The 69000-nt window shown below is 34.8% G+C and overlaps 12 protein-coding genes across 17 annotated transcripts; 6 read left to right on the top strand and 6 right to left on the bottom strand.

Moving 5' to 3' along the window:
• The first annotated feature begins 11146 nt into the window (after nucleotides 1-11146).
• On the top strand, nucleotides 11147-11959 carry LOC131009189 (glutaredoxin-C9-like). Its single transcript, XM_057936439.1, has one exon. It carries the CDS (start codon nucleotides 11349-11351, stop codon nucleotides 11670-11672), a length of 324 nt encoding a protein of 107 aa, XP_057792422.1. The 5' UTR covers nucleotides 11147-11348; the 3' UTR covers nucleotides 11673-11959.
• Nucleotides 11960-18623: 6664 nt separating this feature from the next.
• On the bottom strand, nucleotides 18624-22566 carry LOC131009187 (prohibitin-1, mitochondrial-like). Of its 2 annotated transcripts, none has more exons than XM_057936437.1 (6): nucleotides 22411-22566; nucleotides 21279-21466; nucleotides 20695-20811; nucleotides 20061-20231; nucleotides 19253-19465; nucleotides 18624-19061 (listed from the first exon to the last, which is right to left on the bottom strand). In XM_057936437.1, the coding sequence occupies exons 2-6, from the start codon at nucleotides 21453-21455 to the stop codon at nucleotides 18867-18869; spliced, it is 873 nt and encodes a 290-aa protein (XP_057792420.1). In that variant the 5' UTR covers nucleotides 21456-21466; nucleotides 22411-22566; the 3' UTR covers nucleotides 18624-18866. The 2 variants fall into 2 exon arrangements, with proteins under 2 accessions (XP_057792420.1, XP_057792421.1); XM_057936438.1 differs by having other exon boundaries at nucleotides 21279-21467; nucleotides 22407-22546.
• Nucleotides 22567-25260: 2694 nt separating this feature from the next.
• Nucleotides 25261-26314, top strand: LOC131009186 (fasciclin-like arabinogalactan protein 9). The gene has a single exon (XM_057936436.1). The coding sequence runs from the start codon at nucleotides 25431-25433 to the stop codon at nucleotides 26142-26144; it is 714 nt and encodes a 237-aa protein (XP_057792419.1). The 5' UTR covers nucleotides 25261-25430; the 3' UTR covers nucleotides 26145-26314.
• Nucleotides 26315-27709: 1395 nt separating this feature from the next.
• LOC131009185 (proteasome subunit alpha type-6) lies at nucleotides 27710-31007 on the top strand. Its single transcript, XM_057936435.1, has 9 exons — nucleotides 27710-28062; nucleotides 28214-28308; nucleotides 28399-28480; nucleotides 28771-28867; nucleotides 29118-29176; nucleotides 29273-29355; nucleotides 29571-29666; nucleotides 30559-30618; nucleotides 30711-31007. The coding sequence occupies exons 1-9, from the start codon at nucleotides 27987-27989 to the stop codon at nucleotides 30801-30803; spliced, it is 741 nt and encodes a 246-aa protein (XP_057792418.1). The 5' UTR covers nucleotides 27710-27986; the 3' UTR covers nucleotides 30804-31007.
• Nucleotides 31008-31081: 74 nt separating this feature from the next.
• LOC131009968 (probable O-methyltransferase 3) lies at nucleotides 31082-31860 on the bottom strand. The gene is made up of 2 exons (XM_057937364.1): nucleotides 31855-31860; nucleotides 31082-31393 (listed from the first exon to the last, which is right to left on the bottom strand). Exons 1-2 carry the CDS (start codon nucleotides 31858-31860, stop codon nucleotides 31082-31084), a joined length of 318 nt encoding a protein of 105 aa, XP_057793347.1.
• A 1155-nt stretch (nucleotides 31861-33015) lies between these two features.
• LOC131009184 (cytochrome P450 76A1-like) lies at nucleotides 33016-35012 on the bottom strand. The gene is made up of 2 exons (XM_057936434.1): nucleotides 33845-35012; nucleotides 33016-33771 (listed from the first exon to the last, which is right to left on the bottom strand). Exons 1-2 carry the CDS (start codon nucleotides 34772-34774, stop codon nucleotides 33160-33162), a joined length of 1542 nt encoding a protein of 513 aa, XP_057792417.1. The 5' UTR covers nucleotides 34775-35012; the 3' UTR covers nucleotides 33016-33159.
• Nucleotides 35013-38188: 3176 nt separating this feature from the next.
• LOC131009183 (OPA3-like protein) lies at nucleotides 38189-44936 on the top strand. Of its 3 annotated transcripts, none has more exons than XM_057936433.1 (5): nucleotides 38189-38518; nucleotides 39973-40107; nucleotides 40271-40357; nucleotides 40564-40745; nucleotides 44791-44936. In XM_057936433.1, exons 1-4 carry the CDS (start codon nucleotides 38390-38392, stop codon nucleotides 40726-40728), a joined length of 516 nt encoding a protein of 171 aa, XP_057792416.1. In that variant the 5' UTR covers nucleotides 38189-38389; the 3' UTR covers nucleotides 40729-40745; nucleotides 44791-44936. The 3 variants fall into 3 exon arrangements, with proteins under 3 accessions (XP_057792416.1, XP_057792415.1, XP_057792414.1); XM_057936432.1 differs by lacking the exon at nucleotides 44791-44936 and adding an exon at nucleotides 40815-40998; XM_057936431.1 differs by lacking the exon at nucleotides 44791-44936 and having other exon boundaries at nucleotides 40564-40998.
• Nucleotides 40967-44797, bottom strand: LOC131009182 (acyl-coenzyme A oxidase 3, peroxisomal-like). The gene is made up of 12 exons (XM_057936430.1): nucleotides 44222-44797; nucleotides 43599-43716; nucleotides 43418-43525; nucleotides 43147-43319; nucleotides 42967-43066; nucleotides 42626-42700; nucleotides 42379-42509; nucleotides 42029-42284; nucleotides 41796-41942; nucleotides 41610-41714; nucleotides 41425-41526; nucleotides 40967-41341 (listed from the first exon to the last, which is right to left on the bottom strand). Exons 1-12 carry the CDS (start codon nucleotides 44686-44688, stop codon nucleotides 41093-41095), a joined length of 2031 nt encoding a protein of 676 aa, XP_057792413.1. The 5' UTR covers nucleotides 44689-44797; the 3' UTR covers nucleotides 40967-41092.
• A 2289-nt stretch (nucleotides 44937-47225) lies between the features above and the next one.
• Nucleotides 47226-49933, top strand: LOC131009181 (glucosidase 2 subunit beta). Of its 3 annotated transcripts, XM_057936428.1 has the most exons (6): nucleotides 47287-47433; nucleotides 47550-47663; nucleotides 48420-48515; nucleotides 49071-49253; nucleotides 49335-49468; nucleotides 49576-49588. In XM_057936428.1, exons 1-5 carry the CDS (start codon nucleotides 47307-47309, stop codon nucleotides 49433-49435), a joined length of 621 nt encoding a protein of 206 aa, XP_057792411.1. In that variant the 5' UTR covers nucleotides 47287-47306; the 3' UTR covers nucleotides 49436-49468; nucleotides 49576-49588. The 3 variants fall into 3 exon arrangements, with proteins under 3 accessions (XP_057792412.1, XP_057792410.1, XP_057792411.1); XM_057936429.1 differs by lacking the exon at nucleotides 49335-49468 and having other exon boundaries at nucleotides 47226-47433; nucleotides 49576-49933; XM_057936427.1 differs by having other exon boundaries at nucleotides 47272-47433; nucleotides 49335-49933.
• Nucleotides 49934-50075: 142 nt separating this feature from the next.
• Nucleotides 50076-51766, bottom strand: LOC131009180 (ervatamin-B-like). Its single transcript, XM_057936426.1, has 2 exons — nucleotides 51056-51766; nucleotides 50076-50905 (listed from the first exon to the last, which is right to left on the bottom strand). Exons 1-2 carry the CDS (start codon nucleotides 51498-51500, stop codon nucleotides 50310-50312), a joined length of 1041 nt encoding a protein of 346 aa, XP_057792409.1. The 5' UTR covers nucleotides 51501-51766; the 3' UTR covers nucleotides 50076-50309.
• A 6802-nt stretch (nucleotides 51767-58568) lies between these two features.
• On the top strand, nucleotides 58569-61568 carry LOC131009179 (basic leucine zipper 61-like). Its single transcript, XM_057936425.1, has 5 exons — nucleotides 58569-59283; nucleotides 59444-59534; nucleotides 59659-59785; nucleotides 60960-61137; nucleotides 61260-61568. Exons 1-4 carry the CDS (start codon nucleotides 58679-58681, stop codon nucleotides 61106-61108), a joined length of 972 nt encoding a protein of 323 aa, XP_057792408.1. The 5' UTR covers nucleotides 58569-58678; the 3' UTR covers nucleotides 61109-61137; nucleotides 61260-61568.
• Nucleotides 61569-63548: 1980 nt separating this feature from the next.
• Nucleotides 63549-66537, bottom strand: LOC131009178 (uncharacterized). Its single transcript, XM_057936424.1, has one exon. The coding sequence runs from the start codon at nucleotides 66321-66323 to the stop codon at nucleotides 63711-63713; it is 2613 nt and encodes an 870-aa protein (XP_057792407.1). The 5' UTR covers nucleotides 66324-66537; the 3' UTR covers nucleotides 63549-63710.
• Between the last annotated feature and the right edge of the window lie 2463 nt (nucleotides 66538-69000).

Genomic DNA, 69000 nt, shown 5'->3' with positions numbered 1-69000 from the left:
CATTGGAGAGCTCCCATATATATATATATATATATATATAGGGGAGGGCTGCCATGAAAACACTTTTAAGTGCATAAAATAGGAACAAATTCTGTCCATTAGATCTTGGTTGATCCTTGTGGCTTGAAATTTGCCTAATCCGAACATAATTCGTAACAAAAGAACTTTAGATTTGTGCATAGAATATAATTCGTAACAAAAGTACTTTCAATTCGTAATAAGAAAAACGTATGAATTGATGAATTTTACGAGTCTGTGCGACGATTGTTTTTTGTTCATGTAGATAGTTATTCAACCTCGTCATTTTTTGTTCATGAATTTTACGAGTATGTGCGACGAATGTTAGCCATTCGACCATGTAAATCTATAGTGAATGCGTCATTTTGATGAATAAATGTAGCGCCTAAATTTAATTCTAAGTAAATGATTTTTCTCTTTTGATTTTTTTGAAGTGCGGTTAATTTTACGACAGATGCAATAACTTTATACGTTAATGTAGTGTTCTCATTCTCACGCACTATAATCAACCCCTATATATATTGTAAATCATTTATGACATGATTATATTTATGTGTTGTTTTGCATAAAAAGAAAAATTGTATGCAATAAGAGAACATATGATGATTGATGAGTGTGGTCCTCCTGGTCCTAGTTTTGGGTAATTAATTAATGTTTGTGTTACACTCTATCACATTAATTGTTTGTAATTACCGCAACTAAAAAAGAATTTGTTTTGCATTAGTAACGTCTTAAGGAACTCCTTCGGCTATAAATCTCAAAATATATTACTCACGTTGTGCATGGTTTAATTAGTACCCATGAAAATCATGTTTTCGAATCCCATTAATGTCAATTCAAATCCACACTATACGTGTACTTGTAATTCTCAAATATTTTCTTCAAATATTTTTTAAAAAAATTAAGAAAATTTTAGTCGCTTCTTAAAATATAAATTATGAACCATTTTCAGCTCTTAGATCATCAAGATCTACGGTTGATTCATCACCATGTTGGATGAATTCATGGTCCTGAATTCGAATCCCAAAAATAGCAAAAATTTATTTTTCGCAATTCATACCTTTATACACTGAATTCATATGTGTTATACATAAAATTCATACATTTTTGCTGGTTCGTAATTATTAAAATAAGGGTGGTTTATATATATATATATAAAGTAAAATAATGAAAAATATATTTACTTAAATAAAAAGCAATATGAGAAAAAGAATATTAATAATCCCGCTTGCTAGATTGGCGGAAGATTGAATGTTTGCCATTTGCAAATAATTTTAGATTGTATTATGATCGAGAGTTGTAACATTGTAAATTTGTAATCATATTTTTATCATCTATTATTGAAAATGAGTGTTTACTTAGTAAATGTGTTATATATAATTACATATTATTTAAAATATTATTTTAGAAATTTTCTTCTTCAAAATTATCTATTGAATATATTTGAATTGAATCGAATAATAGAATATTACAAATCAAATATTGAAATTGTATTGTTTAGAATACATTTAAAAATTTTAAACGAATATTTGATTCGATTTGAATATTCACGAATCAGTGCACAAGTCGAATTCGAATCGTAAATACGATTCATCGAATACCGATTCGAATATGTAAATAAAGTGATATTGGCTTCAATTCAATTCGAAATGAATAAGTAAATTGAGGCCTAATTAATTTAGTTATTATGTATATATTGTAATCAAATCTTGATTATGATTAATACAATTTAATTAAAAATTGTTAAATCTTAATTCGAAATTGATAAACTTAATTAAATTTTATTCATCGATAAACGTCACAGTTGATGTGGGTTTAGTTATTTCATTGAATTTCCAGAGTGTAGCTACCACTGTGGAAGGCAATAAACTCATTACTATATTTAATTTCCCATGAATCATTATGTTTGTCAGTCAATTATCAATGGATGGATCGACCTACGCTTCACATCCACAAGTTATTAAAAATTTAGTAACGAGTTTATTGCAAAGATTGCAATTTAATGGTATTAATTCATCAAGATTGCAAAGATTTGAAATTACTATCCAAACATTAATTATATATAGGGATAATTGTCTGTAAATCCATAATATATGTTTGCACTTAATTGATTTTTCCTCTTATTTTAAAAAGTCTGCCTCTAAATACATAATCTTTCATTTCTGTCTCGTTTTTGTCCGGTCACCGATTTTTTCTTACGTCGGTGCCGAAAATAACACGGAAGCAGTCGAAATTGACACCTATATATATATATATCTATAAAAGGTTTTAGAATGAAAGGTTTTATACTATTTTTAAACCAAATTTAGAGGCAGATTTTTTAAAATGAAAGGTTTTATACTATTTTTAAATTTTATATAAAGTATTGAAAGTCAAAATTAAAATACGATGTATGTTGGCTCTGTGAATAAATTAATACTAGTAATTATCTAACCTTATGAAATAGGGTGAATTTTACATGATATGACCGTAACTTTCGCAAACTCTACAATTTTCGTAAATATTTAAATTGTTGACCTTCTCAAAATTGCATTTCGATCTAATAATAATAATAATATACTCGTAAACTTTATAACAATTAAAGATTTGAATTTGATTCCCAACTACGGAAATCCTACATAACACATCGGAAGCTGTGAATTAAGGGGGTGTATTCGTTGTGGAGTTTAATAGATTTCTATGAATTTTAAAAGTCTGGATGTATTCGTTCCAGATTTTTAAAAGTCTGCAGAAATCTGGGTGTATTCGTTCAAAACTTTTAAAAGTCCATATAAATCTGGGTGTATTCGTTTCAGACTTTTTAAAATCCATACAAATCTAGGTGTATTCGTTATTCCATTGACTTCAAATCCGTAATGACTTTCATGGATTTCATCCAAAAAATACACACGACGAAATCCGGCCAAGAACCACGAGAATTGAAATCCATGGAGTTTTGAGCGAGCGCTGAATTCCAGCGGCCGCGGCCAAGAAGCCAGCGACCGCTGGAACTCAGCCACCGTTGAGAGAGTCCAGCAGATGCTGGATTTGAGCATGCGCTGGGTTTCCAGCGGCCGCTCGGTTGCAGCGGTCGCTGGGCCCAGGCAGCCCAGCCCAGGTTGATTTTATTGAGCATGAATTATATAATTAGGGGTGTAATAAAATCAAATATGGTGATACGTCGCATCAAACAAGAAGAAAAATAATAAAAAAATTAAAAGAGGAAAAAACAGATACTACATAAATGACATAAATTGAGATAAACGCTGTAGCTGGCACATTAATACTATACCACATTAAGCGACTCTGAGAGTTTGATATATATATTTACGTCGAATTGGTGAGACTTGATTATATATCATTAAAGCATCTTTTTGATGATGTATTGATTTACTGGCAAGTGATCTATTAAAATATAAATTTATGAAATTATTAATTTATTTTTTGATTTATGATTTTTTTTTCATTAATGGATATGAAAATTGATTAAAAAAATAAAAAAAAAATTAGAATAGAGTGATTGTACGACGCCACGTAGGATATAATTAATTTTGTTGGAATATTTATATAATTATTTTTTAGATATTTAGTTTTTAAATATATCATGATTTTTAGATTTTTAATGATTTTATATATAGAAATTAATTAAAATTTAGACAAAAATAAGAATGAATGAGAATTGAGTGATTATAGGATGCCACGTACGGTAGGATTTATTTTGATTTAATGTATATATATATATATATATATATATATATATATAGAGAGAGAGAGAGAGAGAGAGAGATTGAGGAAATAGAATTTATTATGTTGGAATATTTATATAATGATTTTTTAGATATAGAAATTGATTAAAATAAAAAAAAAATGAATGAAAATTGAGGAAAATTAGAATTGAGTGATTAGAGAATGCCACGTAGGATATGATTTATTTTGCTTTAATATATATATAGACTCCCACAAAAACTTTCCAAGTTATAATCTTAGTTCAATTAGATATAAAATTTCTATGTATATTAATATTATACTATCACTTGCTTTTAAAAAATTCAATATGTAAAAGACATTATCCAAATTAATTATTTTATTGAATTTTTGGCTAATAAAATAAAAAATTAATCTTTGGAAATTTTATTAATGTTGGAAAAGTCAAAAAGTACATGACCATGTTTATAAAAACTAGCTGTTAAAATATGTAAATTAAACAATATGGGAAAAATATAAATTTGTAAAGTAATTCCTTTTGTGAAATATTAAGTAGCTAGGTTTAGGCTACAAATTGATTTTAAAATATAATATACAATCTATGAACATATATATAATAAATTCTTTATGAAGAATGATTAATTAAAAAGGAAATTTCTTCCTTAAATGAATTTGAATCTAAGACCTTAAATTCATTAAGCAAAAGTACATGCTAACTTGGTGGATTGAAATCATGCATCTTTGATGTGGGGGATTTCGATAAAATAAAACTCACAATTAACGTAAAAATTATGAAACGTTTGCACTAAATATATAAAGTATTTATACTTTTGTGATCTAATTCTGAATTCCACAAGGAATGCAATTGCAGGGCAATTTACAAGCCCACTTATAAATTAGGATTGTTTGCGTGTAAATACACGAACTTTCAGCATTTTTTATTTTTTTTTCATAATTTTTTTTCTTTCTGAATTTAAATTCAAGACCTTGTGCTCATTTGATTTTTTCATAAAACTTATTTTTTTTCCAAATTTATGTCGACGTGGAATGATCGGCTAGCGATACCTTAATTATTCTTTTAGATCATTTGCACATAAATACACGAACTTTCAGTATTTTATAATTTTTCCCAGAAACTTAATATTCTTCTGATTTTTTCCACGAAATTCATTTTTTCACACAAAAATTATTTTTTCCCATCTTTTTTCCATTAATTTGTGTTGCAATTGATTATGCAAAGGGAAAATGCAACTCTTACTATTTTGGAGACGAGGCATTGTTTAATATACAACTCTCTCTCTCTCTCTCTCTATATATATATATAAAAGAAATGGACAAATATAATAAGAAATGAGAATGAATATGTAACGTAAGATTTTCAAATCCTAAGACTAACATTTATTTAGAGAAGACGGATTTTTACCTGAGTTCGGATCTTGGAGGGAGCGAATAATTTATCAGTTAATTAAATTTTGTTATGCAGTCATCATAAACAGCTTATGCAACACTATATATATACTGACTTATGCATTATTTTTATTTCTTATGAAAAATAGCATTCTTAGTATAATTAAGCCACTTTTATTGGCATTAATTTATATAGTAATATCAAGGAAAGAAACATCTTACCCAAATGTAGTAGTACAATAGTAGGTCGATTGAAGAAGTTGAAAATTTATTTTTTCCAACGAGAACCATATATATTTAATTAAGTGATAGCAAAGGTGACGAAATCTATGCACTACCCCCACCCCACCCCCCACCCCACCATGTGAGATCATTTACGACCACAAAAACATTACCTAGCTAGTACATTATTTTTGTACCCAAATCTAAATATTGTCACCAACTGGCATATCACATCACAGTATCACACCTCACACGTGTCATCGTACTATACAAACTTTGCTACTAACAAATAAGAATACTACTACTAATTATTAATTAAGGACTCAAACAAATCCTACTCCCTCCGTCCCTGAAATAAGTTCCTCTTTTTCCTTTTTGGGACGTCCCCCAAATAAGTTCCTCTTTCTTTCTTTCCATTTTTGGCAACTACCCCACCACTAATAATACTTTATTTATTCTTACTTTTCACTATTTCACCACTTCCAATACTAATTATAACATTTTTTCACCACTCCCAATACTAATTATAACATATTTTTCTCCACTATCAATACACTTTACCATTTTTTCTTAAAACCCGTGCCGTCCCCAAAGAGGAACTTATTTTGGGGACGGAGGGAGTATTAGTTATACATATGTTTCACTGTGAAAAGTTAAAATGCCCAACTCTTTAAATTACTTCTTTCACTCTTTAAGATTATGTTCTCATTGTATTATGTTATATTATATTATTGGTGAAAATTGTAATTTTTTTTTATTTAAAAATAACTTCACAAACTTTTTTAATTTAATTTATAATAAAAAGGTGTGAGACTCAATTCCCACTCAAAATATAGTTATATAAGTTTTTCTTAAATTTTATATAATCTTTTTTGGATCATGGGACTGAGAAATAGTATATAAAAAATGTCATCTTTTATGAACACCGGCATCATATGCCCAATAATTAAATATCCTTTGATGTTGATAGCTGAAAAAACCATAATCTTTAAATTGTATATGAAAAATATCATCGTTTATAAACACAAGTATTTTATGCCGAAATTAAATTAAAAAACTTAAATATCCTTTTACGTTGATGGCCTTGCTTGATTTTACACATTTGACCAATTTAACATAAATCAATCAAAAATATGTAAGAAAAATCTAAAAAAGAAAATGATTTGACCGCTATCAGTCAAGAGTTCATCTAGTCAGTGGCTGGATGATCTAGTCGCCCAGGTTGTCAGATTATTTAACCGAAAGGCTAAATGATCTGGTCACCCAGACGGCTAGATGATCTAACTAGAACTCTTGACTGATAACGATTAAATCATTTTTTTTTCTTTCAGATTTTTCCTATATTTATGACTCAAATCGATGAAATCCATGAGACTTTAACAAAAAAAAAAAAAAAAAGAAGCAAAATTATCAACATCAAAGAGTATTTGAATATGTTCTTTTAATTTGGGCATAAAATATTTTTATTTACAAAAAATGATATTTTTCATATAGAAGATTAAGGTATTTTTAGCTACTAGTGTGACCTCCCGTGAGATGCACGGACCACGATATATTTATTTATTTGTAAAATTATAATTATGTAAAAATATCAAAATATCAATATTTATGAATTAGATTAATTGATAACAAAAAAATACTCATTCCGTCCCATTAGCAGTGTCCCACTTTCTTTTTTTGGTTGTCTCATTAGTAGTGTCTCATTCCTTTTATGATAATATTCTCTCTCTTTATACCTAATATTTAAATAATTTTCACCAACCAACTTTATCTATTTTCTACACATTTCTTAATCTCTGTGCCCAAAATAAATGGGACACTACTAATGGGATGTAGGAAGTACATGGTAATTTAAATATGAGTAATTGACTTAAAATAATTTATAATAACAATATTATCAACTTAATGAGTATTGTAAAATAATAATTAAATATGTAGTACAATAATAATAATAATAATAATAATAACTAATTTTTTTATTTACAAATTCATATTAAAATTAATACAAATTTCCTGATCCTTAATTGTATTTAATTTAAAATAATTATAACTAAGCAATCATGTAAATTTTTTTGTCCCAAACAAAATAACATCTACTTATTTTTTTTACCAACAAATAAAAATAAAATTAAAAAAGAGAGTGTTAGTGTTAGATAAATGAAAGAGAATAAAAATTAATTTTGACACTTTAAATGATCATAACTTATTCAATTCTAATTTAATTTATATAATTTTTAAATCGAATTAAATATCTTTTCGTGACCTTTATTTTAATATTCATATTGAATATTATTTTATTAATTGAAGTTAATATTTTTTTAAAAAAATAAAATAGAAAAAAGAAGAGATAAATTTTGGTGAAAAAATTGAGAGGAGAGCAAATTTGGAGGTAGTATTATATTATATGAGAAATATTATTTCTTGGCCAAGAAATTAACAGATTTCTTGAATGTAACAATTGAACGATTGTTACTTATTAATGAATGTTTCTTTATATAATTAATTTAATATGTAGATAAATGTATATCTAGTGGATTTTAAACTGGTAGATATATTAAATGGGTGAAGGTGGGTCAGTGGGTGAATAGACATTCTCTTTAAACTAAATTGAATAAATCAATTTACTACATGTTTACGTGGGTGAAGGTAAGCTGAATGAATTATCTTTAAATTGTCGTTAAATATCAACATATAACCTCAATAAACTGTCGTTAAATATTAGAGGATTCTATTAGAAAAATGGTGGTAAATAGAATGCCGATAAACTGCTTTTTTATATAATATAGTATAGATTAACACTATATTTCATAGAGTCAATTTTCCAACAACTCACTTTTCAATTTCCATTCCCGTGGTCCACCCAATTAAAGAATTATTAGGTCAGGGTTAGTTAATATTTATTAAATTTTGTACCATCTTAATGTCCTCAGTGTCTGGAAAGTGGAAACATAATCAAATAATCATGTCAAATTTATTTGTAACTCCCAAATATAAGGCCAATATATATTAATATAGGTAGCGGTAACATGATCATAATCTTTAAAATATAAACGGATGAATTCATTCTTACAAATGATCATATTAATTGAATTTTTGTTCTAAATATAAATGAGTTATAGTATTACCAAATTTTGATAAATTTGGCCGATCCAGGTGCAATTTATGTGAATTCCACTTTTTTTCCCTCTTTTTAAAAATCTGGTGGAAGTATTATCGTAAAAATGCATACCCCTGTGAATTTACATTATACTATATTTTATTGTTCAACAATATGCATTTTTATTTTTACCCCTGTGAACTTATGGATATGCTCTAACTGCATGATGAAATTTCGTTAATATATATATATATATATATATATATATATATATATATATATATATATAAAGATATTAATTCCGAAAAAATTGTAAAATAAAGTCACTCAGTTTATGCATTTTTTGTTCAATAACTCTGACTGCATGATGGAATCTCATTAAAATAGAAAAGTATAATTTTCAAAAATTTGTCAAAATTTTTAATTTACTTTATGCATTTTTTTATTCAACAACATGCATCCTTATTATCTAGCCATATATATGCATCTTATGTGTATAATGTTAAACATTAAAATACGTTTACACCTTTCTCACCATTAAAAATCCATTTAAAACTTAAAAAATAAGAAAATATTTCAACCACTGAATAAACACAATCAACAAATAAAATTAGCAATTTGATAGAAATTTAAGGAAAGCACCATGTATTTCTAAAATATATTTAGATGATTAATTTATGAATGACATTTAAAATAAGAACTAAAATCATGAAAAAATTGAAAGAAAATATATATCCCATTAGGGTCAATCATCCTGTTTAATTTTCTATGAAATCAAACAAATATCGTTATTTTTGTTGAAGTGGAATTTGATTTTTATGAATAAGACGAGTCCTCTTAAGTCTTAACCGATATACTCCATATCTGTTCTAACTAATTTGATCAATAATTTTTTTTGGTCGTTCTAATTAAGTTGATCAATTTTCTTATATGAAATAAATATAAATAAAGAAACATCTAATTACTTATTCACTTTATTAGTAAATACACTTAAAATACTAGTAGTATTTTTTAAAATTCCATATTGAAAAGAAGTTAATTGATTAACTTAACTGAAACGAATGGAGTTGAGTAGTAATTAGACAATTTCACGTCTCACGCGACACATAGTTTAATTTGATGTTGGAAAATATACTTGGGATATTAATGTTATGTCATTGCATGCAAAACTTAATTAAGACTTTTTTTTTCTTTGACATAAACATGCAAAACTTAGACTTAATTCATCTTTGAAATGTTGTAGAATTTATTTCCATTTATAGATATTACCCATAACATATTATGTTTAATGTATCAATTTATTTACCTATTTTATTACACAATTGCAATGAGATCATTTTTCACTTATATACAATTAATTAATCATTATTAACACTAGCAACTCACAGTACAATCAATTAATTTTTTTAAAATTGATGTTATTCCTTTTAGAATTATTTTTTGAGAATGGAAGAAATATCATCTTATTGTATTACACTTTGATTATTCAATTATAAATTAATGTATCAGACGGTAAATCAATGAAATACTATGATAAAACCTGATAAGGTCTAATTTATTTTAATAAGTAAATATAGACCTATAAAGACAACTTCAATAGAGTGAAAATTTGAAGGATCAAAAGTTGCAAGTCATAAATGCAAAATATATAAGGCTATTAGTACGTAAATATACAAATTTTTATTTAATTTATGAATTCCACGTTAACTTCAATTTTAGCATGATACTACATAAACTTTTCACTTGTTATAAGTTTCCCACTAAATTAGTTTAACCAAGTCTTGATCGTCCTTGTTATTATATTGGATTATTTGGATTTTTCTTATTTCTTACACAAACGAGAGTTTTTATATTAACTCATCCATACATATATATATAGAGATCGAGAAAGAAAGAATTCAATGAGAATATTATCTTTCGTGAGGAAAAAATGAGATTGAAGATATTCAAATCACATGACTAATATTTATTCAAATCAATCGTTTGAAATGAGATTAACAAACAAGTTAATAAAATCTACGAACAAATCAATGTAACACACATATAACATTCTCACCTAGGTTTAAATTCTGGAGGAGGCGAAATTTCACCACATTAATTGCATATAGATGTTCGTGTGTTACATTGATTTATTCGTAGATTTTATTGACTTGTTCGTTATATACATACATACATACATACATACATACATATATATATATATATATATTAATCATTTTTTTATAATAAACACGCTTTATCCATTTAACTTGACTTTTTTTTTTTTTTTGGTAAATGAGGCCTTGCTCTAGTGGCAAAAAAGAGGCACCCAAAGACTCTCCTTTAATTTGTGAGAGGTATTGGATTCAATCTCACCTGCGTGCGGTGATGTTTTCTCACTTTGGGGGTGGTGTTGTACTCCCGCCTGCGTGCAGTGTAGTTTTCTCACCGTTGTGTGGTGTTGTATTCCCACCTACGTACAGTATAATTTTCCCATCATTATGTGGTGTTGAGGTTCCGCCTATTTGCGCGCGTCGTATACTTAATTATATTCAGATACTTCTTGAGGTCTCATCACAGTTTTTTTTTTCCGGACATCTTTATTTAAGAGAGAAAGATAATGGTATAAAAGTGTGTAGGCCCATATTTAGTGTAACCTAATAAAAATGATTATCGAAAGAAAAACATACCAAGTTAAGGCACTCTGCCATACCAAATGCATGCGACAGAAATTTTTCAAAAACGGATATTGCGATGGAAAAGTCAGACCCTAAATCTAATAAACGAGTTAGATGAAAAGATGTCACAGCATGTAGTGAAATTTATTACTAGTTAGGACCATTTTTACCCAATTATTTATATCAAGCGCAAATGACGCAACGAACTCATCCCTCACTCCAACCTTTGCTAGTAGGTTTAGAAGAAATCAATTATCAAGAGCATGCAGCAACGGCTCTCCTCGGAGTGGCGGAGCGTGGTGGCGGAGAGCGCCGTGGTGGTGGTGGCGCGGCGGGGCTGCTGCATGAGCTTCGTGGTGAGGCGCCTGCTGCAGTCCGTGGGCGCCAACCCGGCCGTGTGCGAGGTGGAGGAGAGGCACGTGGACGAGCTGGCCCGCCTGCTGGCCGAGGCGGGTGGCGGGCTGCTGCAGTTCCCGGCGGTGTTCGTGGCGGGGCGGTGGTTCGGCGGGACCGAGCGGGTCATCGCCACGCTGATCAGGGAAGAGCTCCGGCCGTTGCTCAAACAGGCCGGAGCCCTGTGGTTGTGAGCTATTATATCAAGATTCTCAAGTTCGAATCTCGTCAAATATTTTTATAGGTCAGAGTCTATCGTATATTTTATATGTGATTTGCAAGTTAATTATTGTACAAGATCGTGAGTTTATTTGTTTGTTTGTTTTTTTTTTTTTATATAGTTTGTAGCCTAGTGTGATTTACCTCTTTGGTATCGTTTGCAAGCTATTGCATAAGAACATAATTTTTCAATGTGCATCGAAGCAGCGGCTTTACCAAAAAAAAAAAATTAATTAATTAACAGTTGATTGAGTTTCAGTTTTCTTTCTTGGGTTGGAAGAAAGTACTAGTTAATATTAAAAATAAAACAACGTGGTCCCCTTAAAAGGAAACCGCGTTGTTTTGTGTGATGCATAATGCTAATGCCCCACTTAAAAATCGCGATGCATAATGTTAATTTTACACAAAATACCGTCGTTTTCTTTCAAGTGGAACGACGTCGTTTTATTTGGTTGTCCGATGTGTCTAGTGTGCCATTCTCAATGGCCATGCCAGATTTAAATTGGGGAAAATGGATGATAGGATTAAAATTAGAAAGTAAAAAAAATGATCAATTTTTAAATTCTGAGGGAAAATAAACTCAGGTGCAATTTCAAAATTCCTAAAAATGTTTTGGATTCACAAAAATTGACCCTATTAAAATAAGTAATTAAATCAGTGTAATTTGAAGAATTTTATATATTAAAGGATTCTTATCTTATACTCCATATAAGTAAAAAATGTATGTATACATATATATTAATTAAACTACTAAATTAGTAAGGATCGATATGTTTACAATTATATCAAAAGTTACAAAGATAACTTTCATAGGAATGAACTAAGTTTTTAAAGATTATGATCTGATAGGTGTGCACGATTTAACGAATGCGATTTTTTTAGATTCATTAATTTTTTTAAGATAGCTTCTTTTTTAAAACAATATTTTTTTAGGGTATAAATAAATCGGGTATCGGGTATATTCGAAATACCTGAATTTTTAATTAAATATATTTTAAATTATTTAATCAAATTTAATTTTTGAAAACCTGAAATAGTAAAATTAAGTTTGAATTGAATCAAGACTAACCCGAATTTTTAATTAATTATATTTTTAAAAATATGAGATTTGTGCTTAATTGTTTATTTTTAATTTGATGTTATATATTATTTGTTAATACAGGGAATTGAAAACGTACACAATTATATAGGGCAATGGCTGAAAATAGGGGCTACATTTTGGATTTTTTTTTATAAGAAAATCGGGTATTAGGGTACCCGAATTCACAGTTTGACTTTGAAAATTGCCATTTTGACCGGGTAATTTAGGGTACTCGAATACCCGACTCGGTATTAGGGTACCCGATTAAGAAATCGGGTTTGGGTCTGGTATTAGGTTTCGGCCTTATTCGGGGCCGGGTACCCGATTTTTTCGGGTAGGGTACCCGATCTCGACCCGATTCACAACCCTAATCAAATAAGGGGGGCGCACGCAAACATAATCTCTATATCATATAAAAGTGAAAAAATAACCGCACACAGACATGATCACCACACCACACAGAGATAGGAAAATAATTGCATGCAGACGGGATTGAACCCAAACTTCTCACAAAGGAAAATCTTTGGGTGCTCAAATTTGCCATTTGAGCTAGCCTTTATTTATGTATATCAGTTTTAATTAATCGATTATTGGAGCAATTGAAATCCAAAAATAAAAAATAAAATAAATTGCAACCTTGAAACTGAATACCAAAATATCGATATTCGATTAACGGAATATCAAATGCTGTTCAGATAGCCTATATCATCTGTTCTCGAATAAGTTTTTTTTTTTTGGAAAACATGTCCTATTTTAAAATATTATATGAAGAATAATGTCAAACTATCTAATTTATCCTTGTTTAATTTCAAGTGCTACTTGACTTTATAGACTCTTCATATTCTCATTAGTTATTAGGGAAAGAAACCAAAAGTGAATTTCTTACTCCCTTCCTTATCATATTGTATCATTTAATTTGTCCAATTACTCCAAGTTATATCTTAGGAATTTTAAATGTTGAAGTGAAACTTTATTGGAGCATATGCACATTTATATATAGTCATTTTGGATGAATAAAAATTATTTTCAGTCACAGCTTTAAAAGATTATATTTTTAAATTAAATAGTCTTAAATACTCGTAATTTTTTATAAAAGAGAATTAAATAGAGAGATGAAGAAGCCACGTCGCAGAAGTGACGGCGTAGACAGTTAGGGTTTCTGCTGTGTTCTTTTCTTTATTTTTTTATGTTGGAGTAATATTTTGTTTAATTATTCTTTCATAAATCTATTACACATTAATTAGAGTGAAATCCATAATCTCTGCAGGTGAAACATGGAATGGAAGGCATGTGAAGATAGCAACCGTTTCAATGTCTTTATATTTTTGCAGGTAGAAAAATTAATATCATTTCTAAAGAGTATAAATATCATTTACTGTCATTTCTTAAAATGGTACGAACAGCTCTCACAAAACATAGTAATTCCAATAATAATAATATAACTTAATTGGTTAGCTTTAAAGTTGGTGGGAATTTGAATTTGGCAACGAAAATCCGTAGAAGTGCTACCGATCGAGGTCTGCAATAACACTTTGAAATATACATCTTTGATTATTCTTTCATATATATAGATATATTCTATACGATCCGTACGTATAGATATGTAAATCCTTTGAAATATATTTAAATCTTGATTGATATAAATACACAGTTTATAATTCTTCTCATGCTTTCTTTTTAAATGAACAATTTTATTTGAGATGACAAGAGGTATATATCTGAATATAATCAATTAACAACCCGCACGCAGGCGATCACCTCATCGCCATCCAAATGGTGGGAAAACATCATCGCATGCAGGCGAGAAACGCCCTGTGTTTGGGACCTCAACACCAAACAATACAACACTGCACGCAGGCGGGAATACAACACCACCTAAAGTGGGAAAACATCACTGCACGCAAATGAGATTGAACCCGAAACCTCTCGGATGCCTCTTTTTAAATGAACAATTAATGATATAATTTTAATTTTTTTTTTAGATAGAATATTATATCATATATAAAATTGAAAATAAAATACAATGAATTATCCAAGCAAGTAAAAACTAGATCATGATAAAATCAATAATCAAGCTAGTATATAAATCCTTTCCAGACCGCACTATGAAGTTTTCTTATAGTACTGTATTTTTTCTTCTAAAAAATAAATGACATAAAGGGTTAATTAATCCAATTTAATACAACAAATGGATGCACATTATTGCAAATTTTGCATGACTTTTCCAATGTTGCATTAATTACTTTTCAACCGTGGCATTAATTAAAAAATAACTTTTACGTACATATGCAATTTTAACACCCCTAATTCTTAAAAAAAAACAACTCATCTGACGTCAAGTACTAATGTTTGTTTCAAACATTAATTTTAACGAGTGGGAGTTCTAAATAGTCATGTTATGGCTAGCCACCAACTAGTTAAATAAAAAAAATAATTTATTTAATTTTTTTTAAAATAAAAAATAAGTTATTTTACTGTATTATTCACATTGTACCTATTTTTTAATTAAAATAAAATAAAAATAAAAAATTACCAAGAAAAATTACAATGTAGACAATATAGTAAAGGGCTAATTGCCTGTAAATCCCTAACGTTTACACGGAATTGGTTTTTGCACCTTTTTTTATTTTTCTTCTTTTAAATACCTAACCTTTCATTTTTGTCTGGAATTTGTCCGGTGACCGGTTTTTTCTTATGCCGGCGCCGAAAATGCCACTGTGGCTGCCGGAACTGATGAGGTGGCAGCCGGAAATTAACATGGTGTCACTTTTGTGACATGTGGAAAAAATATATGAAAAAATTAAAATAAAAAAACATGTGGAAAAGAAAAGAAAAATTCTCCCCTCCCTCCATCGTCTTTTCCCCCTTCCCCCGCTCCCCCACCCGGCGCGCCCCCTGCCACCTCCACCACCGCCAGCGCCGCCACCCACCGCCACCACCACCAGTGCCCGTCAACCTTCAACGCTCCAATTGTGGTGTCGCCTTCCCCCTCCCCCTTTTCAGACCCGCTGACCCCTCCCCCCTTCCCCACCTCGCCGCAGCCACTTCCCCCTCCGCCTCCCCCTTTCCAAACCCGCGTCAGCCCTCCCCGTCGACCTTCAACGCTCCAATTTGATGTTTGCTGTGAATTTGATAGGAATTTGGTAGGAATTTGATGTTTGCTGTGAATTTGGTGCTGGTGGTGGGAAGGACTGAACGAATTTGGTGGTGGTGGTGGCGCCCAGATCCCTTTTCACCCATCGTCTTCCCCCTCCATCAATTGAGGCGCCTGGATCCACCCATCGTCTTCCCCTTTCTCTTCCCCACCCCCAAACCCTAGTTTTCTGAAATTTCACGGAATTGTGTGGGGGGAAGTGGCGACGTCGCGCGACTCCACGAGGCCGAGGCGCAGCGCCTCCGCGACGGCTTCCAGCACAGCTGCCTTGGTCGTCACGGCTGGGATGGATAGGGTGGTGGTGGCGGCAGGGGGCGACGCTGGTGGTGGTCGCCGGCGTGTGGTGGTGGCAGGGGGAGAGGAAGAAGACGGGAGGGGGGGTGGGGGTGGGATTTTACTTTTTTTTTTTAATTTTTTGCCACGTGTCAATTAATAGGCTATGTGTTAATTTCCGGCTGCCACCTCATTAGTTCCGGCAGCCACAGTGGCATTTCCGGCGCCGACATAAGAAAAAATCGGTCACCGGATAAATTCCAGACAAAAATGAAAGGTTAGGTATTTAAAAGAAGAAAAATAAAAAAAGGTACAAAAATCAATTCCGTGTAAACGTTAGGGATTTACAGGCAATTAGCCCTATAGTAAAATATCTACTCCATATCATTTTTTATTAAAAGAAAAATACTCTCTTCATCCCGTTATTGTTGGCTTATTTTTCTTTTTGGGGTGTCCCATTAATATTGACTTGTTTTTATTTTAGTAATGATTTTACACTACAAATAAACAATGTGATCTCACATGCCTTTACACACTTTTAAGCTATAATCTTATTCTCCTAAATACCCGTGCCCAAAAAAAATAGATCAATAATCTGTGTTAAAAAGAAATAGGCCAACAATAATGAGATGGAGGGGCGTAGATTTTTACATATATATTGCATAGATTTATTGTAATCGCACATAGTTAATTTGTCTTGAGCAAGTTTGTGTGATGTGTCGAAAATTACATAAAGTTCACATTTTTTTGAATCCAAATAAAATTTCGTTCACCTATTTCTGTCTCTTCTATCTATTCTAGCTTTCTTGTCATAAATTCCCATCTCAATCAATTCTACGTTTCTCGATCAGATAATGTTAATAGGTAAAAATGTCCACTTCCTTAAGTTTTATAATAAAATTGTCCTAAGTTATAAACTTAGGCATTTTATGCCTTAATTATGTGAAGTACCTATTTTACTCTTTGATGTTGATGAATTTGCTTGGTTTTTTGTGTCCGATCGGTAAAATCATGTGTCCGCTCGGTGAAATTATGTATTCTAACCATCCACCGATCATATGTATTCTTGACTGATAGTTGTCAAATCGTTGATTTTTATGACTGATAATTGTTAAATCGGTCAAATGTGTAAGACTTTCACAGAAAACCAAGCAAACCCATCAAATCAAAGGGTATTTAAAGAACAGGGCATAGAATGCTTATGTTTATAAAAGATAATCCATCTGTCCCAATAATGTTGCCCCCTTTCTTTTGGGCACAGAGATTAAGGAGTGTTAAATTAGTATGGTAAACTAGAAGGTCCCACATGTTTAACAAGAAATTAAGTATAGCTTAAAATTATCATTGTTTCTTCCTCACTTTCCCGGCGACATCAACAGTAGGCGGAGCCACACCTGCGCCGCCCCCTTCCCCGGCGTCGGCATGGCCACCAGCCGCATCGCCGCCTCTCTCCATCCGAAACAGTGAACAAAATCAAGCAAAAGAACAAGAATAAAAATCAAATCTTTAGCCCAATAACAATTTCTTCAACAAATTTTTCATCATCTTCATAGCCCAAGAACATAAATATAATCATTAAATTTTCCATCGTCTTTGCTAACCAAGAACAGAAAAACCAAGAACAATTTCTGGAGAAGCCAAGAACAGGAAAACCAAATTTCTTCAACAAATTTTCCATCGTCTTCGCTAATCAGGAGAGGCCATTTTTCATCGTCTTCGTTAACCAGGAGAAGCCGCTGACGAAAGGGGCTCAAATCTTCGTCCTCAGATGTATTAGGCGAGCCCTAATTTTTGGGGGGAAAAAAAAAGCAAAAATAGAGAAGAGAGAAGGTGGATTTACAGAGGGGGAGGCTTAGATCTGTGCAAATGGGTGCGACGCCGGAGGAACGATGGGGGAAGGAAGGGAAGGTGGCGCCGAAGGAACGACGAGTGCAGCGCCAGAGAAACGATGGGGGAAGGGGGAGGCGGGAGGAACGATGGGGGAAGGGGGGAATTGTTTGCTGGGTTTAATTGTTTGGGGGGGAGGGGGGACCGATAGGTTTAATTAGAATTAATTAGTATTTGACCTCCAAAAAAAGAATTAATTAGTATCTAAAATTTGCATAAAAAGGAAATGGGACAAGATTATTGGAATACATTAAAAAGAAAAGTAGGACAAAATTATTAGGACGGAGGAAGTAGCATTTTTCACATATAACTTAAGGAATAGGGCATAGAATGTTTATGCTTATGTACATGCTTCATAAACTATAGGATAAATATATACAAAAGAATCTACGCCCAACTGTAATGAACAAATGCTCAGAACAAAAAAAAATCTTATGATCAATTGCCCAGAAAGAAAAAAATATATGAAAAAGATAGAATTACTCGAATTTGGGCATCAAACAACAAATATAACACCACAAGCAAAAACAAGATGCAGAAATGCCGATGATTTTACTTGGTCCTGAATGCTCAATCAATCCTTGCAGCAATTATTTTGTATCCAAAACATTACAGGACTCTCACGAAACATGCAATCTTAAGATAATGTTTTTCCAAGGGGCAGTCTCGAAAATCCGATAAAGAAGATCCAATTGTAACTAGCATCCACAATAAGGCTCCTACAACTTGACCGGGTGGGGACGAAACATGAAGCTTGGTCATCTTGAGGGTTATTTACTTCCGAACGGTTTGGTCATGGTTGAGCTCTTGAAGGTTCAGCAACAACTCATCGGAGTTCAAGTACACCTTGTTGGTTGACATAGCAACAGTGTGTGAGATATCCTTGGTTGCTTCAATTCTCCTCAGCGTGATAAATGCCGGATTGTTGGCAATAGCTTGACCAATCAATTGAGCACTCTTGGCTTCTCCCTGGAGACAAGAATGAGGTCAAATTTAAATGAATCCGAGGATCTCACAAAAAGCTCAATCCTACGAAGAGTATGTAGCATACTGAACCAACAAGATTCAAACAATAATAGCATGTGTTTTTATCTTTCTGAGAGCACGTATCTAAAAAAAATACAATTATTTGGAAATATCAGAAAGTAGTAAGCATTTACCTGTGCTCTAATTATAGCACTTTGTTTGTCTTGCTCAGCCTTTTCAACTACAAATTTGGCCCTCTCAGCTTCTTGTGCAGCAACCTGTTTAGCTTCTATGGCAGCAGTGAATTCCCTTCCAAAGGTCAGGGTGGTAATAGACACATCATCCAGTGCCATGTTGAAGTAGGCAGCTCTCTCTGTTAATATTTTCCGTATTTCCCTACTGACATTCTACATCAAGCAAATTACTATATCAGTACAGCACTACAGTTATCTGGGAATTCACAAATTTTATGAAATCGATCTAATGCTAGCCCACTTATTATGAGACTAAATTATTTACTGGTGCATCAAAAAGACATCCATTGTTCAAAACATTTCATTCGAAACTCCATTTCATAATGTACAATCAACTTGGGATTTTCGAGCTCATATACTATCTATTTTGCAAGTACACCCATTCTCTAGTTGCTCAATTAAGTATTGAATCATTCTCACACTCTATTCTGAATTCAGCTACAGCAGATGATTTCTTAAGGGGGTGTTTACTTTTGAGGATTAGCCTTGATAGATAAAAAATAAAAAGGCTAATCCATTGTTTTTCTAAGATAATTTGAGTTAATTTTGTATGATTCACATCCCACTGAAAAAATGGGATTGGAGATGTCCCAGGAATAAGGATAAAAATACTCAATCATGAAAAAGTAAACACCCCCCCCCCCCCCTAAGTGAACTAGCACAGCAATCAAAGGGTTGATATAAGATACAGAGTACATAGTACGTAAACAAAGGACTATTCCTCCAATTTAACATCAGATTAGCCTACCTCTCTCTGGGTGATAAGCTGGCTAGCATTGTATTGCGCAACCACAGATTTCAGAGTCTCATGAATAATTGAAGGCAGCACCCTCTCATTGTAATTTTCACCAAGGGTTCGATAAATAGTTGGCAATTGATCAGGCACTGGACGGGTGAGAACTCGAAGACCAATTTTGACCTGTAGCAATCATACAGTGAACCAAGTGGATGATTAGATTCTTGTTAGTCAGTAGTCGACCTAATAGCAAGATATGAAACTACTCTCTAAGGCTATAGTATGACGTTGAATATTTTCAGAGGGTACAAGAGAAATAGAAAGAAAGTACAGAGAGCGACTAAAATTTTGGAAGCCATCATGCTGTAAGGGCATAACATGCTACAAATTCAACAAGAACTTGCACCCCATTGGGCCGTCCTTTCAACAAAAGAAGTTGGCTGTAGAGTGACAGGGTTATATGCAATGGTGGCTTATAAACTTAATATTTTCTATAGTTTGTTCTCTGAAAGGTACCAAGACAGATAGAGAAAATCAAACTTTCTCTAGCTTAAAAAAAAAGTGATGACCAGCAGAGCCACAAAGGATTATGTGAATAAATGCAGGCAGAGAGGCAGAATTAGGGTGGGTGTCAATGAAAGATTACCATCTGAAGGTCACGACTGCCTGATGTGCTCTCCACAAGATGAGGTCGTGCCCTAACATCATAGATTACTGGCCTTTCGAACCACGGGGCCAGTATGTGTGTCCCTTCAGGATAGACCTGTAAGTCATTTATTAAAGAATAATATAATCAGAAATATACTTTGGTTGAAGTTGATGTTAACATTATTATTAATATAGCTGACCACACAATTACAAAGCAATATATATTGAAGAGCAAAAGGGGTTTTTAATCTTTCCACAATGTCAATACTTGGTACAGATTGACTTCAGTTAAGAGTCTCAATCTCTAAGTTGACTAGGAGTCACCTATTAGCCATAATGTATAATGGCAAAGGAACAATGAGGGAAAAGTAACCAAATCATGTCCAGTTATGACTACAGCAGAATCAATTTTTAACCAAATCCAGACACTCTAAAATAATGTATTTTCTTGTGAGATAAAAACAATGAGTCAGCAAGTACAACAAGGCAAATTTTCCTAGCATTAGAAAATATACATTGGAAGCATAATCTTATAAAAAGAGCATTCAGAGTCAAGTCTGACAGGGATTAAAGGAACAATACCTTATCCTTGACCCCCCAGATGCGGTTGAAAACAATGGCACGGTGCCCTCCCTCAACATTGTAGAGACTGTTGCTAAGTCCGTACAAAGTAAGCCCAGCAATAGCCCCAAAAGAAATTAGCTTGGAGGCCCCATTACCACTAGGCATCTTGGGAACATTGACATTTTTGAAATTCATCTTTTAAAGTGCTGCATATTAGAGAGAGAGATGTCATCAATTTATTTTTCATGTAATATGATGATCAAATCCATGGAAAAAGTCATATCTGATCAAAATAATCAGTTTTAGCGAATATGTTACACAAAAGCTACATAACTCTATCAGTAATTAATTGTCATAAATTGTATGGCATTACTTTCAGGAGCATTATTCCAAGATTAAGGGTAGATCATTAGAATAGCTTGAGCAAATTGAACACAACAGAACTTGAATCCCAATTATTCTGAGTATCTATCACTAGTTATTCAAACAAATGAAATTCTGCAGCTCAAGCATTAAACACAATAGCCAATAAACCAGAGTTAGAGGAATGTACGGTAAACCCAGAGACTGTTGTTGAGAAGTCTTAACCTGAGTTACAAAGGCTGAAATGATAACATAAAGGGAGCAAGAACAGCTAAACAGAAAAGGAAAAATCTCACATTCACACCTTGTTATTAAGTTCAAATGAAAAAATCCTACTTAAAACAAGAAAAAACACTGAAACGGGGTTCTTGGCCAGTGGAAGACAGATCGCAAAAATAAGTAATCAGTTGAAACAGCTTATCCATACCCAATTTCAGCAGCCAAATGGACAAGTCAATCGTACATTCCCACCAAAAAATAAAAGAATTTAAGCATAGAAATTCCAGAAAACAAAGTCCTTAATTTTGAACAAAGGAGACGAGCACACAAACACAAACACAAACACAAACACATCCAACAACTCAGAAATGAAATTGAGCCAAAAATTCCTCACCTAACAACAGATGCTCAAATTCAAAAGATGATGTACTCATTCAATGTCAAAGCCATACAAACAAGTAAAACCATAGCAAACCATGTAGAAACAATCAACCATTTATGCACAAACATCACAAACCGCAGGAAACAGAGCATGAATAGCTAGAAGAACGGTAGATCTAATACATACCTTGATCAAAAAAAAGGAAAGGAAAAATAACAATGTGCAGAGAGGAGAGAGAAATCACGAAAAGATGAGAAGGGTTTTAGAGAGAGATAGACTTGGAGAAGGGGTTAGGGGTTAGGGTTTTTCTTCTCTGATTTCTTTTTCCGTTCATTTTCTTTTTCCTTTTTGTTTTTAGCTCTTCTAGTGTATTCTATGTGGCCCATTGCACGAGATTTGGGCTTAAAAGCCCAATTAATTTAACTATAAATTGGGCTTCAAATTCTATTTTATTTTTAACATTTTTTTTAGATAATTCATAATTGTAACATTTTTTTTGGGACAAAAATTGTAACAAAAATATAAGAGTTAGGTCTGGCATGACAAAAATTCAGGGTTCGTGGATTAGGGGTTGAGTCATACATTGCAACAACTATGCAAATGTATTTTATGCATGAAGTATTTAACCAAATTGCAACAACTATGCAAATCCCAAAGTATTTGAATTGATACTGTGAAAATCAAATCAAGTCGTTGAAGATAAGATATATTGCATATTCTATTATTACTTTCGTCCACTAAGGGGGCATTAGGTTACCGAAATTAAATTTGATTTGAGATTATTTGAGATTGAATTGATCTGAAATTAATTTTGTCATAAAATAGATCGAGACTCATAATTCAATATTATTCATATGTGGCATTGTCCTGAGATTGAATATCGGGTCATATACACACAACTGAACAAAATATCATAAGATTAATCTAATCATTCAAACCGAACAGTCCCTATAAGAGTATACAATAATTATCTGATTTGCCGTCCACAATGAATATATTATTTTCAGTTTTTTGATATGACCTTACTTTCTCTTTTTAACCACAACAACTTATTTTTACATGAGCATGCACTCAATTCAAATAAAACTACTCATTTTTGCATGGTGGGACCCTTTATCCACTAAAAACACATATGCCAACTATTTTATTAAAGCTCATATGGAACTCAAGATAATATACTTTTGATGAACGAAGATAATATAAAATGTGGTGGATTCTGCATAAAATAGAGATAGGGATTGGCCATGCCCTAAAAATCTAGATGCTTAAACTTTTGTAACCGAACATAAAGTGTTTTAAAATAGAGGATCACATATGTATTATTGAGATTACCGTTAGAAAATTCGTCATTTTTTTCTTTATAAATTCACTGTATTAAATAAAGAAATTTAAAAGTCACGCTACAATGAATTCGAACTCAAAATTATTGACTTTAGGCATTAATCCCTTACTGCCAGTCATAGGAAATCCATCATTAATGTTGCAATTAGAACTAACTGATTCGTGCATTTCACCGACGAATGAATGCGATATCATAAGGTCAAATAGGTAGGTGGAATGTTACTATTGTTAAGGGTGTACAAACAAATCACAAAAATCATCTCATCTTAGTTGAGGATAACAACTTTCATGAAATAAAAATGACACACATTATCAACGGCTATCACACTACTTGTATATATCAAGATATGTAACATGTGGTGGGGTATCACAAATGCCATGTTATGCCAGGTTGTGAATGTGCTAATAGTTCACATCATTTGTAATTTGATGCACAAAAATGAATTATAAAAATGCATGCGTAGATACATATAATGTGTATGTATCGTAGTAGGTAGGCAACTTGGAGTTGTTAATTTGGGTCCATTTCAACTTTTGCCAGCAAAGTTTGCAATAATATTTTGAATAAATAATATCGCGGTGCATCGTATATAGAGACAGTGGGAGAGAATTAAACAGTTATAATAATTAATCATATGAAATTATAAAACTTAATATAAGTATTAATTATATAAATATATACGGCCGCCTAAGTTAGTATAACTACAACAATTATGATATTTCTCATAATTAATTAAAAGGCTAGCTAATGATAGTTTTATCATAAAATATTATTGCGATTTTACTATTGGTCGCGAGTCCTTCGCAAACTAATCTTGATTTACAACCATAAACTACTTTTAAACTTATAAATTTAATTGGGTACGTTTATTTTGATGGAAAATAAGATAAAATATATACTTTCACCATTTTTCACAACTTTCATATGTTTATTATGATAGAACTTTTTTTGGAAATGATCGAATATTTTCTCAAGCAGTTTTTTTACATTCATTATTTTTTTCCAATGTTGGATAATATTATCGTGGGAGTAAGGGTGTGAAAATATTTTTCAACATTTATATTTTTCATATCTAATAAACATATGATAAAAAAAAAGAAGAAAAAATAAGTACTATTTTTTCTCAACTTTTCTTATCGATCATTTTCAATCAAATTTATACAGCCAATGCAAACGCACCCTTAGTGTTAAATTCACTAATTAAAGACAAAGTAGCACTTTTTTCATTTTACGGTAATTTTGTCATTTTAATTTGTCCCCTAATTCAATGCCTCTTTCTATTTTTAGTAAAATTATCCTATACAATGCATAAAAGTTGTGATTGTCATTTTAGTTTGTCCCCTAATCCAATGCCTCTTTCTATTTTTAGTAAAATTATCCTATACAATGCATAAAATTTGTGATCGTTTGCACCAGACAAACGATCACGGAGTAAAATTAATTTGTGATTATTATTTTTTTAATAATTATTATTACCTAAAAAAAGAGAAAACACACACTCTCTAGCTGTCTAAATGACTCAAACCCCCAACCTACTGGTTGAAGGAGAAGCAAGCGTCTTATCAACGAGTGCGCTTCATCGTCATTAATTTGTGATTATTATAAATACTAATAACCCGAAATGATTACTTTCTACTTATTATTACTATTTAGGAATGTTTAATTTCATTGGATCTTGTATTTACATGCAGGCTAAATTTCAATAATATATGTCTTTAAGACTTTATCATTCATATCTTGGATGAGCCAAGCAAGCCAGCTCATTCCAACAAAGTCCAACTTCCCCATCTCTTATCCCCCCCATACATAAAACCCATAAAAACCCCCACCACCACCCTCACTCACCCCCACCACCACCACCACAATGGCGCCGCGCTCCTTCCTCCTCCTCCTCCCCCTCCTCCTCGCCGCCTCCGCCTCCGCCCAGTCCGCCCCGGGCCCCGCCCCCGCGGGCCCCATCAACGTGACCGCGATCCTCGAGAAGGCCGGGCAGTACACTCGGTTCATCCACTTCCTCAACATCACCCAGGCCGGCGACCAGCTCAACAACCAGGTCAACAACTCCCACGACGGCATGACGCTCTTCGCCCCGACCGACAACGCCTTCCAGAACCTCCCGCCGGGGGCCCTCAACGACCTCACGCCGCAGCAGCAGGTGCAGCTGGTGCAGAACCACATCTGCCCGAAATTCTACTCCCTCACCGACCTCCTCTCCGTCAGCAACCCCGTCCGCACCCTCACCTTCGGCCAGCCCGGCGGCGACTTCGGCCTCAACTTCACCGGCCAGAACAACCAGGTCAACGTCTCCACCGGCGCCGTCGTCGCCCCCGTCTACAACGCGCTGCGGAAGGACTTCCCCCTGGCGGTCTACCAGGTGGACAAGGTCCTCCTGCCGCGCTTCTTCGACGCCGCCGAGGCGCCGTCGAAGGCTCCCGCCGCCGACGGATCCAAGAGCGGCGGTGGGGCCGCGGACGGCGCGACGGCGCCGTCTACGTCCAACCCCGCGGGCAGCGGCGCCGCGAGGGTGGGCGTGGGGATGGCGATTTGGTTGGTGTGCATGGGATTGGTATCGTCATAAGTTGGGGGAGAAATCAAACTACAATGTTTTTTTGTTTTTTTTTGAATTTGATCGTGTTTTTTTTTTTTTTATTCGATTCTTATTTGATTTGGGGTTTTCACCGATTCGTGTAAAGGAGCTTCTGTGTTGGGGGATTTTTTTAAATTTATATTGGATCTAGTTGAAGGAAATTCACATGCAGGGCAGCTCATGCATATATAATGCATTATATAATAATATGACTTTTGACTTGCTATTAGTTTTGAATAATCTAATTAATCTTGGTTAATCTAATGCGTAAATAGAATGAAGTCGTCTATTTCATTATTAGAGCGATGTTATATCTTGATTAATAATGCATGCTATATATGTCAACGAGAAATTAACATATGATAACAACGCAATGAAACTAATGAATTAATTATTGGCAATAAAATGTACGATGTTGTATAAGTATTTTTTTTTTGAAACTCAAGACGAACTCATATATTAAGGATAGTCCACCGATAGCAAATCACGGAGCCATCGGGGAAAATCAGCAATCCAACAGACAGGTTGCTGACAAGAGCGCGCAAATTGCGCGAGATTATGAGCTACAGTGTGTTGCATTTGTCGCATAAGATAATGGTTTTTATTCTAAAATAATTACACCCGAAAATAAATAGATCGATCATAAAATTTCACCATTCAGTCCACACATAAGGATTAACACGACAAAGCTTCCCTCATCCCATCACCTCGCCTCTCTCCACTCTAAGCCTACCATCAATAATAGGCCCAACTCACTTTATACATCGACTTACTTAAAATAAGAGGTAACATCCTAATATAGCCAAAACCTTTTAGTCATAGGATACTCTAGCAATACAAATAAAAATACAGAAATAATAATATTTCTGATCAAAATACAATTTTAGTGTGTAACAACGTAAAATTCACTTTTACACACTGTCTAGAAGCGAAAAGTGTGTAATAGTGTATTTTATATTGTTACACACTTTTTTCACAAAAGTATATAATAATAGTAAAAATGTGTAAGTGGAAAAGCATGTAACAACTCAAAATATACTATTACACGCTTATACTAATTCAATAAGTTTGTGGTTCTTGTAATAATTTGTTATTATTTCACATTTAAATAGAGTTGTCAAAAATGGTTTGCCTTGATCTAGTTAGTGAGCAAGTCCATACAAGTTTGGCCCAAGTTATTTTCGAGTTAAATACCTATTTGACCCAAAAACAAATTGGACTAGCCCTATACTATTGATCCAATTTTTTTGTACAATATTCTTTTTTCAGATCAAATTGGGCCAATAAATCTACATTGCTTGATTTTACCCCTCAACATGGTCGAGCCCAACCCATAAAACTACAAAATTGCCCAAACATGCCCAAAACTTTGAACTTCAAAAATCCATTTCATAAGGGTTGTGTTTTTTTATTTTTTATTTATTTTTTACTTTTTTCTTTTGTGGATTGCAAAATTACTTCAAAATAATTTTCAAAGTATTAATTGAGAATGAAATTTCTTGTTCTAACAAAAAAGGGGAAAAAAAAAAGAGTAAAAAATACAATCCAGACATTGAAAATTAAATTTTCCTTTTCTTTAAGAAAATTAAAATTAAAATTTCCCCGCACGGACGGGGTTATTTCGGTCTTTCTAGTCATATTTCTTTCTTCCTGTCTTGTGCACAAAGCTTTCTTCTTCATGTGGTATAAAGTATAAACCCAGAAACACACTCTCCCCCATCTCTCCAAAATTACAAATCAAATCTAATTCATTTGAGGAAACGAAAATTTTGAAACAAAATCTTCCGATTTCGTGAAAAAACCGCCAAATCTTAGCAGAAAAAAATTTGAAGAATGAGCCGCGGAAGTGGAGGCGGATACGATCGTCACATTACGATCTTCTCTCCGGAAGGCCGGCTTTATCAAGTCGGTAAGCATTCTACTTCTAAGAAATATGTTTTCGCTAATTTCCCCTCAATCGAATGCCCTAATTTTGGCTCAACTGTGGTTGTCCATTTGCATTTCTCGGCGGATTATTATAATTTAGGGTTTATGAGTTTCTGTTGCCCTAATTTGTGCAGAATATGCCTTCAAGGCCGTTAAGGCCGCCGGAGTCACCTCGATTGGCGTCCGCGGGAAGGACTCAGTATGTGTCGTTACTCAGAAGAAAGTGCCGGTGGGGGTTTTTTTGTCTGTGTGATGATTTGTCTTTTTATTTAGTTTATATTGTGGGTTGAGTTTTGAATATTGAATGTTGTGTGACCAGGACAAGCTCTTAGATCAGACAAGCGTCACGCTTTTGTTTCCCATTACCAAGTACCTTGGTTTGTTGGCTACTGGAATGACAGGTGATTTGTTTGCTTTTGTCTATGTTTTCGTGGCTAATTGTTTCATTAGCTGGGATGGTGTATGTATTCATTATATTCAGTAAGAACTGAGATTTGTCTGTGTAAGTTGTGCTGTTATTAGTAATCTTCTGGTTAATAAGCTTTGATTTTGTAAAGCAGTTCAAAAAGTATTTGGTTAAGTATAAATTTACAAGCTTGTGCTGCAAACTACATTTAATGTGTGGAAGACTTTGCATTCCTTGACTTGTATTTAATGAAAATTGATTTCAATTTGTTCCCCTTCTGTACAGCTGATGCAAGGACTTTGGTGCAACAAGCAAGGAATGAGGCTGCTGAGTTTCGCTTTAGATATGGTTATGAAATGCCTGTTGATGTATTGGCACGATGGTATGGTAGTTTATGATTGTTGTATTTTATTTTCATTGCAGTCTCTGACTCAAGTGATTCATAGTTTCCACACAATTTTTCTTTTGATATAGTTTTGTGGATGTAAATTATGTAGTTGTTTGAAAACTGTACAAGAGATAGTGTCCAGCTGTGTTTGTAATATTCCTATTTGCTTTTAAGATAGTGTCAAGTGTTGAATGCTGAAATACATGTGTTTTCAGTAGTAATGTTAGTCACCTTTATAATGCAGGATTGCGGACAAGTCTCAGGTATACACCCAGCATGCCTACATGAGACCACTTGGTGTAGGTCTGTTGCTTGTCTCATCCTTAATGAGTCTTTCCAGTGTTTGTGCTTCATGTTATATGTTTATCTTCATTAACTCGCTTCATTTTTTGTATAAAGTTGCCATGATATTGGGTATCGATGAAGAGAAAGGTCCTCAGCTTTTCAAGTGTGATCCTGCTGGTCACTTTTTTGGTCATAAGGTAGTTAGGAAGTTCCCGTCTCTGTATCTGTTGTCAATTTTTTAAAATCTTAACAATCTAATTTTAATGTCATTTTCTGAATGCTGATATTGTTGTCTCAAATCATATGTTTTTATTGAATTTCCTTCACTTCTGTATGTTGCACACATTCTCTAGACTTTTTAATGAGAAATATTGTATCTCATTTTTTTGATAGTATAAATAAATTCTGATAGGCAACAAGTGCTGGAGGGAAAGAGCAAGAGGCTATTAACTTCTTGGAGAAGAAGATGAAAAATGACCCTGAGTTCACCTATGAGGAAACTGTGCAGGTAAAACGTAATGCATTATGTAGATGTACCTCTTGTAATTGATGGCAACAGCATCTTGATTTCGTTGTTTAAGTATGCATAGTAACATATATTGTTTTTTGGTGAAACACATTAAAAATCTGCACTATTATTTGATTTTGTATTGGGAGAATTAAGATTCGTTGGCAGGAAGACAAAAACGTTCATGAACTTGTTTCTTCTTTTCTTTGGTGTGTAATGACTAATGAGTGTCTAATTGAGAGGATTGCCTATTTTGAGATGGTAATTGCTAGGGATACACCCTTCAAAAATATTAGGTCTTATAGTATAAGATATATCTCCGTCTGTAAATTCCTTTCTTGTTTGGTACACCATTACATGGATAATGTGGTTGGTACTAATTTTCAACTGTACACATCTTACAGCAAAACTTTAGAGGTAGTTTTTGAATAACATATTCAGCTCCAGCTATATCTCCTCCCAGTTCAACCAAACTTTTTAAACCTTACACAGAAAACTGCTACTTCTTCAATTTACATTGCTTTGATTTCCTTTTGGTTTTAGAGTACAAAATTAAAAGGTTAATGTATATCAAGCAATCTTGTGTTATTATAGATATTTTTGGTTTGACAACTCGATGAAATGAAACATAGTCGATCAAGATTATGTTGTTTCGACAAGTGCACAAGAAGTCTTCTCGAGTCTTTTAACTTAATTTTCATTGAAAAATGAAATAACAGAAATTTGAGAAGTGTCTTAACTCCAGATGCTAAATGTTGGTTTGAAACTAGAGAATCGTTGTGCTTGGTAGAAAAATGTTATTTTACATCCGAGCTGCGTAAGAGGGGAATGATAATTGCATGAGTATGTAATTATATATGACTAAATGATTTTTCAAATTTTCTCTTTGCAGACTGCCATTTCAGCCCTGCAATCTGTTCTACAGGAGGATTTCAAGGCCAGTGAGATCGAGGTAATCTTCTAGTTGCGTGGTTTGAATATAGCATGTTTTAATTCTTGAAAATGTGTTAAAACGCTCTGCTTCACAACTTTTACCTCCGGCAGGTTGGTGTTGTGAGGAAAGAGGATCAACTTTTCAAAGTTCTGTCGACTGACGAAATCGACGAGCACCTGACTGCAATCAGCGAACGTGACTAGTCTCCGAGTTGAGATTTCAGAAACTACGTCTGATGATGGATAGAGAGTTGAAGGCCTTCTGTTTTAATTGAACTATCATACTGCATCCTTGTCATTTTATGGCCTATGTTTGAACTTCATAATTTGTCTCAGTCTCAGTATTCCTGTTGGTTGTCATCTAAATTAACAGTCTATTTCGATCGCAATGACATCAAAGTTCCATCTCGTGCTTTTATTATGAAATGATACAATAATCATAGATACTTTCTTTATTACATGACATGAGTCATGAACTTTTCTTATACTAGTAAGGGATAAACCTCAGAGAGAGTGATGTTGTAGCTGCTGAATCCAGCGTCAGCGAACATCGATGCCCATTCTTTCTCGTCGCCTACTTTTCCGTTGAGATACGTAAACATCGCGGCGTCGTAGAGGAGTTGTTCTTTCGTCGCCATATTGGCACCTCCATGGTTGTTCAAAACGATGTCGATGATCATCACCTTCCCGGCACTCTCATTGCTGCTGCTGCCTATTGCTTCTCTGCATTTCTTCAGTATTTTCACACTGTCTTCGTCGTGCCAGTCGAGCAGAACGGAGTCGCGCAGAAGGGGCTGTGCTCGAGGTTACAAATGTTTAGAAGAAGAAAATTATAGTGTAAATGTATGTGAGTACATATTTGTTCTAGTGAAAATTGATTGTCCCAAAAGGAAATAGGTCAAGTTGAGACAATAAAAAAAAATGTACTATGCTAAGTCAAGTGAAACGAAGTGAGTAATAAATTAAAATTGAAGAAAGAAAATGGTAAAAAACTAAAAAGTATATATATGACACCATAGTGAGGCATCAATTTTAGATATAAAACATGTTAATTACCAATTAATGAATGAATTTTCACCCACTTTACAATTTCGAAACAACTAATGTTGCAATGGGTTAACTCGTACATGGGCTATATACGAGACGCCCCTAATTCCCATTAAAACGGGCCGGGCTTTTAGGCCCAGTCCATTTGCTGTTAGACTCTGTCTCTCATGATTCAATACTTTATGCAACAGTTGGGCTTTTAAATTACCTGCATATGTCTCCGATTTAGACTTTGTTTGGCTAAGCTTATTTTTAAAAATTTATAATTAAGCTCTTAAAATTTATAAGATGTTTTAAAAGTTATAAAATAATTTTTTTAAAAAATTAGTGTTTAAATAATAATTGAATTTATAAGCTATAGAAATAATTTTTAGTTAGAGAGAGAAAATCGAATAGAGATGAATTTGAGAGGTATATGATGAAAATAAAAATTATAATTGAACAATATTTATAAAATAATAGTTACATATAAGATTATGATAAAATAAGTTAGGGTGGATGAATTTATTTTTGGAGATATTATATATTCTCTAAGCTTATTTTTAGAGCTTACAAACTGTTTTAATTGACATTATTTGATTGGTTAGATCGTGAACAAATTTGAACATATAAAAGTATAAAACTATTATTTCAGTATAATTTATTATTTATGTTTGAGATATATTTAAATTATAGCTCGAACTTTGATTCATTGTAATATTTCAGTTGAATTTTAAAATATTATAGATATAGCTTATAATTATCTCCAATTTTAAATATGCCAAGTTAAAATTCCTGGCCAAATTAAGCCGATGTGCTTATAGAATTTAAAACTCTCTTGTACCATTCTCATTGGTGACATTCATGTGATTATTACCCATATAAGATAAAATTTGTAAATTAAAAAAATAAATGTAAAAGTCCCATAAATGTGTGACATTGGTTGGCCAGCAGCTTCAATGTCAAGAAAAAGGCATGGCTATGTGGCACAATCTCATTATTGAGTGCCACTTAATTATATATATAATTTTTAAATATTAATGAGAGTAGAAATAAGATGAAAGTTACATCACGTGAATGTCACAAATGATAGTAAAAACAAGATGAAGATTGAATTGTATATGTAAACGAGAGAAAAATAAATATTTTAATTGAGGAGTGGATTGAAGGAAAGTCACTGATGGTAATAGTCTTACGTTACATGAAAATTAATCGAGATAAATAGAATGTACATGTTTCTAAAGTTTAAAGTTCGAGCTGTAATTTAATAATAATCCTTTGTATTTTATAATAGTAATAAGATCTTGAATATCTATTTGTTAGCATAAAAAATGACGAATTTATGTAAAATTGATATCACTACTATAATTTATGGAGATAACACAAAGTATTATAGGGAAATATTATGAAAAGGTGCCAATTATAATCAATCTACAAATACTGAGACTAAAAATTTCTCCAAACACAAAATCCCAAAATTCAAAACATCACATAAAAAGCAGCTGCCGCCTTCAACAGCAAGGGCAGTGAGGCATTACGCCGAGCACCTCCGCGGCGTGGCCATGAGCGGCACCAGTTTCCTCACCGTGACTCCCATCCTCTCCCTCTCATCCATCATCGCCTTCCTCCCGACCTCATCCACTCCCCACTCGAACTCGTGCAGCAGATTCTCCAGCACCAGGTGCAGCATCCGGTGCGCCAGCGGGATCCCGGCGCAGATCCTCCGCCCCGCGCCGAACGGGATCAGCTCGAAATTCTGCCCCTTGTAATCCCTCCCCGACCCCAAAAACCTCTCCGGCTTGAACGCCGCCGCCTCCTCCCAGCGCTGCGGGTCCCGCCCGATCGCCCACGCGTTCACGAACAGCTGCGTGTTTTTAGGGATTTGGTACCCCATGAAATTGACCTCTCGAACCGCCCGCCGCGGCACCAGGAAGGGGATCGGCGGATGCAGCCGGAGCGTCTCCTTCATCACCGCCTGCAGGTACGGGAGATCGTCGATGTGCGCTTCCTCGAATCTCTTGCCCTCTCCGACGACGCGCGCGAGCTCGCTCCTCGCCGCCGCCATCGCCTCCGGGTGGCTCAGCAGCTCCACCATCGCCCACTCGATCGTGCTGCTCGTCGTCTCCGATCCGGCGAGGAACACTTCCTGCGGTAATTTCTATCAATTAATTCTCGATAAATTGTTAAATTAAGGTTTGCCTTTTAATTTTTTTTTTTACCATGATGATAATGTGGAGTTGGTGATCGGAGATTTGATCGGATTCATCCTCGCCGTTTCCGCGGTATTCTAGAAGCACCTCTAGGAAATCCTTTTTCGAATTAGGGTTTGATTTCTTCTCTCTAATCCGTTTCTCGACGAATCCGGCGACGATCTTCAACGTCTTCCCCATTCCGCGATCAATCTTCCGCCGCAAGCCTTGAGGATCGAGCCACCTGAGGCAGGGGAACAAATCGACGATGTTGGGCTGGCCGGAGCAGCTCATGAGCTCGATCATGGCGGCGAAGAATTCCGACCCCTCCTCCGCGTCGGGGCTGACCAGATCCTGCGACAGCATCAGGTTCGCCAGCATGTTGAACGACGCCAGGAACACGAACCTCGCCACGTGGACCCCACCCCCGTCGCATGTTCGACTCGCCCTAACTGCATTGCCCTTCCCGGCCTCCCGCCCGATCCACCCCACCATCTCGCCGACGCAGCGCCGTCGGACCGCCTCCGACTCGCCGATCCGCTTCTGCACCAGCATCTCCGCCGTCATCATCCGCTTCATCGCGCGCCAGTAGGGGCCCGGGGGCGAGAGCGACACGGCCGCCCGGTCGAAGCCGTGGGCCCGCATGACCTCCGTGATCGTGCGCTCGACGAAGCTCGCGTCGTGGTTCTTGAAGAGGTCGGCCGCGGCCGCGGCCGTCTGCACGACCATCGTGTCGATCGAGCCGATCCTGAGCCACACGACCGGGCCGTGCTCTCGGCTCAAACCGGCTATAGTTTTGTGCGGCATCGGGCCGAGCTCGAACATGTTGCCGAACACCGGCCACCCCCGTGGGCCCGGGGGCAGCCGGGACGCGCTCGAGCCCGCCCGTTGCCGCCGGTAGTGGAGAAGGACCACGAACGGTACCAAGAAACCAACACATAGTGTCCATATCCAATCCATAGCTTACAAATAGTGTTAATATAATTTGATCAATGGTGATCACTCTATACTATATGTATACATATTTGCCATTGAATATACAAAACTGTGAATTGAAAGATTCCTTCTTTTTTCTCTTTGCTTCCAACATTTTTGTCTCGAGTGAAAAACACTGTGCTCGAATCTTGTTTGGCAGTTATGCTATTTTCAGCCGTCTCGTTTGTTCTTTTATGCCACATCATTCATATTAGTGTATGTTATCGTGTGTGTTACTGTTAAATATTCCCTTCGTTGCGAAGTTTGATCATTTTTTTTTCGATACAAATTTTAAAGAATTACTAGTAAAAAAAGAAATTATTATGTAAAAAAAATGCTCAAATTATGCGTGACAATTCAAAAAAAGTACTGCTCAAGTTTTACTCAAGTTTTACGGGAGGAATGAATTATTATATAATTATTATCTAATCGAGTAAAATATGAGATGTGGCATGAAAATCAATCATGTCTTGTCGTAGATTTGGCAGAAGAGAGAATAATTGTACTGTGTGTGTTGATCTAATAGTATGGAGGGTAAATTAATGTTGTAATTAAAAAGAGAGATTAACTATGTTTCTTTGAGTCAACAAAAGCTGGCCAGGATAAGTTTGTTTAATGAGATGAGATTAATTAAGCATGACTCACTAATCACTTTGTCGTCTCAAGTTGGGCAGATAAATGGAAATGACAAATTGATTTTGGGAGTATTAATATACCAATTAATTAACTTAGAAAATGGCGTGGGGTTGAGTGTTTTTAGCTTCTCTCGTGCATGCGTGATTATTATATTAGTTTGTGGGTTGCCACAACAACGTGGCTGCATAGATTTATTGTTATATAAATGCAAAATGGTTGTTACTTCTTACTTGTGAGTTAGGTGAAACTGAATTTTATTCCAACTTATATTATGTCTCGTCAACTCTCAAGAGAGAAATAAATATGATACTAACTAGGTACATGGGAACTTTTGAACCAACAATTTTATGTATATTAAGGGGCCGTTTGATTTGCAGTTTAGGATTGATTAGGATTAAAATTATCTTGAGAAATTAGTGTGGATTAGTGTGGATTTATATTATTTTATGGGTGTTTGATATCATGACTACTTAATCCTATATTGTGTTTGATTTGCATAGGATTATGTTGGATTATATTATCTAATACCAAAACTATCCTCATATAATTTTAAAAATATCATGTATGTCCACCATTACTTGGGCATTTGCATCGATATGCGTGAGAAAGGGTAGCAGAATTTTTATCCAACTTCGCAGTATTAAAGTTATCCGAGGGGGGAGGCCGGATTATTAGTATGGGTTATTCCCACAAAATAGCATGTAGAAGTAGGATTAAGTAGGAGTTGACCACATTAATAGAACATGATATCAAACATCACATACCTATATTAATTTAATTTATCCTACCTATAAACCCATATCAAACAGGGCCTAAGTTTAAGGTTTTTTATCGTCTCAAAAAAAAAGTTTAAGGTTTTTTATCGTTATGCGTCAAGATGTAATTGATTGGCACCCAATACAATACACATATTATTTAATCATAATCAACTACCATAAATGAATACTAGTATTACAGATAAAATGCAACTTAATCTGACAAAGGCTCCCTATATATATATATATATCTGATTCATTTTATTTTACTTTTATATGGTGGGTCATTTTCAATAAAATTATTGTGTGAGAGGTGAGGTTTAAATCACCAATCTCTTGTCTCGAGGGCAGACACCACTGAAAGAGAATCACGTGCACCTCATGAAGGTTATTTTTTTCAAAAAATTATTTATCTTTGTTTAATACTAGCATATAAAATCATGAACTTTGAGTACTATATTCTTATTTTAACCTCTAAGAAAAGAGTATGTATGTAACACTACGAACTTTGGTTATATTCTGATTTTAATCTCTAATAAAATATTATACGTGTAAATATTTAAACTTTTAATTATTTTTTATTTTAACTATGGGAACAATATCCGGCCACATGCATAATATTTTAATCTTACGTGGCTTATAACTAACTGATGTGGCTAATAAATGCTGACCGATGCGGTTAAAATCACGCAAAATGTGTCCTAATTAAATCTGACAACGCCATCAACCCTTTATCTTTCTAGCAGTTTTATATAATTTTTTTTAAATTACAAGATACATATAAGAAATTGAATATATATTATAATAAAATAATTAAAATTCAAATTAACAATCCAACTGATATAAATCGGACCAAATAACTGAATAAATAAAAATACAACTCACACGATGTCGGTAGGATACATCGGTGCTGTGGTGTTGTTAGTTATATCACCATTTCCCTTTTTCATTGGTTTCGTCTCCTTTGTTTTTCTCTCTTTTTTTAATGAGTTTATGAAATTTTCGTGGGGCCCTTCTCTTTTTACTTTACTTTAAGTTTCAATTGTTAAATGTTAACCCATTAAATATCTTCATATAGGTTCTAAATTTCCAAAAAAATTAAAAATTTAAAAAAATCTTCATTTAGATTATTCGTACTCTAGATTTATTGGGATGAGATTAATTATATGTTCCACAGTTTTGCTCATTTAAGTTTTTTATACCTAAACATTTTAGAACAGTTATAAAAAATTTCAGTCCTGCAAATTCGGATGTGTACGTTTTTGAGCTTTAGAAAAAGTGATCAGCTACCAAATATTAATTTCTTAATTTTTTTATATCTTTTCAAAAGAATTCTGGTATTGAAAATGATCAATTAGATATTTTTATGATTACATTAAGGGCTCACGTAATATACGGTATGATATAAGGTGCGATAATATTTGATATGAATAAAAGTTAACTATTACAAGCTTGTGGACTAATTCTAATTATCTATATACATACTCTATTGTGCAGGTTAAATTACTACATATATAAATTGCACAATAAATTTTAAGAGGTGTATAATCAATGCCAAGCTTCGAATTAATTTCTATTTTTTTATTATATTTTTTGCATAAGTAAAATAACATCATTTTGATGATGTAATGCCACATTCGACTGCAAGTTTTTATTTGAGGAAAAAACGACGTTTATATTAAGATAACTCGGAAAAGGCAATATCTAAAAGTCAGGAAGGGAAACTCGACTTCCAGGTCATTATATTCTAAAAAGAAAAAGCTAAACGAGCCAATGCACGCGCTGCTCTATTAGCATTTCGACGGGCATGAAAGAAATCGAGCACCACGTGCTTGCGAGCATGTGAGAATGCCTCCCAAAGTTCGTCACATAAGGAGTCAGAGCCATGGTTAGAATTGTAAAGAATATATGTTAAATATACTGACCAATATTTATTTAAAATTTTAAATGATTCGAACTCCGGATCTATTGATATGAAAAGAAAACGTCTTATCAATTAAGTTGCCTTAGTTTCCATGTGATTTTTGAAATACCGATTTTGGAAAAGTGTTAAACATTCATAAATGTAAAACCTTATTCCCAACTCGATTTAAAGCATTTGGGTGTTGAAATGTCGCTTTCTTTCTTTACTTCTGTTAATAAAGTGGAAATGCCAAATTCTTAGTGAGGCAAAACATCAAACACCTGGTGTTCGACACAGCTTAGTGGAATGATTTTGCCGGTTTTCAAGCTCGGGACGCTTGCGCTGAAAACACTCTGCAAACCCATCGGAAATCGCATAAAGAAAGAGGCCGGATTGCACCCCAGATTCCGGCAATCCATCATCAACATTGCTCAGGTTTAACATTTTACGACGACGCTACGAAACACGTGATTTTGTTTAGGGCTTGTGGACTATGATGCTACCGTTGAGTTGAATTTAGGGATTTGTTTCATAATTCAGTTCTGTTAGAGGAAGGAATCGATTGCTCGAGTAGAGAACTAGAATTGATTAGGTTTAAGAAATTTTGATGATCCTTATTTGAAAAATGTTGTTTAGATGGAATGTTTGGCCAATTCATGTTTGGATTTTTGTTTTTCTGGGGATAATGCGTCCAATTCATAGCTTATCTCAGCTGTGGGTGATCTTGCGTGATGGAACAAATTTAGAATAGTATGAACCAGTTTACTATTTATCTCACCACATTGATCTAAATGGTCTTGGATTTGGATTGAGTGGATTGATCAACAGTTATGCATCAATTTTTTCATCACTGGTCTTATTTGCTTGACTAATCTTATCCATGAATGCTTCTTCTCCATATGACGGCTGATGTTCTGTTTTTCATGTCGAATTTACATTGATGTTTAGCATAACCTAGTAAGGTAGCATATACAGTTTGTTGCTTATGGTGTTTCAAAGGGAATGAGGCAATTTTCATAGACAGGAAGGGATGAACTGTGTAACCTGGTTTTGAAACATCGGGAAGTTAATGTCGTTGCTAGTATAAACTTTCCTTTTGTTTTACCACTATGAATTAAATATATATTTCTTCTAGTTGGAATTTTGATACTGAATATTGCGAAGCAGATGTGTGTTTGGTGGGATTAGGTCCCGATCAGTGGGGGTGTTAGAAGCCTTCACGGGTACTGATATTTTCCCCTCTAAATTGTTGTTGCTGTTTTTTGATCCATCTCCTACTTCAACCCCTCGTACCATTCTTGCAAACAGTACTCGATTCTTGAGATGTGATGTCATTGGATTCTTTGCTCATATACGAGGATTCCTTGCAATTACAGTTTATACAGCGTTCAAAGTTAAGGAACATCTTAAGTTTCAAGGCAGAGATTCTAAAACATATCCTTAATCTATGATATTAGAATGTCATTACAATGCACAGGTAGAAAATTACCACACATGTCTCTGCAATATTAAGCTGTGATTGTGTAGTTCGAATTTTCAAAGATGGTTCATATCATGTGTGGAACTTTTGTTAAGGAATTGCTTATACTTTTGTTTTTGACTTTACCATCCTCAGTATTAGACATTCATCACATTCCTATACCAGTCAGAACTGTTATCATCAGAATCATATGTAGAGCTCATCGCTTTTGTTTCATGGTTATTCATTGTGATCCAAATTCTTCTAGTGCTTGATTGTGAATAATGCTAGAAAAGTACGAAACATTCTTTTATAAGTTTTAAAGCCTACTAGCTCCGACTTTTCAAACACTGTAGATGGTGCTAATGCCTCTTATTTCTTATTATCATAGTATGATTCTTAAATTCTAAAGGATGGATTGGTTTAACAGGCTAACCATCGCTTCACCACAACTTTGCAAAGGCGTATATATGGGCGTGCAACAGATGTCGAAATTCGTCCTCTAAATGAAGAAAAAGCTGTTCAAGCTGCTGCAGACCTTGTGGGCGAGTTTTTCGTGTTCACGGTATCTCAAAAGAATTTTGAGTGAAATTAGGCTAAGTAATTAATAGGATCTGTGTTTGTGTATCTTGCATATGAATGTCTTAATATGTTTGTAGCTCTATTACCATTGCCTCCCTCTCAAATATCCGAACCGGTAATGGGAGTCTTGTATTGGTTCGTATTAGGTTGCAGGCGTTGCTCTAATTTTTGAGGTGCAACGAAGTTCCAGGTCAGAAGCTAGAAAAGAGGAAATGCGCAAGCAGGAATTAGAGGTTTGTCTCGATAATCTCCTTCAATTTTCTGTGCGCAAACATGCAAGAGTTGAAGATGCTGGAGCTTATTTATTAGCTTTCTATACTAATTTGAGCGAACTGTGCAATGCTTTACTTCAGTTGGGATGATGTAGAAAATTGCAACCTATCTTTACAACCATCGTTTATTTTGTGGAACATTTACTGATTTTCGTCTAACACGCCAGGTTTTGAGGCAACAAGATGAAGAGCTAGTCAAAGAGCTCGAGCAGCTGAAGCGTAGAATGTTAGAAGTCGAGCAGCTTGTAAAAGAACGAGGCATGAGTAGCGTTTTCAACTTGAGGCACGCGAAAGAAACTGATGACAAGCCAAAAGATGCTCGATCGCCTTGAGATATGGTTTAAGCGAAGTAAGTCTGAATGCAATGTTTCTGCTATGCCCTTTTATGTATAAAGTTTTATCTTTCCCGATTTTGCAGTCTCGAGATAAGCTGACCAGTTCGAGGCATCGTATAAAGAATTTTGTGTAGGGCTCTAGTAACTATAACAACAAGCAAAACTTTTCTGAGTTTTAGTATTTAGTTTCAAATAAATGGATAATTTTTCCTTGTGAGTCCTTTGATTACGAGAGTTAAGAAAATAAAATCTTCGAACACTTCAACACTCCTTTTATTCAGTCTCATGGATAGTTTTACAGATATATATAGTCTCGATTCGAACAATAAGCATCGCAGAGGAAGTGAATCGCAGGTCTAACCTAGTCTTGAGACGCCGACCAAGAATTCGCTGCAACCCAGTCGAAGGCAATAGGGCTTAGAAAAGCATCAGGGATGCCGAAAGAAGTAACCAAGGCGAGCGCGTGCGGCCGGATCTCACTGCAAAGGTTTGCAACTTCTTTCCTCACTGTCGCAGCATTCTCCGTTGTTAAGTAGCCATACCGGAGAAACGCAGGATCTTCATCCAACGTCACCATAACGTACATGGACCTCATGAGGCTCAACACGTTCTGCATCGTTGACGAACAAATTTAGGGTCCGCACAGATTTTACACGAACATGAATTTCTATAGTCAAGTTAACTTAGACGCACCTTCAAGGACGCGTCTGTCACACTGTTCTCAGCTTCCATGAAAGTCTGCAAGATTGCACGGTCCGTGAAGGCTCTGCCCAGATCTTCGGCGAGCTGATAACTCTGCAGAAGTAAGATACATACCACGGGTTAGAGACAGAATCGAAATTTGAGATTCAGTTCGTGTTTGCTAAATCAATCAATACCGCGATAAAAGCAGACTCTTTGCTTTCTCCCTGAGCTTGGTATCTTGAGACTTCAGCAGCAAAGCGGTTTAATAGGTCTCTTTCTCTCAGACAGAAGATATCATTCTGTTACGGATGAACAGTTGAATAGTTAAGACTTTGCAATGCTTCAAAATTAACCTTTTTGGAAGAAGCATTTGTCTAGACCTGAAACTGGGAGCTATGCACTGTGGAAGCTGACAGTTGAGAGGGAATCGTAGGGCAAGATTTGTTCATGTGTTCCAATCCTAACTCTTTAAACGGTATGTTTTTCCTTTTCGTCGCGACGTACTCTGCTAACAGTGCCTTGCTAACCTGCAACAGATGATTTCCCCTCAGATTCAGACAGCTAACGACGAGGTTGTAAGAGTGTGGTGTGTGGGTTGCTAACTATAATATACCTGTTGCATAAGGACATTGTTGTCGCCCTCGAAAGTAGATTGCACGTCGTATTCGCCTTTCAGCTGACCGATACGGTTCTCTGTCTTCAACCCTTGCCCTCCACACGCCTCACGGCACTCCTGAAGAGTTCGCATGTTGTGCCACGTGAGTGCCGCCTTGAATCCGCTGGAGACTACGTGAAGCGTTTTGATCAGCTGAGGGGTCCTCCGCACGTATAGCAGTTTCAAGTAGTTGCCAGCGAAGCTCATAGCATATCTGCAGCACCCGAAACAAGAAGATCGTGATGCGATGGAAAGCATACATTGGTTACGAACAAAAACAAAAACAAAAACAACACGAAACAACCGACGTTTTTGCCAGAAGAGGCAGAAGGCGGCGCTGATGACTAGGGTAATCGAGCAGAAGAACTTCAGCACCGTCGGGTGTAACAGAGAATGCTCTCCTCGTCAATGAATATCTTATGGCAATAGCTAAACTCATCTGTTGAAAGAAAGGCAAGCCATCAAGTTACTTGAAGAGAAAACAGGTGCAAACAGCTAGAAAGAGAGACCTATACTTAGAGTTAGAACTAAATGGAAACTACTCATAGAAGTCACCTTTGCCATGTAAATGGCACTGACTGCTATTGTAACGCGTCCGGATGTCAAAGGCGCCATGAATGCACCAAACCTCTGCACGTATTGATGCTCGTCAGTCGTCAATATAGTATACGTCGGTTTTCACGTGTTACTCGAAAAAAATTATCTAGATCACCACATCACACATTCACACTATTCAAAGCCAAGTGATGTCAATGAGAGATTCAGCACAAGAATCGGACAACTACGAAGCAGAGGTTCGTTGATGGCGTGAACGAACCTTTTAAAGAAAGATCAGGCAATTAGCATGCGGTATTTAGACCGAATGACTGACATAACACGAACTTATCGGCCCTAACCTGGTCGGGATCCTTTATCGCACTCAGATATTTTCCATCGGAAGAAACGTCAGCAACCGAGTTCAATATACTTTCCCTGGGTATGCGGACGTTATCAAACCTGAAGAAGATACAGAGTGCCAAGGTCTGAGACAGATATATAACTCATATCCAACAGAATCTGAAGGGGGATTCTTTTACCATATTCGCCCGTTGTCAACACCATTCAAGCCAATCTTGTGTCCACAGTCAGCGATCCGAATATTGGGGCAGACGTTACCATCTGCATCTCTGATCTGGGTGATGAAAGCATGGACACCCTCGTTCTTGCCCTCGATGTTGAGCTGCGAGAAGACCACTGTGTGCGTTGCGTGCTGCAACATCATTCATCGAAGACCTTGTTAGGTTATAGGTATAAACAGTGCAATTCAAAAGCAATCAGTAACACAAGAGTTTGGAATGGGATTAGTACGTTAGCTGCTCCACCGATCCAGTACTTCTGAGCTGATTCGCAGGGAGTGTTGATGACAAACTCTTCGGTGCTAGGATCGTACGTGGTGATCGTCTCAATGCCTCGAACCTGAACACATGAGAAGCCGAGTGCCTCAAGATTTCAAAATAACCAATCCAAAATCAATCAATATTCTACATACATTACTTCCATGTCCCAACTCTGTCATTGCAAAGCAGCCCTTCATCAAGTAAGTTTCCGTGGCGCGCAGCCACTTCTCATGGTGCCTTTTTGTACCGAAAAACTGGATCGCACCACCCCTGAACCACCAACACATACAAAAATCTCACAAACAATTTCTCATCTAGAAGAAACGAATGAAGAAAGCATACCAATCAGATCAATCATAACAAAATCATTCGAAAACTAAATCTCCAGACTTCAAACAAGTTCACTATAGTGATACTAGTTCTACAAAAGATTATGTCTAGAAATTAACGAACTTTGATCAAATTCTAATATTGCACGCCACGAAAAGATTATGTCTAGAAATTATTGTACCTTTCATTGATTCTGAGTTTGCGTTCGGAACCAGTTTACCCCCAAATTGATGCCGACATACATGTCGGCATCAATTTGGTAGTAATCTGATTCCAGTCGCAAAATCAGAATCAGTTGAAAATGCGGTATTTTATTTGCAGATCTATTTTGTAGCGTGCAAAGCCAGAATTTGGTCATAGTTCATTAATCTATACACTATTAATTTGCTCAAGCAATCCAATCTTAAAGCAAAACCAACATTTAGCGAAAAGCAGAGAAATATACCACAAAAAGAAGTGGACGCCAATTTTGATCGCGAGAGAGTGATCGAAGATCTCGATAACCTCCAAAAGCGCGAGCTTCCGCATCTCAGCTTCGAATCCCTTGGCCGTCATCCACCCCTCGAAGACGCCGTGATCCAGCAGATACTGAATCCTCTTCATCGTCATCTCCCGCTGCTGCTCCATCGACTGGTTGTAATCGGGCGCCACGAAGACTCTCCCACCCCTCGATTTCGGGTTGAACAGCTTGCTCTTCAGCATTAGGCTGAACAGCCAATCCCTCTCCCCCAAATTGTGGCCGTCCATCAATTTCCGCATCGAGCTCACGTCGAACGAAGGCGGCCGCTCCGAGGCCTCCGGCGGCGCGTAGCTGAGGCACGGCGAGCGCGATACGGCGCCGGAGGCGGCGGCGACGCCGTGATTTTGGAGGTGCCTGGTTAGAATCTGGGTTCTGAAATTCGCCTTTTCCATGGTGATGAATGATGATGCTGGGAATTGTGTTTGTATTTGTATTGCGGGAATTTGAAGGGAATGAAATGAGTTTTTATATAGTTTTTTTATTTCTTTTTGCAGATAATGGTGGACTTGTGTTCGTCAATTTCTCGAAATGTGTAATAAATAAAGAATTCGGTGTTTAACAGTTTACTTTTATTTTATCATACAACTTGGAAGTGACGTTACCAATTCCGCAGCTTATCTATTGGGAAATATTTATGCTATATTTATTCCATAATTAAATAATTGGATACATCGTCTTTTAATTTAAGGGGGAAGAATCCGATTTATTGCCCTTTTAATACGTTCTGATCTAAAACAAGACAATTAAATATCCGAACTATTAAATTAAAATTTAATTAATAATTATGTTTTAGAATTTAATTTCTGACGATAAAAGTCCAACGTGGCACGCCAAAAAATTGGCTCAACATTCAAACGGCAGCATTGTTTTAGCATCAAGATTGCGTCCAAGAAATTGGAAAACATTTAGTACTGTGATTTTTACTTAGCATAAGGTGATGTATTGGTTGTAGAGTATGTAGGATATTTTTGAACTTTAAAAGTTCGGGGTATTTAATTCAAATATTTAAATTTTTTAAAAAAATTAGAGGTATTCAACATGAATTTTAAAAAGTCTTAAAAACTCGTTAGGTATCCAAAAATCTGTGAATTTTAAAACTATATGGATTTTGATGAATTTTAAAACTATATGGATTTTGATGAATTCTGTGGATTCTTTCACCTCTCTTCTGTCCAGCGCTCGCTCGAGACCAATGAACGCTGGTGCTTTGAGCATCAAGCATCTCAGCGGTTGCTGGACTCCAGCTTCGGTTCTAGCGGTCGCTGGGCATCAAGCGGCGCTGGGTTGCTCTGTTTCCAGCGGTAGATGGGCTTCAGTCGGCGCTGGGTTGCTGGCTTCCTATTCCTATCTAGTCGATGAAAATCCATGAAAATCAATAATAATAAAAAAAAAGTCAATCAAATTCTACATAGAGTCTATGAATTTTCAGAACTCACGAAAATCCATGAATTTTTTAAAGTAAAAAAATAATCAACGAAATCCCAAATCAATAATTCAATACACCCCCTAAAACTGTGAAATTCCAATGACCTACTTACACTATGAAATCTAACTATATAGATATTTAATTAAAAGAAAAATATCTCGTTTAGGTAGGGATTCTATCTAATTATTCCAACTGTTTTGTGTCCTATCCTACTTTTTTCAATAAATACAACGTACTTTTTAAGGGTATTTCAATACTTTCCGACAATGTTTTCGTAAAAATCGATATATTAATGTGCCTCAGGCAAAAAAAAAAAAAAAAAACACGTTTAATTGCTTCATTTTGTCTTATCAAGCTAGAGTCGAGCTTTAAATTTTATCAGAGAAAAATTTAAAATAAGTTAAGGAGTTTAGGAATGCGTGTTGAGCCATCCCGGTGACTAGATATAACGTGTTAATTCGATTGTTTTTCTATTTTTATTTTTTGAATTAAAATTATCATAGGTATCTAAATATAATTAAATATGTCATCCCGCACACAGGCGGAACTTCCACACTAGATAAAAGTGAAAAAATAATAGCACGTAGACGAAATCACTGTACCATACAAAGGTGGAAAAACGATATGTATTAAATATTCTATTTTTATTTGAAAGGTTTTATTTTATGGGCAATGATACGACGATAAAAACAAACTCATACAAACTAAATGATATGGGCCTCGGGTTTCTAGTGGGTGGGCCTGTACGGGCCTTAAGTGGGCTGGTTGGTGGATTTTGATTAATAGGCTATACCTTTCTTTTTCTTAAATGGATAATTATATTTACTTTTTTTATTTACTGTAGCCTTTATCTAAAATAATACCACTAACAAAAATTAATGCAATAACGCCAACTTTTAAATATAATTTCGACCACATCGATGATTTAGGGACCATGAGTTACCTATAAATTAGAAATTCTTTAATGTATTATAAAATAGACAATCTTAAAATTATTGAAAAAATTTAAAACTTTGTACAAATTTTTTGAATTGTATGATCATCATCAAATAAGTCACTATACCGCACATAAATTGGACCTCTATAGCACACAAATGTGAAAAATACTAGAGATTGAATTCAAAAGTTTTGATGTCTTATTTTGTCACCTGAAATAGGCCTCATTATCAAAACTTCGTATAAATTAATTAAGTAAATTCGATATTCATCCTACAATAATACTCCCCCTCGTTTCGATTCACTTGATTTCGTTCTTTTCGACACGATTATTTAGGAATAAGTGTTTGTGTAAATTAGTATCCTTCATTTTGGTGTGGACTCGATCGAAAAGGAAAACATACCAAGTTGGACGGAACGAATGAAGTACTCTCTGTGTCCCTACGAAAGCAGTGCGCTTCTTTTCGGTACGAGATTTAAGGATAATAAGATTGTAGTATAAAAGTGTGTAAAGCTGTTTGGGCATTATTACTAAAAAAGGATATGCATCACTTTCGTTGGAATGTTGGAACGGCTCAAAAAGAAATACTACGTTCCGCTTTGTTGAGACGGAGGGAGTAATAAATACTACTACAATTGTGGTGGGAAATGGAGGTGCTGCTGCGGGCGAAAATGGCGATGACTCTCGCTCTCATCACTTGTTTGTACGTTTTTCTCCACTTCCACCACTCCTATTCCTCTCCTTCTCGCCCACTCACCGGAGTCCATCCTCTAGGTCAACTCTCTCTCTCTCTCTCTCTCTCTCACACACACACACACTCACTCACTCACTACAGTAGAGTTGTATAAGTCTTAATTGAATTGTGAAATATGTGTTGGAGCTGTATGTAGATGTCAAGTACTACGATGCGGAGCTGATCAAGTGCAAAGATGGATCGAAATCCTTCGCCAGAGATCGTCTCAACGACGATTTCTGCGATTGCGTTGATGGCACTGATGAGCCCGGTATATTACCATTACCGTTTCTATGTTTTGAGTAATTTCTTTTGTTTGATTCAATATTTTAAGTTTAGGCTCTGAGTTATTGTATGAGAGCTGCACGAGCTGATGTTGGTAAAAAATTGTCAGTTGCAAGTCTTTTAGCTAAAATGTGTAAAGAAATTGGGAATTTAATTGGAATTTTAATTTTGGGGTGCAGTGAGGAAGCGATGGCTCTCAGATAGATTTTACCTGATTACTTATTGTAGCATTTTTAGTCTCAGCAAATTTGACCAAACTTCGTTTTTTGTTCAAATAGGGAATTGGAAACTTACTTGAGCTGTTGCTTACAGTACTTTTGTTTCAACTGTTGGTACTATACTTGAAGAGGCAGGAGATGAAGAAGGGGTCTTTATTTTCTTTGTTTAATTTGTTTAATTGTTATTTTATCCAAAAAAAAAAAAAAGAGATGAAGAAGGGAAAATTGTGTCATGGAGGGAAAGTGATTCCGTTTTCATTTGTGTTGTCAGACAACTTCAACAGCTTGTTGTCTCTCTTCCTAGATGGAGGATCAAACTGAAGAATTTTTTCGAAGCCAAGCATGTAGACATAAATACATAGATAGAAATATAATATTGTATGAATATGAAGAACAAAGAGGTCAGAAGTTAGGGATCATTTTTCTAAGTGTGTACTGTAGAAATAAATCTCATCACTCCCCCTCTTCCCTAGCATTCATGCCTTGGTGTTTTAAATCTTAGAACTACTTCTTTTGCTGTGTAGGAACTTCTGCATGTCCAGCTGGCAAATTCTACTGTAAAAATATAGGCAGTACACCCAAATTCTTGTTTTCTTCTCGAGTGAATGATCAGATCTGTGGTGAGTTAAACTATTCCCGAATACTTCGATCTCTTATGATTTCACAGAATAGTTGGCTGACTTGCATATGTTTTTGAACGTATCTCATTGAATCTTGGATATGCTATTACTCTAGCCATCCATTTCTTGAAACTTGAAAGAAACTTTATGAAGGCAAAATGCTTATAAGAATCATATGACAGCTATTGCTATAGTAGACTGTGGATTATCCATGTATTGCATGGGCTGGAGTCTGACTGTATGGACACATGAGTTTGGCCAGGGACACTGTTGATGCATTAGAACAGAATAGAGCTGATTGCCCAGTGATGATTCACCATTCTGTAAATTAGTTGCATGCATAGTTTAACTACTGTGAGCGAATGATGTATGGTCCCTGAGACTCCTCTCCTGACCTTTTATAGGGCTGAAATCATGGCATAGATAGGGTGGTTGTAGATCTTGATTGAAAGATAATTGTGCCTGCATGTTATAGTTTGAAGTTTATATGTCAGGTTTACTTTGTACAACACATTGTTCGACATCTAATTTGCTTGCTGTGTCTCATTCATATAGATTGCTGTGATGGAAGTGATGAATATGATGGAACTGCTATTTGTCCTAACACTTGCATCATGGGTGGGAATATTGCATATAAAAAATTAGAATATAACTCAGAAAGTAATCTGGATTCTGTAAACTCAAGAAAAACGAACGCTGGAATTAAGATGGAGGACTCATCACAGAAACTTAAAAAAGGTATTGCTTTGTGTGTCAGACTACTTTATAATTCTTTGTGTTCACCGTTCCATCAAAAAAACTAATCAGTTGATTTTCCAGGCTTGAAGTCCCTGGTCTACCTCCAGGTGGGTCTTGTTATTTTTGTCATGGCTTTTTGTCTCTTTCGGCACCGCAAGCCTAGAAGAAGACATTTTCGATGACAGATGTGTCATTGATATACATCTTCAATCATGGTATATTTAAACTCATTTGTTTGACACCTAAGTTCTTGTTCCTTCTCCATTAGTGCGTGTTTATTTTCCCCTCGAACTGGTGATACATAATTCAACCATTTTCACAGAATTATCACAATATTGAAGATTTTGGTGCTATGGCTCCCATGATTTTATGTCAGAAGAAATAAATGTTGTCATTACACGCTTATTACTTTTTGGGAGTGGTGGATGGAAGATGGAACTTTTTGCAACATATGGTGTTCGACAGAATTGCAGACCATAAAGAATGGAATGCAGTGAAAAGGTTTTGTTACTCGCAATTTTCTCTGTCATGTGATTAACTACACTGTCTGGTTTGGAACAGAGTGTATTCTTACTTCAGATATAGTGAATTTCATCAAACAGATTAGGAAAAGCATTTGAGATCATAGTCTCATGTATGATACTAGGATACAAGCATCTAATTATTCAGTCTGTTTCATACATGAGGTTGTTCAATGTAGCTAAGTATCTTTTTTGTTGAGAACTCTGTGAATGTGAATCAACAAATACTAAAACAATCGTGTTTGATTAAAATAGCTGACTAGAGGTTTGAGACTTATATGCAGAAAGATGGAAAAGCTAGTAGATACTAAAACATCGACTTATATTCATACCAAGACACAACAATTACATTTTGAAAACTGTCTGAATTAATTAAGGAACAAACATATAATTCTTAAAAGGCTACTACTATTATGCCTATTTCTACTCATGAACTTTATTCCGAGCTTATATATCTATTTAAATTGATATTTGACTCAATTTATGAGTACACATTGTCATGAGAAAACAAATCCTTCCAATGAGGATGGATACCTCAGAAATGTTTGACAGGGTAGCTGGCATCCATGGCAATGCCACAAATACCACTCTTATCAGAAGATTCACGCATCAATTTGATATATCCTTTGTTACCCCAACCAGATCCCCATGAATTCTTCACGGTCCAATATTTCACACCCTCTTCTACACCATAGCCCACAACTAGAACCCCATGGTTAAGTTCTTTTCCGCAGGATCCGGTGAATACTCCACTAGAGTACAGTTGAAGCTCGGATGCACTGGCATCAATGGCTACTGATACTGGCTGACGAGCTACTGCAGCTTGTATGGCCGTCTCATTCCTTTCAGGTACTTGAACATAGCCTGTTATGCTTGCTGCTAGCTTTCTTGCTATGATTGGATTACATATGCCCTGTTTCCCTTTATATGGGTAATCACTTTCTGAACTTATGCCACCATTCAGCATCATGAACTCATATGCTTTTTCCATGAATCCACCACGGCAACCTTGGTTATCAATGTCGAAATTACAGTCCACAAGCTCTTGTGGGGACAACGATACCAATTTCCCAGTTTTGATCTTGTTGAGTCCTTCTACTGCTCCTAGTGCAGAGAATGCCCAGCAACAGCCTGTAATGAAATATTTGTGATGCATGTCTTTTAGTAGAAAACACTGTGTGTGGTGCCGTGCGTATAGTTGAGATAGCATGTGATTTTGTTCTAGAAACTGCATCTCATAAATGGAACAGGTTAAAACCAGCAACTATAACAAATTTGTACCACATGAGCCTTGATTCTTGACTGCAGTCACGGCGCCTTTCTTTCTCCAATCTCTGCTAGATGGTACCGCATAGCCATCGACTGCATAATTATGTTGCTCTTTACGTGGGCGCCTATGGCTCTTGTAACCCAAGTAAGTGTTCTGGAACTCAAAGTTTGTCATGTCTGCAAACTTATTGTCAGTGAGTTTGTAAGAAAGATTTTGCGCATTTACGAATTCTATGAACTTAAGATTAGACTTGTAGATTCCAAATCGCATGTTCCATTCTTCCCTGTTCTCGTACGCTTTGTTGTGTTGTTTCAGCCAGCTTTTGTATCTCTTCTCCACCACTGTTGCTTCCTTTGGCGTCTTCTCTGGACGTGCATCCGAGGAAACGCAAAGAATGCACACGAGCACAATAGCTGCTAACATATAGTTTCTTGTAACAGATGAAGTGCTCTTCATTTTTTTAGGCCCAAGAAGAATTTCGAGGAAGCAGACTTTGTTACGAGGTTTGGCTTCTGATCTCTCACATAATATAGGTGTTGTGTTGTGTCGTGTAGTATGCTTATATTGGTGGGAATTCTGTTTGGTTCATGTCTGATTGCCCTATTTTTTCTGTTGCTAAGGCAAGTTTGTTGTGTCTCCTTTGTCTATATTTCGTGTTTAAATTTCATATGCAGTTAGCTTGTCTGTTCTCTATCGTTTTTTAGTTTCCTATTGTATTTGGTGAAGCTATGAAATACTAAATTAAATTAAATTATATTTGTCAATTTTTGATAATTCTAGAAGGATTATTATTATTATTATTATTATTATTATTATTATTATTATTATTATTATTATTATTATTATTATTATTATTGTGGAAGAATAACGTGGGATTTGAACTTTGGAACTCACCGTTAATACAGGAGGTCATCAGTGTTTAGAATCTTAGATTATTATTTATTACAAAAGATTTATTTGCTTGAACCTCTATAATTTTAGGAAATTTCAAAAGTTGACTTCTAATGTTATTTTATATATAAAAAAAATATGTATATTAGATTGACAAATAAAATATCTGAATTTTTTGTTGATGGATAAAATAAAATATCTGAATATTGAAGACAATTTTGCCTGCCAAGATGTCGTATATTAGCTAATATTCCAAAAAATCGACTTGTTATGTCTTTCTTGAGACCCGAGTAGTTAAATCTTATTTGGAATATGATGCTTTTCTATACATTTTTTATATGATATTATTCATATACACATAAATAATGAACTCATTTCTTGAACTTCCAATAAACTTATTCAGTTATTTACAAAAAAAAAAAACCCTTAAAATAAAGATTTAGAGAACGCTTCATTAATCGTCATTTCTTTATTATCTTAATTATGTAATTATGTGGCAACACAAACCATTAAGTATTATTTACTCTGCATAATACAAACACATATTATTGTCTCTCATGATTAGTGCCGTGCCACAAACAAAGTACGGCAAATTGGCATTATTCTATGTTTTGGTTTGTAATTCAATATTACTTTTAATCTTTACCAATACATATTCTATGTTACAATATGCTAACAAGTGTAGTATAATGATAGTAGTATGTTTAATACTCTAAAATACCAAGTATATTGGTGAAAATAAACAAAAGGGGAGGGCTAAAATAAAAACACTTTTTAAAATATAAAATATAAACAATTTTCAGCCCTTAGATCATCAAGATCTACGGTTGATTCGTAACCCTGTTGGATGAATTCGTAGTCCTGGGTTCGAATCTGAAAGTTAGCAAAAATTTATTTTTCACAATTCGTAACCGTGTTGGATGAATTCGTACATTAAAAAATATTTATATTTATATTTTAAGAAGTGTTTTCACTGTAGCCCTCCACTGCTTATATGTGTATATATATATATATATATATATATATATATATATATATATGAGAGAGAGAGAGATATATATATGCCCCTACATGTGGGTGTAGTTTGTAGACAAAGTAAAGAGTAAAGAAGGGGGAGAGAGGATTTGGGCGTGCAAACATTTCACATGGGTAGACATGATCCTTTTCTAATACCCTTCACTTTCCACAGCTCATCCATCCAAAAATACCTCTCCATCCCCCCATTACCAACATTTTTCTTCTTTTTTTCTTTCATCTAATTAATTCATTCAACACATATATATCTATCTATCTTTCTGCCTCCAATCATTAAGAATACGCGTCTTTAACTTCTACTGTTTCTGGTATTTGTAGTTTTCATGTTGGCTCAAAATTAATAAATATGATCTCTTACTACTGCTACATAATTTATTTATTAATTGCAGCTTATATTAAATACTCTCATTTTTGTGAAAATGTGGCGTGGCAGTGTAGTTTTCTCATTAATTAGCAGCTTATATTAGTATATCATTTTTGTAGGGAAGATTCAGAGTAAACTGTAATTGTTGTTGACGAAAAATATTCCATATATATAAGTGAAACAACGTTTTATGCTCCAATTTTTTCACAATTTTTATATATACATCAATATATGTAAAATTACAAATTTCTCCTACCATGTACATATTTGGGCCGTCTTCAATAACCAAATTCAAGATATCGTCGACAATATTTCAATATTACCTTCTAATTGTCAATTAGATTTCAAACGTTAGAGTAATTGACAGATGAAAGTCGTCGACAATATTCCAATATTACCTCCTAACTATGTTGCATAGGTACGGGGTGCGGATGCGGGGGAGATACGATACTAGTACGGGGATACAGATTTTTAAAAATTATAGGGTGCGATTCGGCAAGGATACATCTAATTATTAAAATTTTATGATATATAATGCTTATAAACTATATACAATTTAAATTTTCTTAAATTAATTCTATGTAATTTACATTTTATTTTACCCAAAAGTTAAGCATTTTCAATTATATAAGTTAATTGAGCAACAATATAATGATTCAAATATTATTAGTCCAATATATAAGTCATAACTGAAAATAAAATTATCAAAATAACCTTGTGTAAGCCTTTCGTGCACGAGATACGTGAATTTCGCCTATGGAATTTGCGAATCCGGTTTATTTTTATAAATTGTTTTAAAAGATACGCCACGTGGCGAATCAGGTGCGAATCCGACGAGAATCCGAGAGAATCGCACCCTAAAAGAATCCGATTCGCCGTACATGCTGATTTTTGAAGAATCCGTGCATCATAGCCTCCTAATTGTCAATCAGATTTCAAACGTCAGAGTAATTGACAGACGAAAGAGATGTACAATGAGGGCTTCCTTAGTGCGAGTTTGAAGTTAAGATCAAATTGAAATTTAATCGAGGGTATTTAAAGTCCGTGGTTTAAGTTATTCGTCGAAATTTTCAATCTCTTTGTTGGATGTTCGTTGATGGAGTAATTGAGTCGGAAAATTGATGCTGCATTGTTAGGGTTCCATGTTGTTTGATGGAATTCAGACGTCAAATATCGATGCAAGATTGGAAAATTATTTTGGGAGTTTTATAGCTCTGGTCAAGGAGATTGTGACCTACGATTGGATCGGTTGGAATTGACGCTATAAGATTTAAAGAAAATTGATTTTTTTTTTTCTTAATGGGAAGGTAGATAAAATTGTTAAAATAATGATATTTTTCCTATAGTGCTTGGGTATGTCGAAAAACGACGTCGGTTGACTTTTTGGTTAAAGTTGACACGATTTTGGGGAAATCAAGCTCATTAGGCTTTTATATATAGTCAATATGTGCAAAAATACGTGGACTAAAAAAACTAATTAAATGATTTCTGGGTTTGAACAGAAATTGAGCCCGAATTAATGATAATTCCTCATTGTATTCAATGTTTATTTTTAATCTAATATATGCCGATTGCTACGTATATGTAGCTATTAGATGTAAACAAAAAGGTTTATACATGATGAAGATATATAGATAAAATAATTTCCCTTTTCAAAAACAAAAAAAAATAGATAAAATAATTTCGTTGATTATAATCCACTGGGTATAATATCCCACACTTTTTCCCAGTATTGACCACAAATTATATGTACTACTTATCACATTTTAATCCATATTATTGTCACATAATGATTGGATTTTATGTAATTCAGTTAGTCCTAGCGAAAGCTTTTTCGATTATTATTTTTTGGTCAAGTTTATAATGCTCATCACATAAATGATCGTGTTTTTAAATGTACTAGTTTTATACGTGATATTTATATGAATAGAATAGATTTGATTAAATAGAATACGGAGTTAAAAAATAAAGAACACAAATAAAATATCATGATTTAATCTCATTGTGACACATATGATATATGCTTCCAAATATATGTATGACCACTCCTATAGTCCTATCACCTATGTGCAGAGTAGAGTTCCTAGAATTTCAAGCACATGATCGTTATTCCTTTTTTTTCCTTTTTTTTTCTTTTTTTCTTTTTTTTTAGCCAAAGTGGTGGTTCATTATGCAATAAAGCTTGTACCCAAGTGGGTTGTGAATTCTCCTTCATTCTTCATTATATTGCCCACTATTATTGCTAATATTATTTCTTCAATGCATTATTCACTCCGTACCAGTTAAGTTGATCAATTTCTTTTTGAGACAAAATTTGAGAAATTAGTATTTTGAATGTGTTTAGTAATAAAGTGAATAAATGATTAGATATTTCTTTACTTATATTCTCATACAAAAAAATTGATCAACTTAGTTGGGACGACCCGAAAAATAATATTGATCAAGTTAGTTAAGACGGATGGAGTATTTCATTGCAATATTCTAGCACAAGTTCTATTTTACGCTATTTTGGCGCAACATATTGCGTTTCCTCTTCTTCTTCTTCTATTTTTTATTATTATTATTATTATTATTATTATTATTATTATTATTATTATTATTATTATTATTATTATTATTATTATACGTGTTTATTTTGCATTAACTATAATAAATTTTACTCATTAATCAAGAATATACTAATTAAAAAAATATTTTATCAATTTTTTTACTGTATAATAGAGCAGAATGCTGAAGATAATTGAACTTTTCCATTTTTTAGTGTTAAAGATGTTGTATAGCTCCAAAAGCTTGGAGATGCCCTAACCTTCATATGGATAAATATATCTATAAAAATGGTTCAAGTGAGTTCATGTAAATATGAATCATTTTTCAGTGTTTAGATTGTGAAAATTTATGGTGAATTCACGACTTTTTTGAATAAATTTGTGGTCTAGAGTTTGAATCCTGTATATGGCTATATAAGAATCTATTTTTTAAATTTACTATTTTTTCACAAAAAAATTATATTGTTTCATCCCAAATTCATAATGAACGTACTTTATGCGATAAATTTGGTTTGTATTCATCATTTTTAATTTGGAATGAATTAGACATAATACAGTAGCTTGATTTATAGACGAATATTACATGATTAAGAATCCTTACCAATGGCATAGTACAAGAAAAGGTAGGAAAATAAATAAATATTTAATTGGTTGGCATTTTTTGGATTTCAACCAAACAATCTCACATTAGAATCTCCACAAAGCGATACGTGGTAGGAAAACCATGTTGGGGTTCACTTTAGTTGCAACATTTGATATAAAATATATAATGACTTAGATTTCATATCTACCTATTATGATTTTTAAAGATTTAGGACTCTTCACATATTTGGTTTAATTGCTTAGCATGATTAAATATTCCGAGAAAATGTTCTAAGAATAGGATTAGAGAATTCCTAGCTACAAAATGAAATGCCTTGTGGGTATTTGTAAGAATTAAATAATGAAATATTGTTGCAGATTTTTTTTTTTTTTTTTCAAGTTCATAGTTGGTATTTTTCTTTCAGTTAATATATTTTATGGATCGTTTGTTCTAAAATAAAAATTACTTTCATAATATAAATTAAAAATTATTTTCAATCCTTAGACTATAAAGATTTGTGGTGAATTCAAATTCATTACTTTGTTGGACAAGTTCAATGTTTTGGATTCGAACTTATAAGAAAAAAAAAATTGAATCCATACATAATCCACATAAAATTTGTGAATTCGTAATTTATATTTTAAAAATAATTTGTAACCCCTTAAAAGCAAAACCACCACATAAATGCATTGTCTTAACTTCAAACAAGTATAATGCTCAACTTCCAAATCCCTTTATCATGAAGACAAAAATACCACCTCTAAAAACAGACAAATTTCCCTTTCAAATTCGTATGATTCGCATATAATTATCTTCCATTGTTTTCACAATTTTTTTATACCTTTATAAAATCAAATAACTAATTAATCTAGCACTTAACGAGCCTTGTTTCAGAATAGTACCACCTTACAAAAATTAAAGAAACATATACTTCATCTAGAAAACTGAAGAAATACCATTAAAAAAATTGCATATAAATTATTGAACTTTTATCAAATTTTCATTTTGCACACGAACCTTAAAAGCTTTATTAAAATTACTCAATTACTTATTATTTTTTTCTCATTTTACATATTCGTTCATTTTTCTCATTGCAGTTACATAAATACGAACATGTGGAAAAATAGAACTGACATCGTATTGTATAGTTGGATGTAAATGACATCATTTCATGCTCAAAACTTGGCTAAATGGGCAAATATGTAAATCAGAAAAAATTAGTAATTGAGCACTTTCAATAGAAAATTTAAAATTTATACATAAAATAAAATTTTGTTAAAAATTTAGTAATTTATATGCAATTAACTCTAGTATTGTACTCATATTTGATTTTACGTTGATTTCGAGTTAGGCCAAGAATGCATAAAAATTAAAGAATTATACAAATATAAGACAATCTCTCAAATCGTGTTAGACTTGAATCAGTCGTGTTTATTTGCATCTTTTAACTAATCATATACTCCGTCAGTCCCATAAAAATATGCATAGTTTTTTTTTTCATTTGTCCCATAAAAATATACATAGTCCATTTATAGTATAATTATCCCACTTAACATCACAATCAATGTAAGGCTCTTTCTCCACTCACACTATACTTTACAGGATTTTTTAAAACTCGTGTCATATCATACTATACATGTTTTTATGGGATGAAGTGAGGACGATGTTTCTCCAAAAAAAAATTAAAAAAAAAGGAGATAGATTCAACGGTGATGGAGGGGTGGAATGAATGTTGATGCAAGATTGATCCAACGGCTGAAGAAGAGAGAGGTGAGAAATGAACAGTGAAGAATGTTGTCTGAAAATAAATGTGTATAAAATTAAGAGAGTGTAATAAGGGCTGGAGGCCACAAGGGCACGTGCTTTCTGATTCCCACTCAGTTTTAGTTAATAAACTACTCTCACTCATACCGTTGCGACTCAACCCCCCCCCCCCCTCCCCCACCCCACCCCCCACCCCAGCTGTTGATAGCTGTCCTAATCTTCCCCCCCATGTGACCCCACCTTCATAGACAGTAAGAAATTCTTTTTTTTATACATATATATTTTTTGAAAGATAATGGGAATATTATTATAGAGTTGTGAATTGATTGTGAATGAATGTGATGATGATGTTCTTGTGGCTATCTTCTTTTCTTGAAATATATAAAGAAGTGTTAGAAAATGAAATATTTTCCTTTTTGCATGTGGTTTTTGTGTATATATAAGGCCTCTTATGTTGACATGTTGTAGTTTGGCCTTAGCATTATTATTTCCTTGGCTTGGTGTCATCATGGCTCAATTACCTCCCAAAGTGCCTACCATCACCCCCAATTGGGCTGACTTCCCCCACCAAAAAATGGAGGGTTTGTCCATCAGCAACCACCACAACCACCCGATGTGGGTCGACGAGTTCCTCGACTTCTCGTCGACCCGCCGCGGGTCCCACAGGAGATCGATGAGCGACTCCATCGCCTTCCTCGAGGCCCCCATGGCGGAGGAGTGCCGCAGGTCGTCCAACTCCTCCGCCATCGACGAATCCGCCGCCGCCGCCGCAGTCGATTACCACCACCGCGGCGGCGGCGGCGGCGGTGAGGGTTTCGAGGGGTTCGACGACGACCAGCTCATGTCCATGTTCAACGACGACGTGGCGGGCGCCTCGAACCCCTCGTCCCCGTCCGACCACAACAGCAACAACGACGGCCCCTCGCCGCAGGTGCACCCGAAGAGCGAGCCGGAGGAGGACGACGGCTCATGCAAGTCCGACGGGCTCAACGGCCTTTACGCGACGGCGACGGATAATTCCGGCGAAAGGATCGCCGATCCGAAGCGGATCAAGAGGTAACTAATTAATTAACTACTCATCATCATTCCATTTCCACACACAAACACACACTGCAACGTATATGTATGTATATATATCCACATTGTATCTATATATATATATAATGCATGAAATTGAAACTAATATACAATAATTGGAATACCATTTTTTTATCAGAATTTTGGCCAACCGGCAATCTGCGCAGAGGTCACGAGTGAGAAAATTACAGTACATATCTGAGCTAGAGCGCAGCGTTACTTCGCTTCAAGTAAGAGTGAAGCATTTATTTTTCCCACATGCATTAGCATTACACTGTAAATTTTACTATATAGTATTTATTTCTTCTTGGTTGAATTGAAGTAAATATATTTTAATTTTGGTGAATTAATTAGGCTGAAGTCTCAGTGTTATCCCCACGGGTAGCATATCTGGACCACCAACGCCTCGTATTAAATGTTGATAACAGTGTTCTCAAGCAAAGAATCGCAGCTTTGGCTCAAGATAAAGTCTTCAAAGATGGTAACTTTTTTTCAAAAAATTAAATTATTAAATGTGATTTCACGTACATAAATCATCATATCATGTGCTCATTACTTCATTTAACTATATGCATATTGCATGATTATATCTACATTTTTTTTGTTTCATATAATAGCACTAATTAGTCACTATATGAGATTTTATGTTACATTTATGTTTGGGGTATTTTGTAATTTGGAATTACTTTAATTTCTAGTGTTCTTTAGTGTAAATTATTCCGATAAATTTAATTCAGTAAAATATAGGGATTGGTTATTATAAGAACAATAGTTATCGTGAGAACGTGAGAATACTGCATTGGGCATACAAAGTTACTGCATTCGTAGTGAAACTTACTGCGTTCGAAAAAAATAAAATTTTCGCTCCATTTGGAATTCGAACTTAGTGTTGCGTTCGTAGATCATCGTGATTGAATGGTTGAAAATGGTTGTTCGTCGTCATTTCAAATAAGGGTTCTTATTTGAACATATATGTCCCATCTACACTACTTAATACATAGTATATAGTAAGGATGTGTAAATGTACAATAGATATTATGGTGAGCAGCTACACCTATCTTTTAAGGCAAGATAGATCTTCACGTGCATGTGATATATACCAGAGCTTCAACATGGGAGAATAATCACATGATGGATCCCATCTCCTTTCTTCATCAATATTATTAATTACACAAATATAGATTTATAAAAACAAAAATAAAAGGCCAAAGATAAATCCAGTACCTCTTTAATCTTGCTTTCGTTTGCCTAAAAAATACAATAACAAATCCTCTCTAGATTCCAAATTCTTGCAATAATTGGGTTTCTGATTGACACATTTTTATTTAGCAGATGCCTGTAATAAATGTGACAGCACCAACCCCTTTGCACTTCTTTTCTATATATCCACCAAATTACTAGATGCACTTTGAAAAACTGTTATTATTCCAAGATTCATTTGATCACAAAATAAAATAAAAATTCCAAGATTTATAACCATGTGAGGATTGAATAGTTGTTTTCTTGTCATGATGATTTCCATGATACCCAATTTTAAAAAGCTTAAATTATTTTGGATATCGTATAAATTAGAGATGTCAATCGGGCCAGATCGCCCTAGACCGGCGCGTAGTAGTTAGTTATAAAATGATTAATTTATTTGTACAATTTTGTAGCTCATCAAGAAGCATTGAAGAGGGAAATTGAGAGGCTGAGGCAAATATATTATCAACAAAACATGAAGAAAATGGAGAATGGCACAGTGCCTAATTCACCATCAAGAGTTGCTGACACTAATGAGCAAGAGCAACTAACAGTCAACTGACACATATATGTCACACATTAATTTCTAAGGTACTATAGTAATTTCAATTATTTTATATATTTATCGCGGACACGTGTTTTTTAATTCAAAAATTTTAGATTCGAGTTCACTCTCACGTGAATTTTAAAAATTTATTTATCCTTGGATGCAGGAAAAGCACAACCAAAAAAAGGGCAGGCTTTGTGAAATAGAGTAATCAAGTTCACAAATAAGAAGCTCTTATTTTTGTGGGCTTAGGAAAAATCTCTTTTCTTGGCTTAATAATTAGTAGGGAGGAGTGTGGTTATTTAATTTCATTTGATTTGATTTATTTTATTATCAGCCAATCATCAAATTTTATTCTTTAGAAGCATGTCAGTTTGTTGTAGAAGATTAATTGGTGGTGGGTTTGTGTTGGGATGTATGTATAATGTATGTATTATTATATTATTAATATTAATATTATTAATGTACTACCAAAGAAGAGGTTGTCAGATTTAGTGGTCATTTGATGTCAGAATATGGCCACTTTTTTCTGTTATTTTGTTCTTTCCCATGTCTGATCTGATCTGCATATATTATTAATCTGTTTGTTCTTTTCAAGAAAAAGAAAAGGAGCAAATACCATTTGTAAATATTTATCTTTGACTGTAATCATCAATTTGGGACCCTCCATTTTCTACTATTGTATTAATTGAGTATTTTTTTTCTTTAAAACCACGAGAGAGATATCTAGTATATAATCAAATAAGCAATTTACAGGTACGTGAGATCTTTATAGCATATAAAGATAGAAAATTATTCACGCGTAAGTGAAATCACTATTTACATAAGAATGAAAAAATTACCCAGACACAGGCGAAATTAATCACAATGTATGACACTTCTTTTTGTGCTATAGGGTAGAGTTTTAATAAATTTGCTAGTTATAGTTTATTGGTAGTGAAATTAATATAGTACTCCTTCCGTTCCATATATTGAGAATCATAATACTCCCTTCGTCCCATGAAGCATGACACACTTTTTTCGGCACGGGAATTAAGAAATTGGTATTTTGTGTGTGTCAAGTGTGGTAGGTGAAAAAGTGAAAATGTGAATAAAGGATAAATTTTTTGCCATTTTTAAAAACGTGTCATGCTTCGTGGGACAGATCAAAAAGGAAATTGTGTCATGCTTCGTGGGACGGAGGGAGTAGGTATTTATTAGTATAATCAAATAAATCATCCACGTATAGACGGGGGAGATCTTCACACCACATAAAAATAAAAAATTAACTGCACGCAAGTGGGATCACTATCCACACAAAGATGAAAATTTTGAAAAACTATATTGTACACATACGAGATTGAACATAAGATCTCTCGTTAAGAAAAATGTTTTAGGTGCTTTGTCGCATATTTGGGGTAAAAATGAACAAACATTATTTCCCAATATATGTTAGGTATTTATTTGAATTTATGGAACAATTGAAGGTAAAAAGATCAATTTGAAAAGCAAACGACAATTATGTGTAGTCGCTTTAGTTCTGACGGAGAATTATGATTTAGATGGAGAGGTAAATTCGGAGGTAAAGACTGTCAATTTTTGACTATTATACAATTCATATCATGTGCGCCAACTGTATTAACAATTAAATTTATTAATAAATAGACAAACTTTTAATCTATTATAACTTGGTCCAAATATAATTTCGATAATAATTAATCCCACGTGAAGTTAAGAATTTTTTTATGTTTAAAATAACAAATTCTATATAAAGTGATTTAGCTTGAAAATATAAATTATTAATAGATGCTAGTACAATTTATATTTATTAATTATAATTAGTAATAATTAATGTATTATGTTATTGAATGAAATAGTTTATTTTAAAAATACTTCATACTCTCACCACCAAAAGTATGACATTTTTGGTAGACAAGTGTTTAAACAAAATTAATGGCAATTTTTATGTAGTGAAGAAAATGTCTCATCGTTGTATGAAATGAGTGATTAACATTGAATTAAGGATGATTTTTTAAAAAATTAAATGATATTTATAAGGATAATAGATAAGGAAAAGATATGAGACCATAGTCTAAAAAGAAAAATGTTATGCTCTTAATGGACACCAAAAATGACAAAAGTATCATATTTTCCGTGGACACAGAGAATAGTATTTTAAATGTAAATTTAAATTTAGAAAGTTCATTTAGACTTGATTAAGCCCGTAAATCTTCAAGTATTCGGCAAATAAAATTCATAATTTCATTCAATAATAAACAAACCTTGCTCAAGTATTTGGCTCGGCTCTGTTCGATTACATTCCTAGCAATATGGGCAAAAAACTAAGAAGATATTTATATTTCATGATTAATAAAATATATAATTAAACAAGAATACTCATCATATCATGCTATCCAAGAGCTTCACCAAATATGAAACTATATCAACTCAAAAGCAAAGGGCAGCAAGCATCAAATCCATCATGATTTTTTTTTTTTTTTAATAAACCTCTAAAGCATCATACCTCCTAGCTCAAAAGTCAAAACACAGTCACAAATGTGCACATCAGAAATATACATCAGCACACCCATTAAGTTGCCCTAGATTTCTACTAAGATTAAAGATGAAGAAGAAACAATTACTCAATTGGTAGAGGCTCTTCAGCTTCAATAACTTTCCCATCACTTTGTGGAATCGCAAGATCATCTTCTGCAGCTTCAGCCATTTCTTCTTCAGCCTCCGTAGACGGTAGAGCTTCGGAAACTTCTTCAGCAGGTCCATTGAGTTCTGGAACTGGTAGAGCTTCAGCAACTTCATGCTCTTCATCTTCAGTTTCTGCGATTCTTTTCTTCGAATACGAAGCAATAAGCTTTTTAGCATCAGCCTCAAGACCCATCAACCTCGTATCAAAAAGATTGATCTTGTCAACAAATCCATCAAACCGGCCATTGTATTCCTCCTCCACTTCCCTCATCTTCTGTTCAAGAATCAAGCAATTCATCCTGTATTCCTCCTCACTTTTCCTTCGACGCCTCTCTATCTCTGCAGCGGTCAGCATCAGGCCCCCGGGTCCAGCATCCTTGTAAGTCGGCTCCTCATGAAGCTGCGCCCGTTCCTTATACTCTGCAAAGGCCTTCTTGACATCCTTCAGAGCCTTCCTGTAACCGTTCAGCACGCTCCCTATCAGATACAGCTCACGCTCAAGACGGTTAATCTCAATATCCTTTTTCTGCGTCTCCTCCAATCTGGCCTTGTGCAAGTGCTCGATCACAGCATCACGTTTCTGCAGCTCGTTGAGCAGGATCTGCTGGTTCATCCCGGACTGCTCTGCAGCCTGCTCCCTCTCCTCGTGTAACATCCTAGCTCTCTGGACCATTTGTTCAATCTGCTCCATGCACGTTCCGAAATCTACTGGCTTGTTGTCCCATGTCTCGTTGATCCTCAATCTCTTGCTGCTGTCGTTAACTCCTTGATGGTGGTAGTCGTGCTCGATCACCCTCTTGCCCAGATTGTTGAAGAAAGACGGCGTGGAGGCAATGTGCTGCACATCAGCCCTAGCATCATCCACTGAGGATGCATTGGGGAGTTGCTCCTGCGAAGCAAAGCCTATTTGGTTCGCCTCGATTGTTTGAAGATAGTTCCCAGTAAAACCATCCCCTTCTTCTAGAGCATCATTAGGGAAAACACCAAAATCATCCCCTGCTTCCTCCTCATCTTCTTCCTCCCCATCTTCCTCCCCACCCAACTGCTCTGCTTCCTCCTCTTTCCTATGATCAAAGTTAATAAATTCCTCAGTGTTTTCTGCGCCACAGCGCTGCAAGAAATGCTCATTCAGATTGTTCTTCCCACAGCGCCACAGCCCTTGCTCATGCTCATGCTCATGCTCTTGCTCTTGCACATCTCCTGCCCCCTCCTCCTCATCACAGTTCTCAGCATCCACCATTTCCACTTCCTTCACTTCTTCTTCCTCCTTCTCACCACCAAGCGTCAGCTCAGTGCTCGGCCCCTCTACGAGACTCTCAACTACATCAACCCCCGCCCTCCCCTCTACGAGACTCTCAACTACATCAACCCCGGCCCTCCCCTCTCCGAGACTCTCAACTACATCAACCCCGGCCCTCCCCTCTCCGAGACTCTCAACTACATCAACCCCGGCCCTCCCCTCTCCGAGACTCTCAACTACATCACTCTCCTTGACATTCTCCTCACCATCTCCATCTCCATCTCCCACTACCTTAGCCTCTTCAGTACATTCCACTTCACCATCCACGGGATCCCCCATCAAGAACATCTCGGGTCGCTGACACTTGATCAAGTGCTGCAGATGCGAAGCGTAGAAGCAATTTCTCAACTGACCCCCTTGCTTCAACTCCTTCTCCACCATGAACCAGATCAGCGCTGCCCAATCCACCTTCTCCGGGTGCCCTTCCTTGATCATTTTCATCCAATCCATCACCTCATTCGGCATCATCCACGTATCCTCATGTAAAAGCACCCAATCGGAAACAAACCCCACAATAAACCCTATCAAATCATCGGACAAAACCTCGCAATCCAAGTCCACCTCCACCCCCCCACCCGCATTGCCGCCCTTCTCCTTCTTCCACAGCTTCAAGTTCAACGCCCGAGCTAAGTCCGCCCTATTCACCTTCACAGTAAACTCATTGACATAACTCTTCCGCAATTTAGGGTTGTAATTAGCGACCAGCTCCGCAATTAAGTCAACCCTAATATTCCTATCAAAATCGATGTGGACAAACTCCCACAACCCTAGCTTCTTGAGAAGCTTCTCGTGGTTGACGAAATCGAGAATTTTGTGAGGTATAAAAGGGACGGGATTCAAATTCGACCTCAAATTTTGCAACTTTTCATTAATCGCTTGCATTCTCTTAGAGTTGGGCTTGGCCTTACCTTTGCCCTTACCCTTCTTCCGCTTGCTGCCTCCCCGCCGGGAGGTGGGCGACGCGAGGGTGACGTGGGGGTCCGTGATTGGCGGCTCAATGCGGAGATCCATGGCTGACGGAACAGCAGAGGCTTCCTCGTCGGCTTCTTCTCCCTCTTCGTCGTCGTCGTCCTCTTCTCCGGGGCTGTTGTCCTCCGTCGGATCGGGGATGGCCGCCGCCGGAGGGGCGGTTTCCGGGTCGGGCAGGAGGATTGGGGTTTCCTCGTTGAGAGGCGAGGACAATGCTCCAGAAACGGCGTCGGATTGAAGGGGGTCTTGTTGTGGCGGGGAGGAGGAGGGATCTGACATGGCTTATCTCTCTTCGACCTCTCCCACGCTCTCTCTCTCTCTCTCACTGCCGCTTCGGCTTTACTGCAAATTGATAGACTGAGCTCTCGCTTTTGGGGAAGAATCGCACCAGAATTGAGGGGGTTTTTTTTTGGATTTAATGTATGTAAACGACTACCATTTAAGAATGTCACAAAGAAGATGTAATAATTGTCCCATTTTTATTTTAGGAACGGAATAAAAAAATATATATATTTTAATCATTTATGTATACTCATTTTATGGACTAAGATAGTATAGTTAAAAATTAAAACATAATGATAATGGGATGGAGAAAGTATTTTTAATTCAATTAATAATTTATAGTAATACTATATTAAAGAGTGTTAATAATATGTAAAATCACAAAATTTGAGTATATTCTCATTTTAATCTTTAACAAAAGATTTTGTCCGTGAAATCATGAATTTTCGGCATATTCAAGTTTTAACCTCTAACAAAAAATTATACGTATAAATATTTGAAATTTTGATGGTTTCTGAATTTAACTATGAGAATAATATTCAGCCATATACATAGATTTAATTAGGGTATATTTCGCGTTATTGTAATTAGGGTATATTTAATTAATTTTTTTTTTTAAAATATGAAACTAGGTCGTTTTGCATTTAGTAGCAATATCGGCTAGTTATAAGTCACGTATGTGGCTGAATACTGGTCTTATAATTAAAATAAAAAATAATTAAAAGTTCATATATTTATACGCAAAATATTTTGTTATAGGTTAAAACCAAAATATACCCAAAGTTCGTGATTTTAGATGCAAAATCTTTTGTTAAAGATGAAATCAGAATATATCACAAGTTCGTGGTTTTTTACATGTCATTAACCCTATAAAAAAATCAGAATTTCAATTTGAAATCAACTTCAAATTTATTTGAAAATTGAAAGATAATTTTATAGTTATTATAAAATTCAAGATTTATTTGTAAATTATATTTTTTCTTTTTATTTCATTTTTCTTTATCTTCTTATTTTTTTATTCAAATTCTTTTTAAAAAATATGAAATTCTACTAATTATGAAATATTCAATATATATATCAAATTAAAAATCGCGATAACAGCTTTAATTTGATACTACCTACCTAGTAAGAGATGGCAAGTGATTTAATAAAAATGATTATTGTATTGTAAGTTGAAAAAGAGTTCCATTTAAAAAAATATTGTGTATAATAATAATTAATTGTATTATGAGTGGAGAATAGTACCCACATGTGATAGATAATTTTCAAAAACAAAAATACACTAATTTAACATAAATCTTAGGATTTGGATTATGTCTTTCAAATTAGAACATGATGTTGCAGCAATATTTTAGCAGAAACCTAAGATTTTAATCTCCTAAGATTTTTAGGTTTTTTCCAAAACCTAAGAATTTTTCCAAAACCTAAGATTTTAGAGATTTATAATTCCAGCTCATTTCACAAAAGTCCCATTACTCTCTCTCTCGATAGAATATAAGCAAAAATAACATATTATTACTAATCAATTCAAAATTGAATTTTCAGTGGCGATCATGGTAGTCGAAGTAATCTCCCACACGGTCTACTGCGGCTTGAACAAGGTTTAGGTAAATTTCAAGCTCATTGTTCCGATCCCCAACGTGGCCCGGGTCGAACGCGCCCGACCCGAATTCCCGCCTACACTCATCCAATTCGTGTTCAAAATCCTTGATAAGATCCGATAATTTCTCGTGATCATCGGAATCTAAGTTCCTCTGCATCGCTTGGAGATCGCGATCGATGTCGTCGTAATTCGACGAGCACGAGTCGTACTTCTCTTTCAATCGATTATCATTGGAGTCTCTGCGCCACTGCTTGAGCTGATCTCCGATTTCCTTGGATTTCACCATGGCCAAGTCGATCACGCCGTTCGTGATGTCTCTTTCATCCGAGCCGTCGTTGAATCGATGCAGCTCGGATTTCACGATATTCCAACACACGTCTGATTTCTCGGTTTTAGAGCAGAGATCTCTCAGGTATAGCTCCATCTCATCCGATCTTCTCGGTCTTCTTCTATGGCCAGCTGAAATCGGCACGACGATAGCGATGACGAGAGCGATTAAGATCATCTTTTGCCGGTAAGATGCCATTTTTTGTTGTTGCTGGTAGATATTAAAGTTGTTGCTTCACTGTTTTGATGGAATATTTTGTGATGTTTATTTGTTTTTATACTTGTGACTTGTATGTGGAGTTAAGCTTGATGTTTTCTTATTAGATGGAATTAAATTTGATGTTTAATGCTTGACTTAATGCTAATTAAGTTTCAGTTTTGAAATTTGATGTTATATCTTGGTTTTGTAAATAATTATGAATAGTATTGAGATACATATATTTATGAATAGTATACATTTTTTTTTTTTTGGGTCTTACCGAATCAAAGTCCAATATTATAGTCACCAAAATTTATTGGATTGTTAGTATAATTTTGTAATGGGTAAATTTGGTTTAAAACCATACTCCCTTCGTCCCACCATTTTAGTCCCTTACTAGTCGGTAACCCGTCGAAAATCGACAGGAATAAATGAAAATATATAAATATTTGTAATTATTCAATACATTTTTTATTTGATGATTTTTTTTCACTAAAATAAAGCATTAAATTAAATTTGTTTTAAAGTAAAGATGTTAACTACAT

This window comes from Salvia miltiorrhiza, chromosome 2 (genome assembly GCF_028751815.1).
Source record: "Salvia miltiorrhiza cultivar Shanhuang (shh) chromosome 2, IMPLAD_Smil_shh, whole genome shotgun sequence".
NCBI lineage: Eukaryota > Viridiplantae > Streptophyta > Magnoliopsida > Lamiales > Lamiaceae > Salvia > Salvia miltiorrhiza.
The sequence above is the reverse complement of the archived record's forward strand: the minus strand, read 5'-3'. Positions and strand labels throughout refer to the sequence as shown.

Excerpts from the sequence above, each read along its gene's own strand:
- LOC131009185 (XM_057936435.1), top strand. The coding sequence starts at position 27,987 with ATGAGCCGCGGAAGTGGAGGCGGATACGATCGTCACATTACGATCTTC. Across the intron at positions 28,063-28,213 it reads AGGCCGGCTTTATCAAGTCG|AATATGCCTTCAAGGCCGTT; the intron begins GTAAGCATTCTA and ends TAATTTGTGCAG. Across the intron at positions 28,309-28,398 it reads TTACTCAGAAGAAAGTGCCG|GACAAGCTCTTAGATCAGAC; the intron begins GTGGGGGTTTTT and ends TTGTGTGACCAG.
- LOC131009180 (XM_057936426.1), bottom strand. The coding sequence starts at position 51,500 with ATGAAGAGCACTTCATCTGTTACAAGAAACTATATGTTAGCAGCTATT. Across the intron at positions 50,906-51,055 it reads CAAGAATCAAGGCTCATGTG|GCTGTTGCTGGGCATTCTCT; the intron begins GTACAAATTTGT and ends ATTTCATTACAG.
- LOC131009187 (XM_057936437.1), bottom strand. The coding sequence starts at position 21,455 with ATGAATTTCAAAAATGTCAATGTTCCCAAGATGCCTAGTGGTAATGGG. Across the intron at positions 19,466-20,060 it reads AGCTTATCACCCAGAGAGAG|AATGTCAGTAGGGAAATACG; the intron begins GTAGGCTAATCT and ends TGCTTGATGTAG. Across the intron at positions 19,062-19,252 it reads GTGCTATAATTAGAGCACAG|GGAGAAGCCAAGAGTGCTCA; the intron begins GTAAATGCTTAC and ends TCTTGTCTCCAG.
- LOC131009189 (XM_057936439.1), top strand. The coding sequence starts at position 11,349 with ATGCAGCAACGGCTCTCCTCGGAGTGGCGGAGCGTGGTGGCGGAGAGC.
- LOC131009178 (XM_057936424.1), bottom strand. The coding sequence starts at position 66,323 with ATGTCAGATCCCTCCTCCTCCCCGCCACAACAAGACCCCCTTCAATCC.
- LOC131009183 (XM_057936433.1), top strand. The coding sequence starts at position 38,390 with ATGATTTTGCCGGTTTTCAAGCTCGGGACGCTTGCGCTGAAAACACTC. Across the intron at positions 38,519-39,972 it reads CCATCATCAACATTGCTCAG|GCTAACCATCGCTTCACCAC; the intron begins GTTTAACATTTT and ends TTGGTTTAACAG. Across the intron at positions 40,358-40,563 it reads TGCGCAAGCAGGAATTAGAG|GTTTTGAGGCAACAAGATGA; the intron begins GTTTGTCTCGAT and ends CTAACACGCCAG.
- LOC131009186 (XM_057936436.1), top strand. The coding sequence starts at position 25,431 with ATGGCGCCGCGCTCCTTCCTCCTCCTCCTCCCCCTCCTCCTCGCCGCC.
- LOC131009182 (XM_057936430.1), bottom strand. The coding sequence starts at position 44,688 with ATGGAAAAGGCGAATTTCAGAACCCAGATTCTAACCAGGCACCTCCAA. Across the intron at positions 41,943-42,028 it reads ACAATGTCCTTATGCAACAG|GTTAGCAAGGCACTGTTAGC; the intron begins GTATATTATAGT and ends CATCTGTTGCAG. Across the intron at positions 41,715-41,795 it reads TGCATAGCTCCCAGTTTCAG|AATGATATCTTCTGTCTGAG; the intron begins GTCTAGACAAAT and ends CATCCGTAACAG.
- LOC131009181 (XM_057936427.1), top strand. The coding sequence starts at position 47,307 with ATGGAGGTGCTGCTGCGGGCGAAAATGGCGATGACTCTCGCTCTCATC. Across the intron at positions 48,516-49,070 it reads AGTGAATGATCAGATCTGTG|ATTGCTGTGATGGAAGTGAT; the intron begins GTGAGTTAAACT and ends TCATTCATATAG. Across the intron at positions 49,254-49,334 it reads ATCACAGAAACTTAAAAAAG|GCTTGAAGTCCCTGGTCTAC; the intron begins GTATTGCTTTGT and ends TTGATTTTCCAG.
- LOC131009184 (XM_057936434.1), bottom strand. The coding sequence starts at position 34,774 with ATGGATTGGATATGGACACTATGTGTTGGTTTCTTGGTACCGTTCGTG. Across the intron at positions 33,772-33,844 it reads AACTCCACATTATCATCATG|GAAGTGTTCCTCGCCGGATC; the intron begins GTAAAAAAAAAA and ends AAATTACCGCAG.
- LOC131009179 (XM_057936425.1), top strand. The coding sequence starts at position 58,679 with ATGTTGACATGTTGTAGTTTGGCCTTAGCATTATTATTTCCTTGGCTT. Across the intron at positions 59,284-59,443 it reads GATCCGAAGCGGATCAAGAG|AATTTTGGCCAACCGGCAAT; the intron begins GTAACTAATTAA and ends TTTTTTTATCAG. Across the intron at positions 59,535-59,658 it reads GCAGCGTTACTTCGCTTCAA|GCTGAAGTCTCAGTGTTATC; the intron begins GTAAGAGTGAAG and ends TGAATTAATTAG.